The 72,089-nt window shown below is 45.0% G+C and overlaps 1 long non-coding RNA gene across 1 annotated transcript; it reads right to left on the reverse strand.

Moving 5' to 3' along the window:
* Nucleotides 1-266: 266 nt before the first annotated feature.
* On the reverse strand, nucleotides 267-39,562 carry LOC134596054 (uncharacterized). The gene is made up of 2 exons (XR_010090332.1): nucleotides 39,485-39,562; nucleotides 267-623 (listed from the first exon to the last, which is right to left on the reverse strand). It is a non-coding gene; the product is annotated as an uncharacterized LOC134596054 (long non-coding RNA).
* Between the last annotated feature and the right edge of the window lie 32,527 nt (nucleotides 39,563-72,089).

Below are 72,089 nucleotides of genomic sequence, written 5' to 3' on the forward strand. Positions count from 1 at the left end.
TTGCGCTTCTGTCAGTAGCATATCTGTTTTGCATTGGTTTAATGACACTGTGGTTATTGAAACACAGCATCATTACATCATCACCCATTTTAACTTGACTTTTTAAAGTCGAGGTTTTAAATGTGCATGTCTTGGTGTTTGCCCCCTTCCTGGCACTTGAGTCAAAAACAATGTATGTTCTTACAAAATAGTTAAATATAATCCATTGAATCCCAGAACAGTAATAAACTTGCGAAAATAATGAGCCATGGTTTTGTCACAAATCCTGAAAATAATGATCTTATGTCTTTATTAAATAAGATTATATATTCTTCGCCATCTTTATAATGTGGTGTTTTTTCTTTTGTTTCATTTTTCTTTACGTCTGAGCTTAAAATATGCTTTCATTCACCAAAGAAACAGAGCAGCCACTGTTTCCTCCAACCCATGGACATGCATCATGCTTCTATTCGATGTTTTGTTGGACTTTTCATGCTTGCATCCCCCCTGCAGGTTTAAGGGTTGTTGCCAAACTCCATAGAATGGATGAAGAGACCCCACAGCGCTCTTCACATCTCAAGAGCAATGACTGATGACTGCTTACCAAACAATGTGGGCACAGACATCAGTGGAGGCCTGGGGACCTAGGACGATAAGATGAATAAAAATTAGAGACTAGGCTAAAAAATAAAGCCTGTGGGAGTATGGTAAATGCCATTATAGTGCAGTAAATTCCGAAACACGTGTGAAATACCCTGAAGAATGCGGAAAATACAATATTCTGCATTATTTCTACAGCTTTAACAAATTTTGCTATACTCTACATAAACAGTTTACCTTTAATGATTACGACATTTTTTATTATACATACTTACAATACTGTGTAAAATATATTAGGACCCTTAACCATGTTAAAGGATAGGATTGTTGAACATCTAAAAACACATGGATTTCAAGATCAGAGACAACATGGGTTTACTTCAGGGAGATCATGCCAAACTAATCTTATTGATTTTTTTTATTGGGTAACTAAAATTATAGATCAGGGTGGTGCAGTAGACATTGCTTACCTAGATTTCAGTAAGGCTTTTGACACTGTTGCACATAGAAGGCTTATCAATAAACTGCAATCTTTGAGTTTGGATTCCAATATTGTTGAATGGGTAAGGCAGTGGCTGAGTGACAGGCAACAGAGGGTTGTAGTCAATGGAGTATATTCGAAGCTTGGGCTTGTCACCAGTGGGGTACCTCAGGGATCTGTACTTGGACCCATTCTCTTTAATATTTTTATTAGTGATATTGCAGAAGGTCTTGATGGTAAGGTGTGTCTTTTTGCGGATGATACTAAGATATGTAACAGGGTTGATGTTCCAGGAGGGATAAGCCAAATGGCAAATGATTTAGGTAAACTAGAAAAATGGTCAGAGTTGTGGCAACTGACATTTAATGTGGATAAGTGCAAGATAATGCATCTTGGACGTAAAAACCCAAGGGCAGAGTACAGAATATTTGATAGAGTCCTAACCTCAACATCTGAGGAAAGGGATTTAGGGGTGATTATTTCTGAGGACTTAAAGGTAGGCAGACAATGTAATAGAGCAGCAGGAAATGCTAGCAGAATGCTTGGTTGTATAGGGAGAGGTATTAGCAGTAGAAAGAGGGAAGTGCTCATGCCATTGTACAGAACACTGGTGAGACCTCACTTGGAGTACTGTACACAGTACTGGAGACCCTATCTTCAGAAGGATATCGATACCTTAGAGAGAGTTCAAAGAAGGGCTACTAAACTGGTTCATGGATTGCAGGATAAAACTTACCAGGAAAGGTTAAAGGATCTTAACATGTATAGCTTGGTGGAAAGACGAGACAGGGGGGATATGATAGAAACATTTAAATACATAAAGGGAATCAACAAAGTAAAGGAGGAGACTATATTTAAAAGAAGAAAAACTACCACAACAAGAGGACATAGTCTAAAATTAGAGGGACAAAGGTTTAAAAATAATATCAGGAAGTATTACTTTACTGAGAGGGTAGTGGATGCATGGAATAGCCTTCCAGCTGAAGTGGTAGAGGTTAACACAGTAAAGGAGTTTAAGCATGCGTGGGATAGGCATAAGGCTATCCTAACTATAAGATAATGCCAGGGACTAATGAAAGTATTTAGAAAACTGGGCAGACTAGATGGGCTGAATGGTTCTTATCTGCCGTCACATTCTATGTTTCTATGTTTCTATGACCCAGGGATGTTGCTCTCTACAACGGAGTGAAAATAAATAAATAAATGTATCGCTATAGGACAACAAAAGGACCTGCTACAATGTACAGCACAGCAAGCTGTACCTGAATCCCAGGAGAGGCGTGCAGATTACACAATTGCATAGAGACACTAGACTTAATTGGATTGCTAGATCTCCCCTTTATTATGAAGAAAAGTCGCCTCAATCCTTAAATAATCTTATTTCCAAAGTGTGCATATGGTTAGGACACAGAGGTGAGAGTGAAGATCACCATGACGTGTTTTGCGCCTCACTGGCAAGTTATAGTAATCTTCACTCTCCTACCTGTGTATGCTCACTTTGAAGTAAATATGATTTATCCTTAACCTGTGGATTGAGGTGTCCTGTCTTCATAATGGTGAAGATTTGGCAATCCAGTTAGGTCTAGCGCTTTTCCCACCATTTTTAGACTTTGGCTTTTGTGAACTATCAGGTAATATCCCATTTTTGTAATATTCAACTTGGGTATTAGATAGAAAATAAATAACTGGTTTAAATGAAATGTGTTTCCTCAAGTTCTGCTTCTATCAAAGGAGGAAAGCGTTTAAGAAGAGCACACTCCACCAATTACATATATTTCCCGGGTCAGAGCAAATAGGAATTCCTGACCCTATAGTATTAAAACACTATCTAACCACCCTGGCCCCCACATTGCCCCCCTAAATATAGTAAAATCTTACTTTTATTCCAGTCTGCTGCTGCTGGCTCTGCCACTGATCTGCTTGTTGATCAAAAGCCTATCACAATGCTTTCACAAACTTCCTCGAGTCCAACTCTCTGTGAGTCCCGCTTCAGTCTGGTTTCCGCACTAAGCACTCTGTGGAAACGGCACTGACCAAAGTATCCAATGATCTACTTGCTGCAAAATCTCGTGGTCACTACTCTATCCTAATTCTCCTTGACCTGGCTTTTGACACTCATCAACAGCTTCTTCTCATCCTCCGCAATATCTTCTGATCTCTCACCGTCCCTCTTGACTAGTGTCTCTGACTACCTCTCTGCTATTTCTAACTGGATGGCTGCCCACTTCCTTAAACTAAACTTGACCAAAACTGAAATGCTAGTCTTTCCTCCCTCAAGTGTTGTTACTCCTGTGTCTGTCTCCCTCCAAGTCAACGGTGCTACCATCAGCTCCACCACGCAGGATCGCTGCCTACGTGTTTTCTTTGACTCCGACCTCTCCTTCAAGCCTCATGTTCAGTCTATCGCCAAATCCTGTCGTTCCCATCTCAAAAACATTGCACGCATCCGACTCTACTTAAAGCCAGATTCGACTAAGGTGCTGGTCCATTCCACTGTCCTTTCTTGCCTTGACTACTGTAATCCGCTTTTCAGTGGTCTTACGTTCTCCCAACTTGCGCCGTTACAGTCCATAATGAGTGCGGTGGCGAGGCTCATCTTCCTGTCCGCCTGCACCTCCCACGCCTAACCCTTCTGTCAATCCCTACATTAGCTTCCTGTAAGATATAGGGCTCAATTTTAAATACTGATTCTTGCTTTCAAATCTCTACATAATGGTGCTCCCATCTATCTATCTTCCTAATACACAAGATGCTCAGCCAGTCTCCACACCTTCAAAAAATCATTAAAAACCCACTTCTTCATAAAATTGTATCAATTAAACTGTTAATAGCTCCTGACTGATTCCTCTCTTGCAACTGTCACTAGTCTAATACTATCCTTACCTTTTTGTGTCACTTTACCCCACTCCCTCTAGCATGTAAGCTCATTGTTCCTGTGTGTCCAACTTGTCTGGTTACAGCTACATGTCCGTTCATCCACCCATTGTAAAGCAATGCAGAATTTGATGGCGCTATATACATAATAACATATAAAATAAAAACATAATAAAATTACAGATAAATATTACAGATCTGCCAGCACCAGCCCCTCTCTGCTCCTACTCTCTGCTCCTCATGGTAATTCTGCAGCTTCAACTGTAGCAATAATGTTATATTAACTCCGCCTCAAATATTGTGTCTGCCCACAATACACAAACCCCGCCTTAACCAGCCTCAAATATTCTAACTCTGCCTGCCCATGCTCTCTCGTGTAAAGACCCCTCCTCCAATCCAGGCAGCAATCCTTTAAAGAGAAGGACAGTGTGAGATCAGAGCTCCCTGTGTCCTGTTCCTGAACGGCCTGTGGGATGGACCACAGACACAAACTGCAAGCATGGCAGCAAAGGAGATACCACACCCCCTGAATGGGCTTATTCCAGTTCCCCCAGCTCCACCACCTGAGAATGTGAGTCTGCTGTGTGTATGTGTCAGGCAGTGTGTGTCTATTAGACAGTTTGTGTGAGTGTATGTATAAGGCAGTGAGTGTGAGTTTGAGACAGTTTGTATGTATGTATTGCATGTATAATCATGATATATTTCAATGTATGTATAAAGTAGTGTGTGTGTTGGTGTATATGTTTGTATTCAGCAGTGTGTGTATTTGGCAGTGTACGTGTGCGTGCATGTATTAGGTAGTTTGTGTGTATGTATGTATAATGTAGTTGTATGTTTATGTATTAGACAATGTGTTCATAAGGCAGTTTGTGTGTGTATGTATTTGGCAGTTTGTGTGTGTTATAGAATGTTATAGACAGTGTGGAGGTATGGATCTACAGTATGTATTAGTGTAACGAACCCCTTTTACTTCATATAGTACGTTTGTTCGCATTCTTCCGAAGGGACTAGAGGGTTAAGTGATTATAGCCCGTTAGCCTAGTACACTATTCGTACTCTCCTGAAATCCAAGCAGGTTGGTGGAAAAAAATCAAGTGATTTGTTGCTTGCGGGCTTTGTCGCTCGCATACCCAAACATCAGTCGAGACTTGATGAAGGGTACAGCTGGAATGCTTTATTATGGCCAGATGGCCCACTTTTATACACAGACCCCCAACATGGGGTCTCCAGCAAAGGTATAGGGAAACACGCCAAGGCGTCTGTGTCTGGGAGATAATGGAGTGTACTTTGCTTATACTAATTATCTCCCAGGCACTAGAGGTACAAAATATAAAACATAAAATACCCCAAAACATGCATAATATTAAGAGAGACCCCCACAAGTCCTATATCCCCGGATATGTCCAAATAGTGCTCAGATCCCACAAATACAGGCAAGTCGCCACCAGGGTAAAGTTTTAACCGACCGCACACGTGGCTTCTGCCCAAAATAGTTCCATGAGAAAAGTGGTAGCAGCCGGTCACTTTCAGGAGTCCCAAAGATAACAATATACCGAACGGTTCCCCTGGCTCAAAGGTAGAGATTATTCATCTAGTTTGTGCATACCTTTTCACCGAATAGCACTCTCCTGGCTTGTCGGGAATAGAAGCAGGCGTTGGTACAAAGTTACCAGTGTTCGCGGGTTAGATTGTCTGCCTTAGAGTTCCAGACACTCAACGACCAAGAACTGCTGCATGCTTTCGGGAGATGGCCACCGTCTTCCAGTGCACGTGTTGTTCGGTTACACGAACGGCAGTCGCCCAAGGAGAGCACTTAACTTTGTGGTTACTTTGAAGTTAATTGAGCCAGGGAGGTGGTCGGTGTTCGGTAGATCAAACTACCGAATGCAGGGAAAATAACTGGGGCAAGGGAAATTACAGAGTTTGTCACATTGCTGCCCCCCCAGTTCCATGGTGCGGCATACCCGCCTAGACCCTGGCAGGTTGGCTTGGGGATGTCCGGGAGGTTAGATTAAGGCTCCAATTTGGTTTGCTGGGATAATCCATCCGCATTGCCGTTTTGTTTGCCTATCTTTGCCTGGATTGTAAAATTGTAGGGTTGAAGGGCCAGGCTCCAGCGCAGAAGGCGAGGGTTATCCCCAGCTACCCTGTTCAATCAGATGAGGGGGTTGGGGTCAGTCATTAAAGTGAAGGGACAACCATAGAGGTAGGGCTGAAGTTTCTTTAATGCCCATACAAGAGCCATGCATTCTTTTTCAGCGGTGGCATAGCGGACTTCTCGTGGTAAATGATTTTGGCTGAGATAGACCACCGGGTGCTCCATTCCGTCATCCCCCACTGACTTAACACGTCTCCCAGCCTAAACATGGAGGCATCTGTGTGGATGAGAAACTTTTTAGTATGGCCAGTAGAGGTGCCTCGCTTAGCGCTGATTTCAAACTTTGGAAGGCGAACTCGTGGTGCTTTGCCCCTAAACCCCAGTTGAGATGAACTCGAGCTGTTGTGAGTTTGTGGATGGCACCTCCTGCCACCCTCACTGCTACTGTTTGTCCGGTCCGGGCTTGGGGTTTGACCTTGTGTGCTTGCGCCAATGTCCCGGAGCTCCCTTGCCTCTTGTCCGTCTACTGTTCCCCACTGCCGATGGTGTTCTTGGTTGTCCCTGGCAACTTGGACAGGTTTCCCCTCATGTAGGACCACAGTTCCTCTGGGTAGCTTTGCTTTGGGTGAAAATCTTGCTGGTAACAGTGGGCTGCGGTCTGAACTGGCTTAGGTGGTGTGTGTTCCCAGCTTCCTCTATTATGGTTTGGGCAATTGTTTTTAAAATGCCCGGGTTGGCAGCATCCATGGCACAAGGGCCCGGTGCATCAGAAGGGTGCCGGTGTGGGTGCCAGGGTGGAGGGAGCGGGTCTGAATGGGGGTCAGGTGCTTTGTGCCAAGTAGGACAGCCTGAATGAGGTAATCTTTTGCTAGGTTCTACCTTCTTTACATCCTAGTATTCGTCCGCCAACCTTGATGCCTACTCCACAGTTCCAGGCTTACGATCTCTCACTCAGTCTCGGATCTCTGTGGGTATGTGGTTAATGAACTGTTCCAGCAGCAACAGTTGTAGTGCGTCATCCAAGGTTGTTGCTTGGCATCCCTGCATCCAGTTCTTGACTGCCCGGTGCATGTGGAAAGTCCTTTTCTAGCTTAATCCACAAAATTTCCTCCTATATGCTCTGGGTGTTACAGCGTACCGGGCCAGTAAAATGTCTTTTGCCGCTCATAGTCCTGTTTGTCTGAGTCGGGTACTGCTTCAGCAGCTCTGCCTGATAACTTGCTGCTCAGGATGGCTGCCCAATTTACTTTATCCGGTCCACCAGAGCACACTGTCTTTCGAAATCCTGTATGTAGGCCTCGATATCCATCTCCCCATCTGTTAAATTTTTAAATGCAACATAGTTCACCTTCTTTTGCTGTCCTCCATTAATGGATCCTGGCAGTGATGCTGTATCTTGTTGCTGTATGCCCGCTCTGGTCTTCCTTGCTGTCTGTGCTGCTGTGGCTTGCTCCATTATCTGTACGATCAGCTCCTGTGGGGGGTTTAGTCTCAGTATACTAAGCCGCCATCTCACGTCCCATAACGAACAAAATACCGAACGGTTACCCTGGCTCATGGGTAGCGATTGTTCATCTAGTTTTTGTGCACCTTTTCACTGAATAGTGCCCTCCTGGCTTGTCGTGAATAGAAACAGGCATTGGTACAATGTTACCAGTGTTCGTGGGTTAGAGTTTCTGACTTAGAGTTCAAGACACTCGACAACCAAATACCGCTGCGTGTTTTCGGGAGACGAAATGACCGCTGTGTTCCAGCACACGTGTTGTTCGGTTATATGAATGGCAGCCCCCCACAGAGAGCACCTAACTTTGTGGTTACTTTGAAGTTGATTGAGTCAGGGGGTGGTCGGTGTTCAGTAGATCAAACTACCAAATGCAGGGAAAATAACTGGGGCAAGGGAAATTACAGAGTTTGTCACAATTAGGCAGTGTATTTATATAGATAGGTCTCTATTCCCTGTTGCCAGTCTTTTACTATGTGTCTGTCTTACAAAAAACAAACAAACAAAAAAAACAAGCAGGTAGACACATCAGTTCTTTCTCAAAACAGTGATTTGATAAATCTCTAAAAGTTTAAAACATAGGTCAAAATTTCTCTCAACTAAGGTGAGATGGGGACTTTTCCAACTTGTCTATTCTAGCCTCTGTTTCAACCCAACACTTACTGAATAGACCCATTTGGGGTAAAAAAAAACTCAGGGAGGACTGTTGATATTGGGAGGTGACCTCAACGTGTCATTGGTCCCTTCCATGGACACGTCAAGGGGAAGGAGTGCGACTACATATCCGCGTATTAGATTTATCAAGAAAGCCTTGCAGACTTTACACTTAGTGGACTGCTCCATCCGGAGACAAGGGACTACTCATATTATTCGGCGGTGCATGGACCGTACACGAGAATAGACTACCTCTTTCTCCCCCAAACTTACTTGACCTTACTCCAAAACTCAACCATCGGACACATCACATGGTCTGACCACGCACCGGTGTCCCTCCGGATGGCCTCCCCCCTTTTCAAACCAAGGGAGCGAACATGGCGCCTGAACGAGTCACTACTGATGGATGACGAAGTCCGGACCACGGTTCGAGAAACCTTGACTAACTACTTCAAGGAAAACACCCATCCAGACACTGGCCAGACTATTATATGGGAGGCCCACAAGAGTGTGATCCGAGGGGTTCTCATCTCCATTGGGGCGCACAAGAAGAAAGTCGGGGCGGAACGAATACGGAGCATCCTGGACGGGATTGCGACCGTGGAACTACGTCACAAACTAACCCTCAGCGACTTAGACCTACGCGAGCTCCTCGCGCTTAGGAAGGACCTGGTGACACTCATCACTCAACAACACTTCTCCATGCTACAAAAATCCAGGCGATTCTTTTACGAACATTCCAATAAGTGTGGGCGCCTTCTGGCGAAAATGCTCAAAAAACCCCAAGGGAGGTTCCACATACATAGACTCCGCGTAGGGCCCACTCGTCACTCCGAACATCCGTCGGAAATGGCAGAACTATTCCACACCTACTACACAAAGCTTTATAATATCTCCGAAGTTGCGGAACTGGCACTCTCAGCCAGACAGCTAGAGGAGATGGATGCGTACCTCTCGACCCACGTACACAAGACAATCTCACTGGACATGGCATCCACTCTAGATCAGGAAATCACCATAGAAGAGCTCCAGGGGGCAATTAAGTCCTCCAAAACGGGAAGGACGCCTGGCCCGGATGGCCTCCCGCTGCAATACTACAAAAAATGTAGAGACGTCTTCCTACCACCGCTGACTGCCTTATTAAACTCGCTCTTACAAGACGGCAGACTTGGAAAGGAATCGCTCATGGCTCATATCACCATTCTACCCAAAGAAGGCAAAGATCCTGAACAATACGCCAGCTATCGACCGATTTCTTTACTCAACTCCGACTGCAAACTGCTAGCTAAGATACTAGCGACCCGTTTGAAGACAATCCTTCCATCTGTGATACATCCAGATCAAAGTGTGTTCATACCAGGAAGGGAAGCGAAGGACAACTCCATTAGGCTCCTCAACCTTATGCACTTAGCTACCACTTCACGCCGTCCCTTGGTCATACTCTCAGACGCAGAAAAGGCGTTTGACTGGGTGGACTGGCGATACATGTTTAGCACACTGCAGAAGATGGGCTTTGGGGAACCCTTCTGCAAGTGGATCCGGGCTCTTTACTCTGAACCAATGGCTAGAGTGTGTGTGAACGGGGGCCTCTCCACACCAGTACGAATTACGAATGGGACGCGGCAGGGATGCCCACTCTCTCCCATATTATTTGTCCTCACGCTGGAGCTTTTTCTATGTGCACTTCGATCCAACCCTTCGATCCATGGAATCCGATTCACGGGGGTGGAGCATAAGGTCTCGGCCTACGCAGACGACCTTTTGTTCTACATAGAGCAACTGCGAATCTCCCTCCCGCGCATTATAGCCAAATTCAAAACTTACGGAAACATTAGCAATTTCAAACTCAATCTGGACAAGTCAGAGGTGCTTAATGTCACGGTTCTGACACGAGATCTAGACGACCTAAAGACACACTTCCCCTTTCACTGGTGCACAGACCGCATCAAATAGCTTGGAATCTGGGTCCCTAAGAACTTACACCAGCTGTACCAACTGAACTTCCAACCCCTGCTCTCCCGCCTCTCCATGGATATGAAATCGTGGACTACACCACATTTTTCATGGACGGGACGCATCAATTCCATCAAGATGAATGTTCTCCCTCGAAACCTATACCTTTTCCAGACCATCCCGATCGACCTCCCACACACCTTTTTTCGGCTCTGACAAAATTCATATGGAAGGGGCACAGACCACGTATACGACTAGGACACCTGATGAGGCCAAAGGAGATAGGGGGACTTAGTCTACCAGACATTGTCGGTTATTACAAAGCCACACACTTGGCGAGAATTGTAGCCTAGCATGAAACTGACTCACAGAGGATCTGGACAACGCTGGAGAGAGATGCTTTGAAGGGAGATATCCCAGGAGCGGTGTGGCTGCTGGAAGACACGGCCAAAAAATTGACACGCGAACAACCCTTTATTGGGGCGACTCTGAAGGTTTGGTACCGGACACGCTTTCGGCTCTCCCTAACAACGCTGACCGGTCCGATGTACCCAGTCACAGGCAGCCCGGCGTTTCTGGTTGGACAAGATGTGAGGGCCCTGGAGTTCCTGGGGAGGGGGGGTTGCCTTTGACCCAGCAGTTATCCTACTCAACAGAACAGACCTACCCATATCAAGGTATAAGAAAACGGTGTCCCGACACCTCCTGGCTCCAGAGAGTGGAAGAGATCAGACAAGTGGAAGCCGAAATAGCGGCGGTAAGTGGAAGACTAAAGAAACACGAAGAGATCTGGAGAACATCAGGGGTCAAGTCCTGGGGGAAAAAGTGTGGGAACTCCCCCCCACCAAAAAAAAACCCACTCGTATGCATATATAAACGCCTGCACACACATACACTCACAGACACACACATGCACTCAGACACTCACAGATGCACACAAATACTCAGACACTCACACAGTGGTGTATTTTAATTTTGTGCTGCCCTAGGTATGACTATACCTGAGCACCCCCTAATCTAAATTTACCACCCCTTCCTGTCAAGGGCGCACCGCTTCCTGATTAAGAACCCACCCCTTCCTCTTTAGACTCCACCTTTTCCTGCTCCTTTTAAAGAAATAGTATAGTGCCAGGAAAACAAAGCTGTTTTCCTGGCACTATAATTCCCTGTAGGCCCCCCCCCCTCATGTCCTCCCCCCCCACTCGACACTGATGGGGTTAAAATCCTATGGGTATTTAGCAGATGCTGGATGTCCTCATGCACAGGGTGAGGACGTTCAGCATCAGTTAGGCGACTTTTGGTCACCTAACCACCCAAAAGTCCTTCTAGTGGCTGTCTGTTAGACAGCCACTAGAGGTGGAGTTACTCCTCAAGGTAATTATTGCAGTTTCTGAGAAACCGCAATAATTACACTTGCAGGTTTAAGGGGACTGGGACACTGCACCCAGACCACTTCAATGAGCTGAAGTTGTCTGGGTGCCTATAGTGTCCCTCTAAGCACACTCTCTGACAGACACCCACACTGGCAGATACACACTGACAGTAACACACACACTCAGTGACAAACACACAGACGTCACTGATTTGACACACACACACATTCACTGACACACACTCATTCATTGATAGAGAGACACACACAAACACACTGACAGACACACACTAATAGTCACACACACACTAAATGACAAACAGACTCTCACTGATTTGACAGACACTTACAAACATACACTAACAGAAGCACATACACACAAACATGTGCATACACTAACAGAAGCACATACACGCATACGCACACACACGTGCATACACTAACAGAAGCACATACACGCAAACATGCATACACTAACAGAAGCACATACACTCATACACACACGTACATACGCTAACAGACGTAAATACACTCATACACACACACACACACTGACACAAACACACACATACATAGACATGAACTAACATACACACACATACATAGACTAACAGACATACACACACACACATACACTAACAGACATACACACATACACTAACAGACATACACACATACACTAACAGACATACACACACATACACTAGCAGACATACACACACATATATACACATACACTAACAGACATACATACACATACATTAACAGACATACATACACTAACAGACATACACACACAGACATACACTAACAGACATACACTAACAGACATACACATACACTAACAGACATACATACACATACATAGACTAACAGACATACACTAACAGACATACACACACATACATAGACTAACAGACATACACACATACACTAACAGACATACACTAACAGACATACACTAACAGACATACACTCATACACTAACAGACACACATACACATACACTAACAGACATACATACACATACACCAACAGACATACATATATACAAATTATTAAAATTAACCCACCCACCCAGCCTCCCTACCTTTTAGGAAAGCTGGCATGGATGGGTCCCTGGGGTCCAGTGGGGCTGCAGTGAGGCGGGCAGCGGGCTGCTCTCTCCCTGTCACATGCGGCGAGGGAGCTGTGTCCTCTCTGCTCCCTCTCGCCGCGTGGGTTGTCTGCTGATGCAGGGAGCCGGAATATGACGTCATATTCCGGCTTCCTGCATCAGAAAACGGCGCGCGGCGAGAGGGAGCATAGAGGACACAGCTCCCTCGCCGCGTGTGACAGGGAGAGAGGGGGGGCAGGCAATCAGGTGGCCCCCCCATGACAGGGGGAACACAGGGCATTTGGGGGCGGCATTTTTTGCCGCCCCCTGAGTGCCTGCAGGGGGAACGGCGTTCCTCCTGTGAAAAAAGTGCAGAAACGCCGTTCCCACGCATTCCTGCAGGACTCGAGCCCTGGAGGACATGGATGTACTACCTGTGCAACCGGGACGAGTCTGGAAACCAACCCGCCGGGTAAGAGGAGGAGTGGAGGACCTGGGCTTGCTCGCGGCGTGATGGGCTGGAGCGGCCCGCAGGACCGGGCGTTCCATCCCAGCCTGTTCCTCACCCCCTTCCTTTCCCTCTATCACTAATTTCACTGTGCCTCTCCCTCTCCCCTCTATCTCTTCCTTCACGTACGTACAGCGGAACTTACCTATCGACCCTACCTATTAGGGTACATCCGCCTTTTCGATAACTCAATCCATGGCTGACACTCTGATAGTGATAATCCGACCAATGGTACCAGCACGTCATCTCACTCCTCCTTCATGCGCCTAAAGCACAGGGGGCAAGGTACGCCTCGGACACATAGTGTGGACTCTATCTCAGGGTGCGTAAACTGGAGGCAAACATACCAGGCAAGAACGGGTTGGACAGTCTCATAACACCCCCTAGGGGCATGTGACATGGGACAGACAATAGGTAGAGAGAACAGACGAGTTAATACAGAAGAAGATGGGCTACCCACATGACCCGGACTACACCGGGACACCTGACGCACGCTACAAACAAACACAGGGAAAAGGCAGGGGGAGCCCTGGGATGTAGGACAGAGACACAGATGGTGAAATATAGAACTGTAATACCTCCATACCCCCTAGACCCTCCAAAGGAGGCGCAGTAAACCTTAGCGAATTAGACAACTAGGGGTCATGCAAACTGAAGTCCAACCACCAACGCACGTAAATATCCAGCCACATAACCCCTGATGTGTACGCTTCGAGGGGGTAGCAGCCTGAAGGATGTATGTACTTACTTTAATGTGTTGTTTAAATGCTATTCTATTTCTACTTTCTGTACCACTTAATACTTTGAAAAATATTCTAATAAACAAAGATTGACAAAAATAAAAAAAAACACTCAGGGAAAACTGTGAAAAGGGTAAGAGATACTAAAAAAGCAGGAAAGCAGACTGGAAAATTTAAATAGAGAAGCCTAAGCAGAGACAGAGACTGTTAGTAAAGGAAAAAAATTAGGAAAAGTTGTGTGTGAGTCTCTTAGCAAAAGTGAGTGTATAAACACTAGTTTTGCTGAGAGAGAAGAATAATCCACATACATAAAGTATTTCAAGTTGCTGAAATGCTTTATATGTCTGGAGTCTGTCAGTTTCTTGGCAGTTTTTAAAAGTGACCATTTCAATAGAAATTGGCCATCTTATAATTGGGGACAATTATTGTCTGTCACTCCTTTAGTTCCACAGAGCTAACAGAAGAGGTAGACTAGCTGTTCTAGTTCATGTGCCTGCCTTCCACCTTTCTTTTTCTTTTTTTTTTTAATTCTTTTTTTTTCACTCAATAGACATAGCAAGTGTACATCAACTTTTGGGCTTACACAGAAGCCAACTTGAATACAATTCTTGGAAACATAATGCAGTTCAACAAATACAATACATGCCCATTCCTTAAAAACCATTGGCACCTGCCGTCTACTGAGGGTTTTAATATTTTTATATGGACAGGCATTTAGGTGATACAAGTAGCCCTTTCTATTCAATAACTAATCTTACTCATGAGCTACCTTGTTCCTCCGACAGTGTGATCATGCCTGGAAAAAGAAAAAAGGCCTCATTCCCGAGAAAAACCAGGGGAAGGACCAAAAAACAGCTGAGACAGGAAAAATATGAAATTCTAAGAAAAAGGAAGAGAAAGAAGATATAGAGTCAGAAAAGGGTGAGCAAAGAGGAGAGAAGGGGGGGGGGGGCTAGGGAAAGGGCGGAGGCCCCCCCAAATGACAGCGCGATAATTATGTCCCTCGTGAGGAGGGGTCTTTTTTACTAATTCGGGTCTGACCCCCAAAAAATGGGCCCTGTCAGTCTCCGCTCGAACCCACTAAACTGTTGTCCCATGGTTCCGAAATTTTTTGAAATGCCGCTGTCGTCCCTCTTACCCTCACTATCAGGTCATCCATAATTCTACATTCTCTGATCCTAGATATTACCCCCGGGAATTCTGGGCCCTCTGGTGAGAGCCATGCGGTCGCTATTGCACGGTGTGCGCTCAGAGTTATCTTATGTACTAATTTCTGTTCTCTCCTAGTTCGTCTGTCCAGTCATCTATTTAACAGGTAGATCCACGGGTCCATGCCCAGGGGCCGGTCAAATGTTTCAACAAATCCTCCACGGACCTCCAGAAGCTCCGTAACTTCGGGCATTCCCACCACATGTGGATGTATGTTCCACGGGCTCCGCAATCCCTCCAACAGTCAACAGTGTCCATTTTAAATAGTTTTACAGGCGTGGTGTACCATCTAAGCATGGTTTTCCACGCTTGCTCCTGGAGAGTGACACCTATTGAAATGGTGGCATTCGCCTCCCATATCTCCTCCCATTAAACTCCCTCCAAGACCTCACCTAGGTCCGACTCCCATTGATCTATATATGTCAGTCTTCCCCATTTCTCCATTTTCTAGGTGGGAATATACAGGGAGTGCAGAATTATTAGGCAAATGAGTATTTTGGCCACATCATCCTCTTTATGCATGTTGTCTTACTCCAAGCTGTATAGGCTCGAAAGCCTACTACCAATTAAGCATATTAGGTGATGTGCATCTCTGTAATGAGAAGGGGTGTGGTCTAATGACATCAACACCCTATAACAGGTGTGCATAATTATTAGGCAACTTCCTTTCCTTTGGCAAAATGGGTCAAAAGAAGGACTTGACAGGCCCAGAAAAGTCAAAAATAGTGAGATATCTTGCAGAGGGATGCAGCACTCTTAAAATTGCAAAGCTTCTGAAGCGTGATCATCGAACAATCAAGCGTTTCATTCAAAATAGTCAACAGGGTCGCAAGAAGCGTGTGGAGAAACCAAGGCGCAAAATAACTGCCCATGAACTGAGAAAAGTCAAGCGTGCAGCTGCCAAGATGCCACTTGCCACCAGTTTGGCCATATTTCAGAGCTGCAACATCACTGGAGTGCCCAAAAGCACAAGGTTTGCAATACTCAGAGACATGGCCAAGGTAAGAAAGGCTGAAAGACGACCACCACTGAACAAGACACACAAGCTGAAACGTCAAGACTGGGCCAAGAAATATCTCAAGACTGATTTTTCTAAGGTTTTATGGACTGATGAAATGAGAGTGAGTCTTGATGGGCCAGATGGATGGATTGGTAAAGGGCAGAGAGCTCCAGTCCGACTCAGACGCCAGCAAGGTGGAGGTGGAGTACTGGTTTGGGCTGGTATCATCAAAGATGAGCTTGTGGGGCCTTTTCGGGTTGAGAATGGAGTCAAGCTCAACTCAGTGGCGGATCCAGAGCCTGATCTCGGGAGGGGCACTTGTAGATTATTTAAATAAATAATCCAGACACAATAACCACTACAGCTCAGTTTAGTGGTTATTGTGCCAATAGTGCCGAGACCCCCTCCCAGAGTAAGTAGTCCAACTGTTTAAGAACAGTTTGACAACTTACCCGAGGTCCTCTGGGAAATGGGGCTGTAGTAGGGCAGAGGAGCAGTGGTATGTGTGAGTGGTGCAATGTGTGAGGGGTGCAGTGTGTGTGTGTGTGAGGGGGACAGTGTGTTAGCAGTGTGTGTGTGAAGGTTGAGGTGAGGGCGGCAGTATATGTCAAGGGTGCAGTGTGTGTGTGGGTCAGTATGTGTGTGTGACAGTTACAGTGTGTGTGTGTATTGCAGTGTATGTGTGTATGGGGGGCAGTGTATGTGTGGGAGGCAATGTATGTGTGTGGGGGCAATGTGTTTATGGGGGGCAGTGTGTGTGTATGTGGGGGCAGTGTATGTGTGTGGGGTCAGTATGTATCTGGTGGCAGTGTGTGTATGGGGGGCAGGGGCAATGTGTGTGTGTATAGGGGGCAGCGGCAATGTGTGTGTTTATGGGGGCAGAGGCAATGTGTGTGTTTATGGGGGGCAGGGGCAATGTGTGTGTTTATGGGGGCAGGGGCAATGTGTGTGTTTATGGGGGGCAGGGGCAATGTGTGTGTTTATGGGGTACAGGGGCAATGTGTGTGTTTATGGGGCAGGAGCAATGTGTGTGTGTTTGGGGGGCAGGGGCAATGTGTGTGTGTATGTGGGGCAGGGGCAATGTGTGTGTGTATGTGGGGCAGGGGCAATGTGTGTGTTTATGGGGGGCAGGGGCAATGTGTGTGTTTATGGGGGGGCAGGGGCAATGTGTGTGTTTATGGGGGCAGGGGCAATGTGTGAGTGTATGGGGGGCAGGGGCAATGTGTGAGTGTATGGGGGGCAGGGGCAATGTGTGTGTGTGTGGGGGGCAGGGGCAATGTGTGTGTGTGTATGGGGGCAGGGGCAATGTGTGTGTGTGTATGGGGGCAGGGGCAATGTGTGAGTATGTTAAGAAGGATAGGGGGGGGGCTTTTTTTATATGTGTGTGTTTTTTTTTACATTTAATTACAATAAATATATACTTTATGTCCCCCCTCCCTTCTTACCTTTACTGGGAGGAGGGGGGACATCTTTCTTTCCCTGGTGGTCCCAGTGGGGTTCATTGGTGGTCCCAGTGGTGAGGTGAACTCTAGCCCGCGCTCCAGGGCTAGAGTTCACTCTCGCGAGATTTGGAGCGTTGCCGTGGTAACCGCGGCAACGCTCCAAATCTCGCGAGAGGAAGACCCGGAGGAGCTGCTGGTAACAGCTCCCGGGTCCTCTCTCCCTCCCCTGCCGGCTGCCAGCACAGTGCCTGCGGACCGGGGAGGGAGAGCTCTGATCTCCCCTCCGGTCCGCAGGCACATTGCAGGGCTGGCACTTGGGCAATGCCAGCCCTGCACTAGCCGGCGGGGGGAGAATCTCGGGGGGGGGGGCAATTGCCCCGTTGCCCCCCCCCTGGATCCGCCACTGGCTCAACTCCCAGTCCTACTGCCAGTTTCTGGAAGACACCTTCTTCAAGCAGTGGTACAGGAAGAAGTCTGCATCCTTCAAGAAAAACATGATTTTCATGCAGGACAATGCTCCATCACACGTGTCCAAGTACTCCACAGCGTGGCTGGCAAGAAAGGGTTCAGATCAGGTGAACAAGGAGGCCATGTCATTAGATTTTCTTCTTTTTTTTTTTTTTTTAAATTCTTTATTTTTGTTGTGCGTGGTATAACAATGGGCTCGGTCAGCCACAATAGCATTTCCAAGCAGTAATGTAATAAACAGTTATAACAGAACGTGGCATAGGAGTATACAGCACATTTTTAGTTTTGGATGATTACATGTTAGGGTCCAGCGCTTCAACATTAAATATAGAGTTAAACAGGTTAAACAGAGGTATTGGTAGGTACACAGCTTTTTATATCGATTATGTTATTACGAAAGCATGCTTAGTACAACTAATGAGTTCCAGGCAATTGTTCCAGCTTAGTAGGGTATTACAGGAGAACGTCTCGAGTTAAACAGGCTGGATGTGTGTGTGTGAGTGGGTACCAGTCTTTTTAAGCCGGTTGACAAGTAACCTCATATGTTAATTCGCTTGGATAGTTTATACCGCACTATTTTTTAGTTTCAAAACATGGAGTTAACAAGTTAAACAAGGAGCGGTACTTTTCTGTGAGGTGCAACGCTCAGAACAAAGTAGAGTATGGTGTGGTACATAATGAGTGGTGCCTGTGGCTATGCGGCTATCTGGTAATGTTTTGATGCATACGCGGTAAGTTGCTACAGGTTGTAGAAGAGTTGATGTGTCTATTTGTGGTACATGTAGCGAAGGCTTTCCCTTCGAGCATAGGACATTGGAAGTGTCTTGTGGTGTCTAGCTTTGTGGCGTAGTGTCCCTTATGACTATGTCGTCTGAGGGTGTATGTGTCATTGTTAGGGCTTTTACAAGCGGCCGTAGGCTCTAAAGGGGTGGTTAAGTGTCCCCATTATGTGATGGTTGCAGCGGTGCTTCGGCTTAGAGCCTCTGAGGCCATATAATCCAGCGAGTACAAATAAAATGCAGGTAATAAGTAATAAAATCCTTAGACCGTATATGATGAGCAAGAACAGTGTTTGCCAGACTGTTTGTTTTCTGGCCAGGGAGGTTTTTGGTTAAGATTGCGTGCATGTAACACCCTGTTCCCCATTTGTGAGATGCGCGTTTTAGGTATGTGCAGTAATGGTTTGTTTAAGCTAGAGTGATGTCAGACCCAGCGTTGAAGGCAGGTAGGCTAGTGGGTGCAGTAATGTTTTGAAGGGTATGGTAGGGCCTATGTGCGTGTCTGTCAGCATGTATGAGTTAATCGAGGGCCTAACTTCAGCCCTGCGTTAATAGCAGCGTGACCGATATAACAAGCCTATAGTAAACTGGACATCAAGCTGTCTGTAGTATAAACTTAGTAACATGCTTATCTAGCGCCAACATTAAAGTGAAACTGATGCAAATTGTATGGTACATTTCTAACCAACGTTTTTATACCCCCAAACCCTGCCACCCCACTTTTTTGTGTGGTGTCGGGTCCAGCCATCACTGCCCACTTCAGCGGAAAGTCACTGCTGTAGGTCACCATCCCAATTCGATCGGGGGACCTCTGGTCCAGCCGTCCAAACTGGCTGTGCATGTCCTAGAGGGAAGAGCGGACAATGTCCCTGCTAGTCTCCCGACTCAGGAGGTAGACTGTCCCAATCGGGTTCTTTTCCAAAGTCAGTCTATTTGCTTTAAGGAGGCGTGGGGTCGGCCGAGAGTTCTGCTTCGGGTCTGTGTGGCCACTGTCGGTCGAAAGCAACAAAGTCACTAGTAGTGTCACCGTGGTTTTTATCTGCCACTATCTATTGTATTTGTAGGCTAATCAACCAGGGCAGTGGTTGTCACTCGGAAGTGGCTGGGCAATAAATTCGAGGGTACCTTCTTCGTCGGGGTCTCATTTGTGCGGCATGTCAAAAAGGCTATTGGGCAACCCGTTTTTCCATCCCATTTGTCGGGAAGCCTTAAGTGGTGACTGCCGCGTAGGAGTTTGGCGTAGAGCCGTGCGGTATGAATGGAGTGACCCTCGTCGGATCCCAGGTGTGGGTTGGGGAAATGTTGTTGGGTGGTCCCTCTTGGGGGAGAGGATCTTGCGGCAGGCCCAGAGATCGTAGTATGGCTGGGGCGTCTTGGATATCTTGGACGGTGTGTGTGTTGGTCCCCTCCAGCACTATCAGGGTTCGGGAGGACCGCCAGCGGTATGTGATCTTGTGCTGTTGTAGGATGGAAGTGAGAGGGCGCAGCGACCTCCGCCAGGCGAGGGTGCCGCTGGATAGATCTGCAAAGAAGGCCAGGTCCATGGCTTCGAAGCTGAAGGGGGTTTTGCCCCGAAGGGCTGAGAGGACCGCCACTTTATCCCTGTTGCTGCGGAAGGTGACTATTACGTCTCTTGTGCCGGTGGCCGGGGCCCTCTGTGGTTTGGGGACTCTGAAGGATTCCTCTGGGGTGATCGGCTTGCCCTGTTTGTGCGGCAGTATTGCTGTCAGCACGCGCCCCATAACTTTCGGCAGCTCAGCGTCCGGTATCCCCTCAGGTACCCCCCTAACCTTAAGATTGAGCCTGCGCCTGGAGTCCTCTTGGGCCGCCATGCGGCGTTCATGTTGTAGGGACTGCAATTGTAGGTTCTGCACTGTTTGTTGTAGCGCAGCAATGTCCTGGGCTTGGGAGTGTGAAGTTCCCTCCAACTTTGTGATGCGGCCTGTCAGGCCTTTCAGGTCCGCCCGTATCGCCATGACATCCTCGTGGATGTGCTTTCGGAGGTCCGCCAACATCGCCTTTAGGGCTTCTGTAGTTACCGGTTCCGAGCTCGCTCCTGTGCCGCTTCGTTTTGCCCGTTGTACCGGGGTGGGAAGCGGTCGGTCTGCCTCCTCCAAGTCATCAGACATGTCTTCTGAGAAGTCAGAGCAGCCGCCATGCATCGCCGCCATGTTGGCTTCACTGGCGCCTCGTGCGTGGCTCCACATCTCCCCGATCGTGAGCCCCGGGGCAGGCTTGTTTGGTATTGTTTTTTTCCCCTTACGCCCCATGTATCGTCGTTATGACTTGTGGTCATTTTGAAGGGGTGGCAGGGTAGGGTTATACGAGTTTTTCTCCGTTTGTTGCTTGGAGCGACCTGCTCGTGCGACCGTTCTCTCCTGCGGTCAGGCTCCGCCCCAGATTTTCTTCTTTTATACCCGTATAAAAGAAGAAAATCTAATGACATGGCCTCCTTGTTCACCTGATCTGAACCCCATTGAGAACCTGTGGTCCATCATCAAATGTGAGATTTACAAGGAGGGAAAACAGTACACCTCTCTGAACAGTGTCTGGGAGGCTGTGGTTGCTGCTGCACGCAATGTTGATGGTGAACAGATCAAAACACTGACAGAATCCATGGATGGCAGGCTTTTGAGTGTCCTTGCAAAGAAAGGTGGCTATATTGGTCACTGATTTGTTTTTGTTTTGTTTTTGAATGTCAGAAATGTATATTTGTGAATGTTGAGATGTTATATTGGTTTCACTGGTAAAAATAAATAATTGAAATGGGTATATATTAGTTTTTTGTTAAGTTGCCTAATAATTATGCACAGTAATAGTCACCTGCACACACAGATATCCCCCTAAAATAGCTATAACTGAAAACAAACTAAAAACTACTTTCAAAAATATTCAGCTTTGATATTAATGAGTTTTTTGGGTTCATTGAGAACATGGTTGTTGTTCAATAATAAAATTAATCCTCAAAAATACAACTTGCCTAATAATTCTGCACTCCCTGTAAGAGCGTGGTCATTCCCTTGGGGGCCGCCCCATCCAGGCAAAGCCTCTCATAGAAGGTTAGCCTTCCCAGGGCTGCTGTTTAAATGTGTGGTCTTCTAGCAAAGTCACGGATCTGAACATATCTAAAAAAATCCACAGGGGTTAAGTGATTGCCTTGTTGGAGTTCTGCAAATTGGACGACCTCTCCATTTTGATATAACTGGTGGAGCCGTTGTAGTCCGGTTCTTTCTATATTTCAGAATTCTCTGGGGGCCATTCCAGGCAGAAACTCTTGGTTTTCCACCTCTCTTAATGAGCAGTCCTAGAGCTTTATTGGAAACATTGGAAAGCCATGCGCGCACTTGCAGATTCAGCACAGAAGCTTTGTCTCAATGAGAAGCCTCTGATTGGAGTATTACCTGGCACAGACTATGCCCTGGAAAAAAACATGCTGCAAAAATAACAATTTCTTTGGGGGTATATCTAATTATTATTATTTATTATTATTATATTATTTATATAGCGCCAGCAATATTCCGTAGCGCTGAACAATGAGTGGAATAAATTGTTCAAAACAAAAAACACTGAAATGAACAAACTTGTGATGCAATGGAGGTGGCGGCAAAATGGATTTTTGTCTAGGGCAGCAGAATTAGTTGCATCGGCCCTGGAGCCAGCATAAGTCAAGCACAACCCTGGCTAATTAGCATCTCCTCATATAGATTAATTGAATCAATGAATCTCTATGAGGAAAGTTCAGTGTCTGCATGCAGAGGGTGGAGACATTGAATAGTTGTGGTGCACACTGTACAGCACTGCCTCAGGAAGCACCTATAGCAGTCATATAAGGAGTGGCCAGTGAAGTTATCAGTAAGCTGTAATGTAAACACTGCATTTTCTCTGAAAAGAAAAAAGCCTGAAGGGAATGATTTTACTTACCAGAATAAATACAACTATCTGTAGTTGTTCTGGTGACTATACTGTCCCTTTAATATTGAATACCGTGGCATGTTTTGTTGTATGTGAACATAGTTTAGCTGCTACATCTGTGCTGACACCTAGAGGCTGTTAACTGTAACAATGTGAAAGCAAGGTGTGCTGTGTATCTATACAATGAGTTTTATACTTTCAGTAAGTTTTAATGCATCACCCAGCTCCGGGTATCCTCATAAACTTGTAGCTTTAGTGAAACAGGCTGAATTGAGGTAGGATCATAAGACTTAACAGGCTGGTAGAAAAGAAGTAGACATTCTACATAATCACATTGGCACCAGCACTTATAAAATGAATTATAAGATGTTCCAGATGACAGGACATGGTAAAACAGGATGTTTGAACAGGATTTGCCAGCAGCAAATAATAGACAGGAGGTAGAGAGCAACTGAGACAGTGCTCATCTACATCAGATCACTCTTCAGTTCTCACTCAGCTCACTCTAAAGTGATTTCACGTTCATTAGGAAGATTTTTTTTCAGATAGACAAAAAATCTTGTTTTCTGCTCTGTCAAAAACATTTTTCTTTATCATCAAGTAATGTGAACATTGCATATTTTCTTGCATTATTCTCATTTCAGGATTCTATAAAGATATAATTTTTATGAAACACTGATCAAGACTGCTTTGGAATTTCACGCACATTCCAACATAATTCAGTTATATTAAGAAGCAGATACTACTTTGTCTAATGATAAATATTAGGTTGACAAAAGGGGGAGTTCCACTGTTAACTTATATGCAATCTCAGCAACCATCACAATTGATGGCAGTGGGATTCATACACTAATCCATGGAGGTTTCTAGGGTCTCGCGGGATCTTCCATAGACCTCAGTACTGTACGCTCGTGCTTGCATGAGAGTTCAGCACTGACGTGGCTCCTGGCAAATAAAGTATATCAGCATGAAGATAGCATTGGCCACGATGGACAGCTTGAGGTAAGTAAAACTTACCTTCTCTGCACCTGGCAGCCATCGGACCCACACCAGATTCATCACTTTCTGGATCATTGGGAAGTATGCAACGATCCCCAAAAGTGACAGATCCGCTTTAACTTTGTCCCTTTAAGGCTTCTTTCCAATTTTGATGTATTAGCATCCAGTAAGTTGTGGTTTCTGCTATTTCAATGCAGCATTATTTTTACAAGGTAAGAGTCACATCATTATGGAATCAATCAAACCTAACATGATATAAACTGCGACCTTTGCTCCTTTTTATCCATTTTAGTTTAGCCTACACAATAAAGACGGAAACTGTAATGTATGATCCTACTTAAACCACTGTCAGCTTTGGATCAGTGCCCTTTCATGATTTCACAGCCCTTCATGCACTATTCTGGTAGCATTATCTTTCTGATCCTGACCCAGCTTGTCCTGATTTTGTATCCACTTTCTACTTTCCCTTGACCCGGCTGAATTCCAAACCCTGAGTATTGGCTAGTTCTGGTCTTTGTATTTCCAGTGTACCAGCCCCAACGTGCCCTGACTTTGTTTATCTTTATTCTGGTCTTTGCTTATTAGTAGTATTAATGCTGATAATTTCCATTTCTATCTAAGCATTAACAACTGTCCACACTAAGATCCAGTAATACACCTTTCTATCATTTTCTCCTGTTCCTTTGTTGGATTGCTGACCTATATTTTGCTGAGGACACTGTACATATTTAGACAGTTCTCCATCCTGAATACAACCCTCTTTCTCCTAAAATTTGTTGAACATCGACAGTTACCTTCAATTAGTACTGACTGTCATCCCACAACCCAGAGGAAGGGAGTAGGAAGTAATGGGGAGCTTTGCTGACTCATAGCTTAGAGCGCCCTCCTTGTACATAGTTACATAGTTATATAGTTACATAGCTGAAAAGAGACTGGCGTCCATCTGTCAGGATATTTATATCGGCAGACATTTTGTGCTATGATAGAAATTAAAAATGTATATTGTCAGAGTCATTCTGAACAGACCAGACTCCATTTTGTTATTTTCAAGTTAACAAAGAGACACGAAATTTCTAGCCTTTCTGTAAAACTAACCACTTTGCCAGAGCTAAGGAATGCTTAGTATATACAAACCTGTTGATAAGAGATGAGAACGGGGGATGGACAGACGGTCTAAATGCTAATGGAATATAATTAATTCTAAACCCAGACATTTGTGACAGAGAAGATTAAATAATTACATTTTTACTTTCGATATTGTAAAACATCCCATTGTAAGTTTAGGGGTCATACTTAGTTATAACTGTCATATTAGAAATTATAGCAGAATTTGCCAGACACATAGTCTGGACAAAACTTAAAGAAACTCTTTGATCTGACAGTACACTTTTATTATAGACAACTATAAAGATAAGGTAAATGACTTCAAAATAGCCACCAGGAAAAGTTAACTCTTTCCTGGATAGGTATGTTTAGTGGGACGAGACTGCCCTCTATAGACCAAATACTTAAATTGTTATCTGGAAGGTAACCACACCCCCAGTTTTTCTATTGGTCTATCACCTAGTGAATTTTTCCTTTAAAAGTTAAGACAAAGGGAAGAGAGAGGAGAGGTATGCAGAGAAAGCAGTCGGGGGCAAAGAGTTGGAAGCAGGCTAAATCAGGAGACAGAGAAAGAGACCCATGACATTCAAATTCCTGAGAATACCTACTAATCTGATGAAAATATCTACTCAACTGGTAAATATGCTGGATTCCTTTAATTAATATAAATTAATTAAAATGTTCTAATAGCATGATATATGACTGGATAAATCACGATCAGATTTCGATATTTAGAAATCTTAGTTAACTAAGAAGTATATATTTATAACCATTCCATGCTGCAGATGAAATTAGAATAAGTATGTATTTAGGTGACATATCACATGTTAGCATATCGTGATATTTATCCAGGTGTATTGATTTGATCTAAAATAAGATAAAATATCTGTTTAGGCAAGTTCAAATTCTGCTTATAGAACATGGTAGATTACTCTTATTGGATGGTTCCAGGAAATGACTAATGAGCTGGTATAAATGTTATTTTATTTAAAATCACATGAGAATAGGGGGGCGTGGCCTGACCGTTCATGAGGATAGACGTGTGAACGATCCGGCTCCGTGAGCGATCCCCGCAAAACAGCGATTAGAACAGCATTCAGAGAGAGATCACCCTCTTCTCCACTAGCAAGAAGCCTAATTACATCGTGGGCATCATGGCACAGCGCCTCCCGAAACGAGCGAAGGTGAAAGAGGCTCCTAACTTATAGATTTCAGCCATGGCCTCACCACCTCGACGCGCACAAGATGGCGCCGAGAGGCCTACATCACCAGCCTCGAGCTCCGGACGGAGTGATATTACCTCGGTCTCCCACAGAGATCTCCCTGCTACAGAATCAGCAATCCAGAAGATGCTCAATGGATTACAAGCATCCCTACGGGCGGATTTTGCCCAACTCTCCAAAGAAATTAGAGCAGAAGTTAAAGCACTGGGAGACCGTACGGACTACATAGAAAATAAAACCGAAGAAATCATCTCGGCTCATAACAACGTTGTGTCGGCATTTGACACCATGGAGACTAAGATCAACTTAATCCTCACTAAACTTGCCGACCACGAGGATAGGGACAGAAGGAACAATGTCCATATAAGGGGCATAGCGGAAGGTGTGGGCCCTAGTGAGCTGGGAGAATATGCCCGTCGGATCTTCCGCCTACTGGCACCAAATATACCAGAGTCCGCACTGCTATTAGACAGGATTCACAGGTTGCCTAGGACTAAGCACCTGCCGCCATCAACTCCAAGAGATACCATAACACGAATGCACTACTACACTACTAAAGATATCATAATGTCAGCCGCCAGAACACGACCTAACCTTCCTGAAGAATTCAACAAAATTCAACTGTTTACAGACCTTTCAGCCCACACATTAACAGCCAGAAGAAACTTCGCGCCGATAACAAGTGCTCTACGAGCAGCAGAGATACCCTATAAATGGGGTTTTCCAACACGCCTCATCGTAAAAAGGAACGATAATGAAAGGCACATCGGAAACCTGGAAGACGGAAAAAAACCCTGGCAGAATGGAACTTACCTTTCAACGCAGGTCCCACAGATGGAACAACGGCATCCTCTGCGACCAGGTCACCTCTAAAAATCACCCAAGACTGGGAAACTCAACGTACAGATAAGTGACTTAAAATACTCAAGCCTGTATAGGCTTTCGCCCAGTGGACTAATCTACACAATACAGGCCCAACGATTCTCTGGACTGGTAACATATATTTGCCCTTGTTCTACTTGTTATACATGTGTAGTTTCTTTTTTTTTTTTCTTTTTAGAGGATGATGGCAAAAGTGATGGAGTTAATGCAGATCACAGATCTGAGAACCTGGGTCCCATGCGCCACTCCTCTAGCATGAGCCCCCCCCTAGCCGTACAACCAAACATGGCAACTAAAGTGAGTGAACAGGGTCAGATCCCCACATATGGTTGTCCATGGTGAGGAACAATGGCGGTAACGCTTCCTTTAATGACCCACTAGACTCCCGAGGCAAGTGTTTACCCAGGATAACCCTGCAGCGCTACGTGATATTTAGTGACCCTGGCTGCGCTCCTGCGATCCATAGCCTTAATGCTCCACGAAACTCCGTCCCGAGTCACCAGTGCTAGACTAGAGCATGCTAAAGGTTTAATAATCTTTTTTTTTTTTGCTGTTGTTCCCTTTTCTTTCATATTACCAGTAACGCCGCAAGATTTTATGGGCCACCAAATGCGTACTAGGAATCAAGCCATGATTGACATTGATAATGATATTATTTATTACTGAGTTCTACGATGTTTTTTTCTTTAATGTTCTGTAATGCATTGTTTGGTTGCTAACCCTTTTCTACCCTGTAGACACATGTTACTATATGCTCATATCAGACACACGGTGTAACTTTACACATGTATAACACATAACCGCATCTGGGCACATACTGACATTGATAAGTTGCACCACCTAAATAACCAGAGGTAAACGTATACCTAATATTGAGCCCTAACACGCTACACGCCATTAGCTCTCCCTCGCTTCCAAACCGATGCCAGGACCTCTGGAAACCTGGGAGATGTCCCGAACAACCCACAGGAGATGATCTCTCCCAACATGTATGGGGATCCTCCGACCCCCATAAGGGCTTCAATGCCCAGAAACACCAGGATTACCAGGTCTCCCCTTAGAGACCCTTTTACTGTACATAGTTGGTTCTATTTTCCCAGTTATTGCCCCCACCCTACAACCCTACCTCTCAACAAGGTGATTGCGTATTGTCACAACAGGACAGTCAAGGATTTTTATATATGGCACATGTCATCTCATTCATATCCTCTAGGGACCCAACGAGGTACAAAGTGGGTGTATATTACAACAAAATCTAAACTTAATGGCCAGTCATCCGCTACTTCTTCTTTCCTACCACTCAAGCAAGACCAGCAACTTAGTCTAGAACCCCCATTGACACACCATGACTCTTAACATTATTTCGGTGAATGCCAAAGGGCTAAATACACCACATAAAAGACGTATGGCCTTACTAAAAGCACAAAAACAGAAAGCTCATATAGCATTCTATCAGGAAACACATTTTCAAACATCTAACCAACCAAAATTCTTCTCCAGACAATTCCCGATCAGTTATCACAGCACCTACAAGACAAAAAAACGAGGTGTTTCCATCCTAGTCAGTAAAGACGTGGCATTCCAACTAGTGAAGAAAATATGCGACAAAAAAGGCCGATATCTCTTAATTCAATGTACTATTAATAATGCATGTGGCGAAACCGACCTCGCCACGTGTCCTTGGAGGGGGCTGATTGCCCGCCTCTTGCCTTTGGACTATGGACCAGACTTTATGGGAATGTGATACCCCAGATAGCCATACCATGGAGCCTATTCATATAATGAAAGACTATGGGAAAGACTTTAGCTCCATGGCAATTGTACTGTGTGAGTAGGATCTGCGCGCTATTCGGTAGTTTTGTGCGTGCAGATCCCAGCTATCTGGGGATAGGTGAAATGTCTGTGTGTTATGTGTAAATGTGACTTTATGTATTTGAAAGTGTTTTATGTTGTTTTGCAACCATGTGGTTAATGGAGTCTGCCTTTAGTCCTGGGTAATTGGATTACTTCTCCAATTAACCCCAGGGCAGAAGGGAGGAAACCAGGGTGCATTGTGGGGATGTTTTTCTGCCAGCCAGAAAGGAACAAAAGATACTTTTAGTAACTTTTGAACCCCTGGTCGGATTCATGCCATTTTTTAATATGTTGTTCCCCTGAATGGATTGATTGAGGATATGTATTTTTATGTGAATGTGATGTATGGTTTTAAAGTTATGAAAGTTGTGTAAAAGTATATTTTACACTGTATGCATAATGGGATTATGTGTCACACTAAGGGGAGGGGATGTGTGGGAGGTAACATCTATGTCATTGGTTCTTTTATGCCTCCCCCTGGGTGTGGCCTGTATGTGTGAGTTGGAAATAAAAGCCAGGCTGGATGAGCCAGTCGAGAGTTCCTGTTTTACCCTCAAAGTGAAGTGTCGTCTCATTATTGGGGGGAAGGATTTATTGCATGCTGTTCCAGTTGACTGCTAGGAGTACAAGCCTATTCATATGGTTCCTATTCAATGGTCTACAGCATTCATATGCTTGGGAGAATTTAAAGGTTTCTCGGATTCGGTGATTGTGGTGTCTGCCAGAGTGCTTGGAGTCCTCAGGAAGCACTAGGAGCATCCATTAACGGAGGTACCAAGTCGGGGTGCCAGGTGATCCGTTACAATGCACACTATACGTTGGTCAATCTCTATGGCCCACACACTGACTGCCATGCCTTTATCGAACACATCTTAGTTTTGACGTCGGCCTAAAAATTTGGGGACGTTATAATAGGAGGTGACACAAACTTAATTCTAGACCAAACTCTAAATACTACTTCTTCTCCCAAAATCTCACGACAAACAACGAATCAAAGAACTCGCTCCATTTCACTCATAGACCAAGTGCTACTTGCACACGATTACACTGATGCATGGAGAACTCTACATCCTTTAGACAAAGACTATACGCATTACTCCCAGGTACATGACACATACTCCAGAATCGACCGTTTCCTTATTCCCTCGACTTTAATTCCGAAAATAGTCAAAGCGGACATAGGCATTATCACGTGGTCAGACCACGCCCCAATTACAATATCCCTAGCCACACCATATCCCATTTCTGGGACCCGCACATGGCGCCTCAACGATTACATCTTAAATGACCAAGAACTGGTCGCACAAATCAAAAAAGAACTCCATACATACTTTGTATTAAACGATGTAGGAGGGATGAACATAGACACCCTGTGACAAGCTCACAAAGCCGTCCTTAGAGGACAGTTCATTAAACATGCTAGCCACAACAATAAAAAGAGAACTAAACAATATATAGACATACACAAGGAACTAGCCACACTCACACGCACGAACAAGACCCACCCATCTCACAACACTACTAAACGGATTCTTGAGCTACAATCCACACTGAAAACTATACAGATGGAAAAAACGACCTACCTCTTAACAAAATTGAAACATAAATTTTTCCATGACGGGAACAGAGCAGGGAAAACCTTGGCCGCGCAACTTAAAGCGAGAACCCCAACGTCTAAAATCGCCTTCCTTACCTCAAACCAAGGCAAAAAAATCACAGACCCCCAAGCGATAGTTGATGAGTTTAGTCAATATTACAGTGACCTTTATAATCTGGCACAGACACCAGCTTGTCCCTCCCCTAAGCAAACCGACATAGACCTGTTCCTGCGAAATACTGACTTGACTGCTCTCAATTCAGAAGAATGTCAGGCTCTAATTCAACCTTTCTCAGATCAGGAAATAATTGATACCCTCAACCAATTACCAAAACACAAATCTCCAGGCCCTGATGGCTTTACAAACCTATACTATCATACGTTCCGAGATATCCTATTACCATACATGAAGATATTTTTTAATCGATGTTTCCAAACAGGTTCCATGCCCACAGCCATGCTACAAGCCCACATTTCGACCTTACCAAAACCTGGGAAACCACCGACTCAATGCTCAAATTTCCGACCTATATCCCTGCTGAATTGTGACGCTAAAATATATGCCAAACTGCTAGCTAATAGGATGAGCCCGATATTAACCCGTATCATACACAACGATCAAGCAGGCTTCGTCAGAGGAAGGCAAGGATCAGATAACACCAGGAAAATCCTAAACATCCTCTCCCACATTGCAGACCAGAAAACCGAATGCATACTATTGGCTTTAGATGCTGAAAAAGCCTTTGATAGGCTTAATTGGGCTTATATGATAACAGTCTTAAACAAATATGGTTTCCCACAAGAGATGATCCGAGGAATCTTGGCGTTATATAAATCCCCAACCACGCAAGTGTATAACTCAGGCTTTACCTCACGTCCCTTCGCCCTCTCCAATGGCACTAGGCAAGGTTGTCCACTTTCTCCTCTTCTCTTCATCCTAGCCCTAGAACCTTTAGCGTATAAAATTAGGAATGACCCATCAATATCAGGAATAGACATAGGCCCCTCGACCTTCAAATTATCAATGTTTGCAGATGACATTCTATTGACGGTTAGCAACCCAACGACAACAATACCTCGCCTCATCTCTCTCCTATGTGAATATGGTAAAATATCTTACTATAAACTTAACAATACCAAGACACAAGCACTACCCCTCCACTTACCATTACCACAAGCTAACCTGCTTCGACAATCTTTTCAATTTGACTGGAGACAAAACTTTATCACATATTTAGGAGTGAAGCTAGCACTTCATACACACAAGACGCTATCGCCGAACTATGGGCCACTTTCACAGACTTGTAAATCGCTATGTAATCGCTGGAAACATGTACCCTTATCATGGCTGGGACGAATAAACACAGTCAAAATGGTGTTGTTACCAAAAATCCTCTATGTCTTTCGAATGTTGCCGCTACAAGTACCACCACAAACCCTCAAGACCATTCAAGCTATGATATCCAGATTCATCTGGAACAAAGCTAAACCACGCTTACATATATCTATTTTGCAACAGACCCAAGCTAGAGGTGGTCTAGGGGCGCCCAAGCCAACCTCGTACTATGAGGCTGCCATTTTAGACTTTGCTATTCGTTACCATGCCCCTAAACACACGTTTCAATGGGCCGATATGGAATCCGATAGATCCAAACCGCACTCCTTACTCCATATTTTGTGGTCTCCTAAGATCCACCGGCCACCAAAAGTGTCACTCTATCCCACCTCCGTATTGATGCTTAAATATTGGGACATGTTGATGGCTACAATAACCGAAAAGGGTAAATTTTGCATAAATGCCCCGATAGAAGCGCTAACTAGATTGACACCTTGGTTGTCCTTAAAAACTTGGACCAAGTACGGTGTAAAGGTTATCAAAGACATATGTACTCAACAGGGACTCAAGCCATTCCCAGCCCTACAATCCCAATATAACATTCCTAACTCTTGTATTTTCCAGTATCTACAGTTAAAAAGTGTTATTTCCACCCATGTATCCCTGAACCCCCGGATTCAACCATTCCGGCTAAAAGACACGATGGAGATCCTATCTAGATGCCACAATTCACCACAAAAACCCAAATCTCTGTTGTTGTGTTATAGGACCACACTTGACTATAATACCCCCCACTCATTCACCTATGTACAAAAATGGGAAAAGGAAGGAATGCCAACACTTACAGACACACACTGGCTCTCAGCACTAACTGCTCTTTCGGGCCTAACCTCCTGTTTTTCCCATGTAGAAGCACATAAAAAGGTGATATACAGATGGTACCTCACGCCACAAAGACTTCACCAGATATACCCCAATACGAGCCCGAAATGCTGGAGATGCCTGACAGATATAGGTAACATGATGCACATATGGTGGGAGTGTAAAGAGATATCACCACTCTGGACGCAGGTCCACTCACTCCTGCAGTGATTACTTCACTTTCAAGAACCCTTAACAACGACATTAACACTCCTACTGATCTTCCCTACCCATTGGAATAAAGCAGATAAAAAAATAGCGTCCTTAATAATCCTGGCAGCTCGACATCTTATAGCCCAGAATTGGAAAACCACCAGGTGTCCTTCACCAATGGAATTACTAGATAGAATAACGCATTATTATAAATACAAACTCCTAGCTTCCGCCTCCCACACGCTCAGAGCACAGACTGTTAAGGTCTGGAAACCGTTTGTAGATATGACCCACCAAACCGCACCCACGGACGATGAGACCAAGGGAACCACCTCACAAACACTACAGATCCCACGAACCATCGCTACTCCCATATTAGAGAATGTAGAGAGGACGCCCTAGTCCTCTGACAACTCTTATCTATAGTCCCCATGGTCACAATGGTATAAACCGGTAGTATAGGCTGACTTCACTGTGAGATGGATATGTGTAGGAATACCAATGCTTTATTATGCTTTATTACCATGTTATACCGCTGTGTGATAATTGTATAACTATGCTACAATCCATGTACAAATTAATTGCCTTGACTGTACCGATCCCCTTCCCCACCCCCTTCTTTATTCTGTACCCTTTTACCCCTCCCTTCTTTGTTTAACATTTAAACACTCGAATCCTCGGATTCGGGAAATAAAAATCTTCAATTGAAAAAAAAATCACATGAGAATAGGTCTTAATTACCTAGGAGGTCTAGCCAGCATTGAAAGGGGTATTCTAACTGTCAGCTTAAGTTTTTATGGCTATTTGCTGGAAGCTTTCTCTGTGTGAAACTCTCACTTTCTTTCTGTGAAGCCCATCATAAATCATTGTCTTGACAATTGCTATGTTAGCCAGTGGAATGTATTGCCATTAATTGCATACCATGTTATACTGAATATTCATTGATTATTATCACGCATGTTACATATTATTATTATTATTTAAATTGTCACAATAAATTGTATATATTTTTATAACAAATTGTGATTTTATTTATATGGAATACATTTCACTTACACGATAACGATCTTTGGGATCTGAGAATTGAAATAGTGGGCAATTCTCAACTGTTTACTATTATTATCCCATAAATATCCCCACAATCAAGTTCAGCCTTCCTCACATATAAATTTTGCTTTTGATCCAAAAGAAGGCAAAAACCCAGTCTGAAGCGCTTCCGATTTTGCAACAAACTAGGAAAAATTCCTTCTTGACCCCAAAATGGCAGTCAGATATCTCCTTGGATCAAGTAGCTATTACCCCACTAATTAGAAATTATATCCCTGTATGTTATGTTTTTGGAAGTATTTATCCAATTGCTGTTTAAACATCTGTATGGATGTTTTTAAACCTTTCTTGTAACTAAAATGCTCCATTCCTGTTATCAATTGTGTAGCTCGTCTCTGCACTTTTTCTAGTGCCATGATATCCTTCTTTAAAACAGTTTCCCAAAATTCCACAGCATATTTAAGGTGAGGTCTTTCCAGCAATTTATAAAGAGGCAAAATTATATTTTCATCCTGAGAATTTATGCATGACAAAACCTTACTGGCCTTAGCAACTGCAGATTGACATTGCATATTTCTGCCTAATTTGTTGTCTATAACAATTCCCAAATACTTCTCATGTGTGGTTATCCCTAATTCACTACCATTTATGATGTAAGTTGCTTGTGCATTCTTGACCCCTAAATGCATAACTTTGCATTTCTCTACATTAAATTTCACCTGCCATTTTAGTGCCCAGTCCCCCAATCTATCTAAATCTCTCTGCAGTAAAGCAATATCCTGCTCACATTTTACTTTACAAAGTTTTGTGTCTTCTGCAAACACTAAAACATGGCTCTCATGCCTATTGCAAGATTATTTCTAAATATGTTAAATAGAAGTGTTCTCAAAACAGAACCCTGAAGGACACCACTTTTGTCCAGTTTGAAAATTTACCATTAATGACAACTTGTTTTACTCTATCCTTAAGCCAATGTTCTACCCGAGAACAAGAATAATCATTTAGACCAATTTCTTTTAGTTTGAAGACTAACCTATTATGAGGAACCGTATCAAATGCCTTGGCAAAATCCAAGTAGATCACATCCACTGCAACACCCTGATCTATACTTCTTCGTAGAATGCAATTTTTGACATGACCTATGTTTCATAAAACCATGCTGATTATTGCTTATAGCAAAGTTCTTCCCAATAAATTCCTGAATATTATCCCTTAATAGCCCCAAATATTTTCCCAGTCACAGAAGTTAAGCTCACATGTCTATAATTTGCAGGTAAGGATTTTGAATCCTTTTTAGATATAGGAACGACATCTGCCTTCCTCCAATCCTCTGGTACAATACCTGAAACAAAATAATCTTGACAGATTAAATCAGAGGTTCACTTATTTACCCACTTAGCTCCTTAAGTACTCGTGGATGAAAACCGTTAGGCCCCTGAGCTTTATTTATTTACATAATTGTTTTTAACTGCTGTAGCACCTTGTCTTGAGTCATCCAATCACAAGTTATCTGCATTTTTTTGAAGCAATCATTTGCATATCTCTTGCCATAGGATCCTCATTAATATATACTAAAGAAAAATTGTTATTTAAAATTTCTCTTTTTCCAGTGTACCTACATTTTAATATTTTTCTTTTTAATCTCTTGTTTTACTTCTCTACTAAGCCACATTGGTTTAAATGTGTTTCTTTTATATTTATTACCCAATGGTACACACTGAGAAATGTACCTTTCTAATATTTGTTTGAAGAGTTTCCATTTATCCTCAGTGTTTTTTTTCACCAAGGAGTTTATGCCATTCGATATGTTGTAGAGCTGCCCTAATCTTATTGAAATTGGCTTTTTACATTTTTTTAGTTTTAGTATACCTCAAGTGCTTTTGCTTTTTTGAGTTTATTTAAAAAAATTACCATATTGTGATTACTATTTCCCAAATGCTCCTCTACTTGAATGTTGGTCAAAAGATCAGCATTGTTTGTTATAACGAGATCGAGACAAGCATCCTTTCAAGTTGGTGCTTGTACCAGTTGTGACATGAAGGTGTCATTTAACACATTCAAAATCCTGATTCCCCTTGCTGAAGTACTAGTGACTCTATCCAATGTATGTCCGGGTAATTAAAATCTCCAATAATTAATGTGTTATCCAGATTTGCAGCTTTCCCAATTTGCTCTAACAGCTGTTCTTCCTCATTAATTTTTACATTAGGTGGTTTATAACATATCCCAACCAATAATCGATTTCCCTTCGTTTGCACCAAGCAGATATCTACCCATAAAGCTTCCACATTTTCCTTGTCACACTCCACATGCCTAAAGATTTGACTTTAACTCATGGTTGACCAATTAAGTAACAAAAAACAATATGACTTGCATGTATATATTTTGTCCATGAAACAATTCCTTTTCCTTTCATTCTGTCACCTCATAGATGAATGAATCATTCTTCCAAAATTTAGGCCAATGTGCATTTCCCTACAAACAATTGGACAAGTCCTGTCACTGAATTCTCTCAACTTGGTTAATTGCGTTGTTCCTATCCACTTCTCCGTGCAGCTGTCAGTGTCCCCGAAGATGACCATGCCACCAGCGGCGGAACTACCGCCAGTACTGAGGGGGGGGGGGGGGGGGGGGGAACTACCCACACACTGAGGGGGCCCATCGAGTGGCCCATGCTGTAATAATGACAGCTGGTGACTTCCTCCCAGCTATAACAACCACGCAGGAGAGGCAGAGAGGACTCAGAACATACTGGACTGCAGGGAAGCCATCCTCTGCTCCTGTAGGAAACAGGAGTGTAGGAGTTGTACTACAGATGGAGATCTACCTTTTGGTAGGGGGGGGGCCCAAAAAATGTCTTGCACTAGGTGTCACGAACGCACCCTACGCCAAGAGTGCGTGACGTAGTTGTGGTGGTGAAAGGGTAAAGTTCACCATTGTCTGCACTAGACTGGAAATAATGACAAAATCCCCCTTAACACTACCTACCCTTAAACATAATAATGTAACTATTACTATTTTAACTCTGCCACCACCAAGACAATTCATAAATGGGGTGCCTTGGTCTCCCAGGTAAACTTAATAATAAAAAACCACTAAATATAACTTAGCACAATATTTAAGGATTTGCAAAAATACTAATTAGTATCTTCAGACAAAGGCAGAACTTAATAAAGGAATATCTATTACGAGCAAGAAAATGGTGACAGTGCAAACAAAAAAATAGATGAAATAAAACCTAATTATTTACACTAACAACAGATAAAACCAAAAGGGATAAAATAACAGAAGTCCTAAACACTTACTTGCTTAGGTTTTCAAAGTAAAACTTGTGCCCAAGGGGTCTCCGGCAACAAAGATGAAAAAAATACGTTGTGGATTACCACGCCTGGTCTAGAGGTGGAGTTAAGGCGTTTCCCTCCTGTCAACTGACCTCTGTGGGGGAGTGGGAGGGGTGTGGGGGAGGCAGCACCAAAGAGAATTAGGGCTAAAAAACAAAAACAAACTTCTGACCTTCGATACAATCAAATTAACCTCTTTTGACATTGACAATAGCATCTCTACCAGGCAGGCAGATCATTAATGCACTACACAAAGTACATTAAAGGACAATATTCCATAGTGCAATAATAAATTACAGTGACACTAGGGCCCTCTCTACTTTAGTTCTGCCAATGCATGTCACGGCTCACATGTTGCTGTGCGTTATTGCTCCTGAGCTGCTTACTGATCCTTTTGACCATCTTACTGCCTACAAACTTTGCTGCCCGGACCGACCTTATGCTTTTGGATTCTGCTTAACTGCTTAACTGTTGCCTTGCACTTCCATGTTCCACGGAGCAGTCAGTTCCTATACCATGAGCTCCACAACACCAAAACCCTAACAAGTCTAATTTCCACACACCGTTTATAGATGTACTTTAGTCTTTCATTCTATCTAAATGCACATATTCTCTTAATCAAGATACAGAGCTAGCTTGCAGTTGCTATGTTTTCTTTTCCACTTTAGACCTTGCAAAACAGCATAATGTTTAGGGAGCTTGCCCCAGCATTTGACAAGGTGGTAATATTTCATAACCAGCATGTAAACCAAGTTTTACTTTGCATTTTTTTTACTTCTATTGATTGACATTAAAATGATTGTGCATGTGATTAAGAGATAAACACAAAGTGTTAATGTAGCGATCTTGAACATCTGAACGGAAGAGTTCTTCACATGTAGAGTTTATGTCATACCTCATTAACTGGGATATTATTACAGTATGTCACAAACACATAACAAGAGTTCATTTATGATCTCCCCCACCTCAAGATAATTGAATCCTTCCTGTTTTCAACTTTTTCATTGCTGAATTACACACATTCTTGTAAAAGTGTACATTATACCTGTTTGGGAACACCCTTCCTCCCCTCCTTAATAATTACCATTTTTCATACAAGTACATCTAACAGAACTATTTTACGGGAGTGAACAAAGGTACTTTTGGTCATCTCATTGCTTTGAAACATGATATATTCAAGCAATTCATAAAGGTTCCAATAAGGACTAATATTTGTATCGCTCTGCAAAAGGCTGCTATGAGAATAGGTGGAAGTGATAAACCTGAAAAAGTGAAGGAATGACTAATGTAGACAATCAGTGATATTAAAAACAAAAACAAAAGGGTCATTAATTTCCATTTTTCTTGTCTACCTCAAATGTGCAGTAGTAAAAAATGCATCTGGGGCAGATTAGAAAAGGGCAGATTGTGCAGTGGCTTCTGTATGACTCAATTGAAGCTATCCATCATGCTGAGTGAGCTAGAACTTGTGATTAACGAAGAGTCCCTGGAACCAGCTGTAGAAACTGACTCCTAGCTCCCTCTTGCAGGTCAAATGCATGGGGCTGCATAGTCTTTGTGAATCTCAAGCACAGGTATTGGTCTAAAAGCTGTATTTAATGAAAGAGAATTAGTCCATAGGTGTCATAATCCAAGTTATCACTATAGCCATTTGATTAAAAAAAATACTTTAAGTAATTGTGTTTTCTATTAAAGCTATGGCTCTATATATTTTATGGGTCTCCCTAAATCATCTTCTGACAAATTAACTCTACATAGATTTACTTTTGTGTATCGATCCTTATTACCTGTATTACCAGACTATTTATTTTAATTTACTATGTTTATCTTCCCCTGCTGTGATATTGCATTGCTAATGTTGTTCCCATATATGGACTGAGTTAGTGTATCCATGCAGTTTTTGTCTGACTCCAAACCCCATTAAGGATGGCTATGCATTATGAGAATTATAGTCAAATCATACCTGCAAACCCATGAGGCAACATGAGGTACATTCCAATCTATCATTTTATAATATTAGTACATTAGTGACCTCTGATGAGCCATTAATAATGTCAAGGCAATCATATGACACCATTCTAGTATTTTTCAACAAAACTTTTACCATTTTCAGTTTGATGTGAACAGGGGAGGGCTGGCAGCCTTAGGCCTGGGGGGCAAATTCAGTCAAGTGGCCCATTGCACCACTGAATCAGCTCACCATCCATGCCACACACTAACACACACACACACACACACACACACACACACACACTGTTACTGGCATACTGACTTACACACACACACAGACATACTGGCACACAGACATACTGGCACACAGACATAGACGCACACTTTACACTTTTAAAGCCAGTTTACTACCTTTGCTGGTACCTTTCCTGGGGTCCAGTGTGCTGGCTAGGGTGCTTGAGAGTTGGGGTCTGGCTCTTTTTGCTGGCTCTCATACTGCCTCTCTCCCGCTCGGCTCATCGTCACTGTGGGAGGAAGTGATTCACAGTCTACACTTCCTCCCATGCTGCCATAAAGGGGCCAGTTCGTGCTGTTAAAGTGCCACAGCTCCCAACCGGCCCCTGCTGAAACATGCTCACCAAATGTCCCTAAGTTTATGGGCCACTCGGTGGGCCCCCATTAGTGTGTGGGCCCCGGTGCAGCCGTAATACCAGCAACGCGGGCCAATGGGGGGGGCGAGATTTTTAAAATTTATTTTGCTGGAAAGACGGCTCTGGATTTAGGGCAGTCTGGGGGGCAATTGCCTCCCCCTGCCCCTTTTGCCCAGCCCGCCCCTGGATGTGAAGGGTCCAATACCTTAAAGTGACACTGTCACGTCGAACTTCCCTTTCTCCTATTGTTTCCTTTTTTCTTCCTCTCAGAATCTGTTCTTCTTTTCTTTATGTCTGAGCTAGCTTTCTTTAAAACAGAAGAAAAAGTAGATGACAAGTTGAGAAAACAGCAAGATCTATATAGAACTCCAAAGTGGGGAGTAACCCCTTATCTATAACCAACGAACAAGTGATTTATAAGAGTAGTTAAGGATGTCCACTAAGGGAATGAAGAGTGCAACTATATTCTGAACAAAATGCTTAAACTTAACTTTTAATATGTTTTCTAAATAAAAAGTATGTGCCATCAATAAAATCAAATGTCATCACTAAGTGCTACAAACATAGAAAGCAAGCACTTTGGGGGCATGAAGAAATCCTACCTACAACAACATAATGTGTGTATATGAGCATTAGTATAAAGGGGACACTGTATTTGTTCTGTTTGACAATGGAGTCAAGGAGTGCCCTCTAGTGGTAAATAAGACATAGGTATGTGTAGTTCCCTGCAGTGAATGACAACAATTGAATAGATGAAAAGAACCAGGGTATAAAGTGGACAAACAACTAAGTGCTACTGATTGCTTGAAAGAGGTATTCCCAATTAAGGTAGCACCTATTGGGCTGGACTCCGAATAACATGTCATATAGGAAGCATAAACATGATTCGTAGTAAATGAAGCGATCCACTAATATAAAATGAGTCTAATAGCCAGAAGTTGGGAGAACCTAGTGAAAAGAAGTTACAGCAACTTGTATAGATATTGTTGCCAAATATACAGAAATTCTGATACAGGATTGCAACAATGTTGCAGTAAAGGGAAAGGTAGGAAAAGTGGTAAGAAAGAAAGCTGTAGACACTATGGTATACTATATCTACTCACTAATGCCTTGTTTCCACTGAGCGGATCGGTACAGTTTGGAAGGTTTAGAATGGTCTAGCCTATTCAGGTGAGCGTTTCCACTGCAATTCAGACCTTCAGGGGCCATGCGGGGGTTTAGAAAAAATGGCTAGCGTGTTATCCAATCAATGGATTGTATAGTAGCTCCGCCCTAACCGTACCGTACAATTTCCTATGGCCCTGCATCTGAAGCAGGACCCTGAATGGTGCGGTACGGTTCGGTTGTATGGGCCACTTTCATAATGGAAACACTCAAAATAGCGAACCGTACCGAACCGACCCGAACCGCTCCGCTCAGTGGAAACGAGGCATAAAGATCCCATTGTGCCTTCGAGGGCATCCTTTACCCCAAAATCCTAATAACTAAGTCGCCCAACCCAATCCTAAGTCCCCCAACCCAATCTTAATATCTGGTAGATAATGGAATTAGGTGTGATGTTGAAACCAATACTTTTTATTAGATGACTAGATGAGTCTAATACAATCACTGAAGCGTTCAGTGAAGAGAAAGGCACTCCCGCGATAAGGAGGCTAGGTCTGATGTTGAAGGCACACTCTGAGTTTGGTGGTTAGGAGGTGCACCTCTCGGTGCCCCTGACGTGCGTTTCGCCACTCTGGCTCCCCTCTGATGAGTCTAATAAAGACTGCCTTATAAGGAAACCACGGGTGTGCCAAGACATTGTCACGACTACCAATGTTATCCAACACACAAAACTATGTAACATCTACATAGAATAGAAAAATAGATAGAACGTAAACTGGTCCTTAGAATGGCCGGATTAATACGTTGAAAGACAGAGAATGGTCAAGGAAAAGCCGAGGTCAAGGAAGCCAGAAATACACAAGATTGATAAGAAAGCCAAGTCAGGGAAACCAGAAATCAGAATAGTCAGGAATAGCCAAAGTCACTGTGGACAAAATAAGTCCTCACTTAATGCTTTTCGCCAAAGGCTCTCAAAAGTGGAATTTTTTTCTCCACTTTTTTTTTTTTCCACTTTTGAGAAAGCCTTTGGCGAAACGCTCTAAGTTAGGACTTATTTTATCCACAGTTGGTTTCTTATTTGTTTTTACTTATATAGCTGTTGTTTCCAGCTTTTTATTTAATAAACCTACTATTTTATACATCATCACCTGTGGAGTACATCCTTCATAAAGCCCTCATCATCCTTTTGGTTCCAGCATATATCCCTAGGCGGGGATTGTTCCACCGCAAGTTCTTCATACCAGAGCAGGACATTGCTCTGGGTGATGTAAGTAGGATATTTTTACCAATTGTTTTATATACTATTGTGATAAAGTCCCCTTTTTACCTGAGTTTTGCCCAAGCTCCAGGAGGAGCCTGCTTGCCAGCCTCCTGCCCACAGACTATGGACCTTGCGATTGGCATTATATGGTTCATTTACCAAACAACCGCACGAACCAGAGACCACCCTGGAGCTTGTTAACACCTATTAACAACTTGGAACATTTCTCACTGCAGTCTTCTAATTATTCGTCTGGGTGGCCGCAATTCCTATAGACAACCACAAGGTGGCGGCCATCTTGTTCGCATGAACGCAGGCAGCGGTGTTTGGGCATGAATCTCCTGAACTAAAATCGGATGCAGAAACTCCCAAACACCGCTGGACTTTAATCAACGCCTGAGTTTGATTCTATTCAACTTAGAAGGGCACTGTTCGGCGAGATCATTCATCTGGATGAGGGGAACAAGCTCCAAGGTAAAACGATTGACTCTGTTCAATAGTTTGTTCATTTTCAAACTGCCGAACTAGACCGACCACAAGCCCTGATTCTCTGGAACTGGGACCGTGCCTGTGGTTGGTCAAATAAATGACTTCCATAGAATTTCTGAACCCATGAACTGGGTGATTTTTGGATATGTTGGTCACCAAGATCAGGGCTATCAATTGTGGGGAGATCATGTGTTTTGGGGTACTTTTGGGACTTTTTAGAAATGTATGTTTTTTCTGTGCTTGGAGATAATTGGATTAGAATTAGTACAGTTACTGATCCAATTATCTCCCAAGCAGAGGGGAGGGATTTTGTGTCATGTGTGGGAGTGCCTTACATTGTAAATGTGTTATTCTTGGTTTGCAAGTTTGTGTCCCTGTCCCTAACAAGGTCCATGTGGGCATATGTCTTGCATGGGGATTGTCATATAAGGATAAGTGTGGCTTCATTAAAATCTATTCCAGCGTACAGTCCAAAACTATGTGTTGTCCTGTTATTGGAGGGAAAGAAGATTTACTCCTGTGTCTGCTGTTCCAGCTTGCAGGGGATTCAACTGGGAAAGTTCTTGTAAGGACTAGAGCTCCCAGGACTGAGTGTCGTCCAGTGCCTGGGGGTGTCTAGAGCTAATTCCCCATTCGGCTCCAGGAGGGAGCGGTTCCAGGACACCCAGTCAAGCCACGGCGACTGAGGGCAAGAGTGCTGAGGTTTGTCCCAAAGTCCAGCTAGGAAGCTGTCCTTCGCACAGGTAGCCTGCCAGGGGTACAAGGAGCTCTGTTACAACTTTACCATTGGATTTCCTAGTTTGTCTTTTTTCACATATACCTTCTCCATCCTGAAGACAAGCTCCAAAGACCCTCCACTTATATCCATAGACAGAGATTATTCCATCCAGGCCTTCGTAAGAGAGGTGAGACAGCTCTAAAAAGTGTAAGTGTGTACTTTTGCCCATTTGTACTCCCTTCACAAACATCTACTGTACTGCACCATAATCTGTTTCTTGCTTTGTACTTATAGATTCATATACTAAGAACATCATCTGTATCGTATGTATATATAATCTTCAGCGCTGATCACCTCTTGTCTGTTATCTTTACTATCCACTTCACAAGGGTGGAGAGAACCTTTTTTGGTGATTTGCTGCTAATTATAAATATTGAGCACTTATACTCACCAGTTTTTCCATTACTTCAGATGACCACTGCCTTGCTAAAGAAGCTGACGGTAAAGGTGATGGACTGGCCAAGCATGTCTCCAGACCTAAACCCTATTGATCATCTGTGGGACATCCTCAAACGGAAGGTGGGGGAGTGCAAGGTCTCTAACATCCACCAGCTTCGTGATGTCTTCATGGCGGAGTGGGAAAGGACTCCAGTGGCAACCTGTGAAGCTCTGGAGGGTTAAGGCAGTGCTGGAAAATAATGGTGGACACACAAAATAGTTACACTTTGGGCCCAATTTGGACATTTCCACTTAGGGGTGTACTTACCTTTGTTGCCAACGGTTTAGACATTAATGGCTGTGTGTTAAGTTATTTTGAGGAGACTGCAAATCTACACTCTTAGACAGGCTGTACACTTACTACTTACATTGTAGCAGAGTGTAATTTCTTCAGTGTTGTCACATGAAAAGATAAAATAAAATATTTACAAAAATGTGAGGGGTGTACTCACTTTTGTGAGATACTGTACATACAGATAGAAATATAACACAAAGCTCTATAGGTATTTATGAGTTTATTTATAATAAACATATGACACTATATGATACCTAATGTGGTGAAGAAATGGTTGTGTGTGTGTGTGTGTGTGTGTGATCTGGTAAGTTATAGTGTCTGAATGCTGTATTTATAGTTTAACTTAAGTTGAGTACTTCTTGGGCAGGCATTGTGGGCATGTTCTCAGTAGTGATGTACCGAACGGTTTGCAGGCGAATAGTTCCCGGCGAACACAGCGTGTTCGCGTTCGCCACGGCGGGCGAACATATGCGCGGTTCGATCCGCCCCCTATTCGTCATCATTGAGTAAACTTTGACCCTGTGCCTCACAGTCAGCAGACACATTTCAGCCAATCCAGACCCTTCCAGACCCTCCCACCTCCTGTACAGCATCCATTTTAGATTCATTCTGAAGCTGTATTCTTAGTGAGAGGAGGGAAAGTGTAGCTGCTGCTGATTTGATAGGGAAATGGATAGCTAGGCTAGGGTATTCAGTGTCCAATACAGTCCTGAAGGACTCATCTGATCTCCAAAAAAGCCCTTTTTAGGGCTAGAACATCAGTCTGCTTTTTTTTCCTGTGTAATCTAATTGCAGGTGCCTGCCTGCCAGCTTCTGTGTCAGAGTGGATACAGTGGATACTGTGCCCACTTGCCCAGTGCCACCACTCATATCTGGTGTCACAATAGCTTGCATTTAAAAACAAAACATTTTTTTTCACTGTTATAGATTGAATAGCAGTTAGTTGTCTTCAAGTGGGTGTGTTAGGCCTACAGTGTGTACTCTGCCAACCTCTGCCACTGCACAGTGCCAGTCATATCTGGTCTCACAGTAGCTTGCACGCATAGTACCACTAATCCAAAAAAAAAAGGACAGGCAGAGGCAGGCCACCCCGCAGGGGCCGTCGTGGTGCTGTGATTCCCTTTTGCCCTAGAATAATACCCAGTTTTCAGAGGCCACGTACCCTGAACTTGAAAAGTTCTGAGGACATAGTTGACTGGCTAACACAGGACACCCAATCTTCTACAGCTTCCGCTCGGAACCTTGACGCACCATCCTCCTCCAGCTTAGCTTCGGGCACCTCTCAAGATACCACTCACCCGCCTGCTGCCACCACCAACACTAGCACCACAGCCGCTTCACTTTATCTGTCAGAGGAGTTATTTACACATCCGTTTGAAGGAATGAGTGATGCGCAACCATTATTGCCAGAGGATGTAGATAACAGGGATATGTCTCAGTCAGGCAGCATTACACACATGGACGTACGGTGTGATGATGATGATGTTGTACCCGCTGCTGCTTCCTTTGCTGAGTTGTCAGATACAAGTGAAGCGGTTGATGATGACGATGCGTCCATGGATGTCACGTGGGTGCCCGCTCGGCAAGAAGAAGAACAGGGTAAAAGTTCAGATGGGGAGACAGAGAGGAGGAGGAGACGAGTTGGAAGCAGGGGGAGGTCATCGCAAGGAGCTAGTGGCACAGTCAGACAGCGTGCATCGGCACCCGGGGTCAGCCCGACAGCACGCCAATCAACGCATGCTGTGTCCACCACCAGAATGCCGTCATTGCAGAGCTCAGCAGTGTGGAATTTTTTTTGTGTGTCTGCCTCTGTCAACATCGATGCCATTTGCAACCTGTGCCAAAATATACTGAGTCGTGGGAAGTCCAACACCCACCTAGGTACAACTGCTTTCCGTAGGCACATGATCGCACATCAAACGCCTATGGGATCAACACATGAGTACAAGCAGCACACTAACTCAAAGCCGCCATCCTCCTCCTGGTCCAGCATCTTCAGCCACATCAACCACTGCTGTCCTCCTTGCCCCCTCTCAACCATCCGCCACTCCGTCTCTCGCCTTGAGCAGTTCCCGCTCATCTGCCCACAGTCAGGTGTCTGTCAAGGACATGTTTGAGCGTAAGAAGCCAATGTCAGAAAGTCACCCCCTTGCCCGGCGTCTGACAGCTGGCTTGTCTGAACTATTAGCCCACCAGCTTTTACCATACAAGCTGGTGGAGTCTGAGGCGTTCAAAAATTTGTAGCTATTGAGACACCGCAGTGGAAGGTACCCGGACGAAATTTATTTTCACAAAAGGCAATCCCCAACCTGTACTCGATTGTGCAAAAGGAAGTAATGGCATGTCTGGCACACAGTGTTGGGGCAAGGGTCCATCTGACCACTGATACCTGGTCTGCAAAGCACAGTCAGGGCAGGTATATCACCTACACTGCGCATTGAGTAAACCTGCTGACGGCTGCCAAGCATGGAATGCGTGGCTCTGCAGAGGAGATGGTGACACCGCCACGACTTGCAGGCAGGCCTGCTGCCACCTCCTCTACTCCTCCTACTCCATCCTCTTTCATAACCTCCTCGGCTGAGTCCTCTTTTGCTGCTGCGTCTTGCTCCACATCAACGGCACCCCCCCAGCTCCCCAGGTACTATTCCACATCCCGTATACGGCAGTGTCACGCCGTCTTGGGTTTGACTTGCTTGAAAGCAGAGAGTCACACCGGACAAGCACTCCTGTCCGCCCTGAACGCACAGGTGGAAAAGTGGCTGACTCCGCAGCATCTGGATATCGGCAAAGTGGTTTGTGACAACGGAACAAATTTGTTGGCGGCATTGAAATTGGCCAAGTTGACACATGTGCCGTGCATGGCACATGTGTGTAATCTGATCGTACAACGCTTTGTGCATAAGTACACAGGCTTACAGGACGTCCTGAAGCAGGCCAGGAAGGTATGTGGCCATTCCAGGCGTTCCTACACGGCCATGGCGCACTTTGCAGATATCCAGCGGCGAAACAACATGCCAGTGAGGCGCTTAATTTGCGACAGCCCGACACATTGGAATTCAACACTCCTAATGTTCGACCGCCTGCTCCAACAAGAAAAAGCCGTTAATGAATATTTGTATGACCGGGGTGCTAGGACAGCCTCTGGGGAGCTGGGAATTTTTTTGCCACGTTACTGGACGCTCATGCGCAATGCCTGTAGGCTCATGCATCCTTTTGAGGAGGTGACAAACCTAGTCAGTCGCACCGAAGGCACCATCAGCGACATCATACCATTTGTTTTCTTCCTGGAGCATGCCCTGCGAAGAGTGCTGGATCAGGCCGTAGATGAGCGTGAAGAGGAAGAGGAAGAGTTGTGGTCACCATCACCACCAGAAACAGCCTTATCAGCATCGCTTGCTGGACCTGCGGCAACGCTGGAAGAGGATTGTGAGGAAGAGGAGTCAGAGGAGGAATGTGGCTTTGAGGAGGAGGAGGAAGACCAACCACAACAGGCATCCCAGGGTGCTCGTTGTCACTTATCTGGTACCCGTGGTGTTGTACGTGGCTGGGGGGAAGAACATACCTTTAATGAGATCACTGAGGAGGAGGAACGGGAAATGAGTAGCTCGGCATCAAACCTTGTGCAAATGGGGTCTTTCGTGCTGTCGTGCCTGTTGAGGGACCCTCGTATAAAAAGGCTGAAGGAGAACGACCTGTACTGGGTGTCCACGCTACTAGACCCCCAGTATAAGCAGAAAGTGGCTGAAATGTTACCAAATTACAACAAGTCGGAAAGGATGCAACCTTTTGCAAAATAAATTAAAAAGTATGCTTTACACAGCGTATAAGGGTGATGTCACAGCACAACGGGAATCTAACAGGGGAAGAGGTGAAAGTCATCCTCCTCCTCCCACGACCACGCCGGCAAGGACAGGACGCTTTACAGACATGTTGTTGATGGAGGACATGCGGAGCTTTTTAAGTCCTACGCATCGCCACAGCCCTTCGGGATCCACCCTCAGAGAACGACTCGACCGACAGGTAGCAGACTACCTCGCCTTAACTGCAAATATCGACACTCTGAGTAGCGATGAACCCCTTGACTACTGGGTGTGCAGGCTTGACCTGTGGCCTGAGCTATCCCAATTTGCGATAGAACTTCTGGCCTGCCCTGCTTCAAGTGTCCTGTCAGAAAGGACCTTCAGTGCAGCAGGAGGTATTGTCACTGAGAAGAGAAGTCACCTAGGTCAAAAAAGTCTAGATTACCTCAACTTTATTAAGATGAATGAGGGATGGATCCCGAAGGGACTGACAGTGGGCGATACATTCGACTAAAAAAGGCCTGATGAGATGAGCTGCCTTGGGCTAAAAATGGTCCACACGCTGCTGTATTTTAGCTCTGAATGCCGGTTGACTTGCGTGACTTATCCGCCACCAACTAGGGTTCAAGCCGCAATGTTTTAGGGCACTTTCTGCCTGGGAAACAAACATAAATTTTTCTGGCCACTGCTACAGCAGCGGCTGCAACAATACCTAATTATTCAGGCATGTGTATATGCCTAATTTTCCGAGCCTCTGGTGCTGCACAGTGGCTTCAAAAACCAAACCAAAAAAAAGGCACATGACAGGGATTAAATTGATAGGAATAGTACTACTTAACACACCACTCCTGTCATGACATGAAGGGGTGCTGCCCTGCAACAGCACTGTCCCTTTAAGTGTGGGAACCAACTTAGCAGAGAAATAATTCTAGGACACGATAAATGGAGTAATAAAGAAAATGTATTAAGGCAAACCAAAAGGATATAGATATATATAATATATACAAAACAAAATATGACAATGCCACAAATATATAAATATATACAATAACCCAATATATACAATAGAGCAGGCAGAGTCCACGATAGTCCTAGGCAAAGGCTTAGTCAGGTTAGTGCAGCCACCAAGTACAAAATGAACATCAAGGGGCAAAGTCCTAAGCAGGTCACACAGAAATAATGCAGCAAGGTCAGAATCACTGGAGAAGGAGTCTAGACAGGAACACTGCAGGCGAACACTGGAACAGGAGGCACAGGACACAGGACCATAAGGACATCGGAACACCGGATCAGGAAACACAAGATACTCAGGATACTCAGGATACTCAGGATACTCAGGATACAAGACACAGGAGACAGGACACAGGAGACAGGACACAGGAGACAGGACACAGGAGACAGGACACAGGAGACAGGACACAGGAGACAGGACACAGGAGACAGGAGACAGGAGACAGGAGACAGAATCACGGGAGCCAGGAAACAGCAGGTACAGGGTCAAGGATAGAGGATAATGATCTGACAAGGAGTGAGGGGAGAAACCAGAATATATAGGTGCTAAACAAGGGCCAGGTGTAGTGCCTAACGAAAGGAAATGAGAAACAGTGCCAAACAGAAAGAGTGGTGAGTGCGAGTACTGCACGAGGGCATATTGACTAAGGAGTGTCGTGACAACTCCTATCTGGTGGCACATTAGATTGCACGCGCAGTGCCCCAAATTTGAAGTAGGAGGACCGACCAAGCATCTTTTTCCATCTCCCGGTTCCTAAAATCGATGCCATATACACGTCCCCTGATAGCGCGCCAGCTCGTTATTCTCTTGGGCGCCAGCTCGTTATTCTCTTTTTCACTTCACTAGGGACACTTTACTGCACTATGGGCACTTAGACCCACTCTTTGTCTTGCACAGTGTTATTCCTAGCCAGCATCTGTGATGGGAAATCAGGCAGTCATCTAAACGTTTAGATTGAGCTTTAGCTTAGAACACCCTTGACGGTGTTTAAGGAGATTAGGGCTAGTTTAGAGGATTCTTCTTAGACCTCTCTGAGTCTTTATAGCCCTTCTACCTATCCAGCATTTCTGGAAACTAGCTAAGAGAAAGGGTGGCTGTGTGTCTGTGATACCTTTAACTATCACTATTAAATATCACCTTATTGACACTTTTTATGACAGCATCACTCCGGTCTCCATACTCTCTGCCTATACCCATCTATTTAGAGGGAATTTCCTTGCCCCTGGCAATATTATATAATAGGTAATAGTATTACCATTATTACACAATTAGCCACTATAGGGGAATAAGTATAGTATCCCTTTGTTATTTATAAATGATACAACAAAGACTTTTGTCCATTACTCAATTTACTTTAACAAATGGTATTAACCACGGTATTAGGAAGCATTACTCTGCTTTCCCTTTCTCCCTCTATTATACACCTATGCTCACTAGGATTTGTAGGTATCACTTTATTATAGTTGTCTAACCTTTTCCTATGCCAGTTTTAGATCTCCTTCTTGGGAGATTTTTTTTTTTTCAGTTTATTAGCATACCTGGGTACAAGCCCTCGGTGGGGCTGGCACCACCACCTGACCACATTTCCTCGTTTCTTCCACTCATACCGCTTTTTCCATCTTTGAAGGGGTTTGGCGAAACAAGGAAATAGTCCTCTACTCGTAACAGGGATCAAACTGATAAGAATAGTACTACTTAACACACCTTATAATAACGCAGAGAGAGGCAACGCTGAGAGAGGAGTCTGAAGAAGAGGAGTCAGAGGAGGAAGGTGGCTTTGAGGAGGTGGAAGACCAAACACAGCAGGCGTCCCAGGGGGCTTGTTGTCACCTTTCGGGGACCCTTGGTGTTGTACGTGGCTGGGTGGAGGAAGAGACCTTCAATGACATCAGTGAGGACAAGGATCGGGATATGGCTAACTTGGTATCCAACCTTGTGCAAATGGGGAGTTTGAGGTTGTGCAAATGGACTGTTTGCGGTTGTTTGCAGTTGTTTGCGGTGCGTTAAACGGGTTTGGTCTGTCACTGTGAAGCGGGCGTAACCCTTACACTACCTGATCGATACAACATCATACAGTAGGTCCCTCCCCTCATTATTTTATGGCCCCCACCCACCGCTCACGGGTGGGGGCCGGGGGGAGGACAGTAGGTCCCCCCCCTATCCTTATTTACTGAATATTCCCCTGTATAACAATGTTTGGCATTTAGTGAATATTCCCTATTCTGCTCTGTGTCAGTGTGTATCAGGGTCTCTGAGGACAGGTGTCAATCCATATCTGCCAAGTGACCCTATGTAGGAGGAACAGTCCCTATTCTGCTCTGTGTCAGTGTGTATCAGGGTCCCTGAGGACAGGTGTCAATCCATATCTGCCAAGTGACCCTATGTAGGGGTAACAGTCCCTATTCTGCTCTTTGTCAGTGTGTATCAGGGTCTCTGAGGACAGGTGTCAATCCATATGTCAAGGTGTCAATATGTCACATGTCAGGTGTCAATCCATATCCATTGTGATTTAGGAATGTTAGGTGATTTATGCCCTTTATGGATTAAAACCAGACTCTGCATCAACTGTGTAATTTTCCATGGGAGTTTTGCCATGGATCCCCCTCCGGCATGCCACAGTTCAGGTGTTAGTCCACTTGAAACAACTTTTCAATCACTACTGTGGCCTGCTCATTGAAGTCTATGGCGGTTCGCCCGGTTCGCCGGTTCGTGAACATTTGCGGAAGTTCGCGTTCGCCGTTTGCGAACCGAAAATTTTATGTTCGCGACATCACTAGTTCTCAGTCATGCAAATTACATCACGAAGCTCGGGCATGCTGAACATAGGCATGTCATTACTGATTCTCATAGAGAATGACTGAAGCATGGCGATGGGTGGACAGTGCAGCTGATATACGAGAAGCAGGAAAAAAGCAAAGGGGAAGTGACATGCAATAAGAGAAGGAGCAAAAAATATGATCAAATTAAAGATCCATAAAGGTACTTCTAAAGCTTATTTTTACACTTATTTTTTCTAGTGACAGTAGGTTTACTGTGAGAAGGAGGAGGGGGGGGGGGGGATATTAGGTTTACCGTGGGAAGGGAAAAGGGGGGGGGAGGATATGCATTTTGTTACCTGTCAGGTAAATGTCAGCTTTAGGGAAAATACATAAGACAAAGTATTCCCTACTTTATATTATGTTTTAAAGAAAATTAGATCAGAAATAAAGAAAAGGACAGATTCCGAGAGAGGAAGAGAAGAGGAAACAATAGGAGAAAGGTAAATTTGGCATGACAGCCACACTTTAACTGTAACAGTCAACTTCAAGTGATCATAACCCTTTCTAAAGAAGAATTAAATGAGACACATTACCATAGCCATCAGACACTCCGTTCACCGGGTGCCGCTCCCCACCTCCACTACAGCAACAGGGGAATTTGAGACTCTCAGCTCAACTAGGCCTGTGGGTGCAGGACTTAGCTTATTCACTAAGAGTGATCAGCTGCTGCCGTCAGATAATGAAGCTTAGGAGATCTAACAGAAGCTCCTATGCAGCTAAGCAGGAGCTTCCAGCTCTGTCAGAGTTAGTTGAGATGGTGAGAGGTGCCTGATGTTTACTCCATACAAAATGTATGTGGTGAGGGGGGGCGGAGCTAAGCGGAGCTCCGAGGCAGACGCATCTCCAAACAGCTCCGTGTTAAAACACGGCAAAACTAAACTTTATTACCGCAAAACTTGCTAAAATCGGTGTAGACTCACCACCGATGAGAGAGGGAAGTACCAGCGAGCAAACGGATGCCCTTCACTTTCCCCACGCACGCCAAAACCAGGCGCCGAGGCTTTCGGGCCTACCACGTGGAAAGCCTGCGGCCGACCATCGACCCCTACTGGAGCGGAACGAGCCCAGAGGGAAACGCCTGCACAGAATACGGCAGACAAACCCCTCCAGACGGCGACATGGTACGCAAAACGCAGAAGCAGACCCAGTCTGCACCTAGGGAGGGCCAAGACATCGGCCAACTACTCACTCAGAAGCCCAACGGGGCGCCACAGCCCGGCCCTGCAACAACCACAGACTCACCAGCAGGGACCCCCTCCACGCCGGAGACTGCGGCGATACCCGATGGGAATGCACCGTCCACCAAACAGGACATACACAACCTGCTGGTACACATACAGCAAATGTTTGCGGCAGAACTTAAAACTGTACGTGCAGAAGTACAGGCGGTTACTAACAGGGTCCAAACGACAGAAGAGGCCCTCACTGATCTGAAAAAGGATTTGGCCACCATCAATGATACCGTACAACACCTACAAACGGCTCAAGCTCACCAAGGTGTCAAATTGGCCTACCTGGAGGACAGAGAACGGAACAGGAACATCAAGATCCGCGGAGTGGCGGAGGCCCTTTCAACCGAGGAGCTTCCCCACTTCATCAGGCGCCTAGTCTCCACCGTTATGTCCACAAAACACGCTAAACAACTCAACTTTGACGGCATGTACCGCATTGCCAAATCATCGCAGGCACCGGCTACGGCCACCCGGGACATTATTTTACGCTGCCAAACTCAAGCCGACAAACAACAGCTCCTCAATGCAGTAAAGGGCAAGACCCCTCTACAATTCGAGTCACACACGCTCACGTTCTTCCAGGACCTGAGCAGGGCCACACTACTGTGGCGCAAATCGATGCAGCCGATTACAAAGACACTGCAAGATGCTGGCCTCCCCTACAGGTGGTCGTTCCCTAGAGCTCTGGTGGTCACCCGAGATGGAAAGACTTTCAGGGCCCAAGACCCCACAGAAGGAACTGCTTTCCTCCAGGCGCTCGGAATACAAGGCCAAAGTACAACGACGGACACAAGCCGAACCTGGGACGTATCCAGAGTCACCCCTTTTACACCCAGTGGTTCCAGTAACTCAGTGACCTGACTTAACAAGGGACACTAACCTATAATATGTTTCCTCCTGTTATGTTAATTTTGCTTCTTTTAATGTTCTATTTTAATTTTCTTATTATACGCCCACGACATTACTACACAATTTGCTCACCGCCAATACCCCACAGCGGTAAACTAAGATCTGCCTAAGAGAGCTATAGCCCAACACACACATTGCTCCCCCGTGTCACGTTCTTGACTAGTCATACCAACCGAGCAACATGTAAACCTCCCTCTCCCCCCCCCCCCACAGCCCCACAGGTTAGGGGGCAAAAACACTAAGAACAGGAGCTATAAATCGCACATACAGTCGCACACAGGATAGACCGCGACATACACATAGCCTTACCTGGTGGTCGACACCTTTTATACCTTAATATCCCCCACTCCTGGGAACTACTAGCAAACTCCTAGATGTATATAATGTAAAAACGGGCCAACTCACAAAAGGACGTAACCGCTCATATATATTTGCAATGTTTTTGTTAACGCGAATGTCTTTTAACTCTGCTTAACTGCCTTGAAACACCCGAACAAAATAAAGAATTTAAAAAAAAAAAAATGTATGTGGTGAGGGGCATTTTGGCACCAAAACCACTATTGAGCACTGTAGTGGTAATCATGCTTGAAGTGTTCCTTTAATTACAGGTTGGGGTGCACTGCCTCTCCTTGTGCGCTCTCAGAGAGCTGGACATATAGATTCCTTTTTTTGATGTCTCCAGTAAAGGCGTATACTTATGACGGTAGCGATTTTTTTCACACCACAATTGTATGCATGAACAAGGATTCAGAGGCGGCTCTCTAATTAGGCGGTTTAGGCGGCCGCCTAAGGCCTCGCGCTGGCTGGGGCCTCGCGGCCGCCTAAACCGCCTGTTGGCAGAGTGTGTCAGGTCCTCGGTCAGTGACCGAGGACCTGACACCAGGAGGGGCCCGGCGGCTTACCCGGTATGCCGCCGGGTGCGAGGCCCCTCCGGGCTGCCAGGCCGGCCACTGCAGACACTGGTCTGCAGCTCCGCAGTGTGCAGAGCTGCAGACCATGTGACTCGTGAGAATTGGCCAATCAGAGCTATGCCGCGAGTTACCACGGCTACGCTCTGAAATCTCGCGAGATTACACGGTCTGCAGCTCTGCGGAGCTGCAGACCGGGAGCAGTGGCCACCGGACCACCAGGGAGCCCACTGGACCACCAGGGAAAGGTAGGCTCTCCCTCCCCATCACCCCCCACCACACTCAGGCTCACCCCCGACCACCATCACCCCCACCACCCTCAGCCTCACCCCCACCACCATCACCCCACCACTCTCAGCTTCACCCCCACCACCATCAACCCCACCACCCTCAGCCTCACCCCCCCACCACCACCATCACCCCCCACCACCCTCAGCCTCACCCCCACCACCATCACCCCTCCCCACCCTCACCATCACCCCCACCACCCTCAGCCTCACCCCCCACCAACCCTCAGCTTCACCACCCACCACCATCACCCCCACCACCCTCAGCCTCACCCCCACCACCATCACCCCCACCACCTTCAGCCTCACCCCCACCACCATCAACCCCACCACCCTCAGCCTCACTCCCCCACCACCACCATCACCCCCCACCACCCTCAGCCTCACCGCCATCACCCCCACCACCCTCAGCCTCACCCCCCACCACCATCAACCCCACCACCCTCAGCCTCACCCCCCCACCACCACCACCACCCCCCACCACCCTCAGCCTCACCCCCACCACCATCACCCCTCCCTACCCTCACCATCACCCCCACCACCCTCAGCCTCACCCCCCACCACCATCACCCCACCACCCTCAGCCTCACCCCCACCACCATCACCCCCACCACCCTCAGCCTCACCCCCACCACCATCACCCCACCCTCACCATCACCCCCACCACCCTCAGCCTCACCCCCCACCACCCTCAGCTTCACCACCCACCACCCTCACCCCACCACCCTCAGCCTCACCCCCACCACCATCACCCCCACCACCATCACCCCCACCACCCTCAGCCTCACCCCCCACCACCCTCAGCTTCACCCCCCACCACCCTCAGCTTCACCCCCCACCACCATCACCCCCACCACCCCACCCTCAGCCTCACCACCATCACCCCTCCCCACCCTCACCATCACCCCCACCACCCTCAGCCTCACCCCCCACCACCACCATCACCCCCACCACTCTCAGCTTCACCACCCACCACCATCACCCCCACCACCCTCAGCCTCACCCCCACCACCATCACCCGCACCACCCTCAGCTTCACCCCCCACCACCCTCAGCCTCACCCCACCACCATCACCCCACCCTCAGCCTCACCCCCACCACCATCTCCCCACCCTCACCATCACCCCCCACCACCCTCAGTCTCACCCCCCACCACCATCACCCACCATCACCACCCTCAGCCTCACCACCCACCACCATTACCCCCCACCACCCTCACCATCACCCCTCCCCACCATCACCCCCACCACCCTCAGCCTCACCCCACCACCCTCAGCTTCACCCCCCCACCGTCACCATCACCCCCCACCACCCTCAGCCTCATTCCCCACCACCATCACCCACCATCACCACCCTCAGCCTCACCCCCCACCACCCTCAGCCTCACCCCCCACCACCCTCAGCTTCACCCCCACCACCATCACCCCCCACCACCATCACCCCTCACCACCCTCACCATCACCCCTCCTCAGCCTCACCCCCACCACCCTCAGCCTCACCCCCACCACCCTCAGCTACACCCACCACCGTCACCATCACCCCCCACCACCGTCACCATCACCCCCCACCACCCTCAGCTTCACCCCCACCACCCTCAGCCTCACCCCCCACCATTACCCATTCACCCTCAGCCTCACCCCCCAGCCTCACCATCCCCCATAACCCCCACCACCCTCAGCCTCACCCCTCACCACCCTCAGCTTCACCACCCCTCAGCATCACTCCCCCCACCACCTTCAGCATCACTCCCCTCATCCCCCTCAGCATCACCCCCCTCAGCCTCACCCCCCACCACCCTCAGCATCACCACCCTCAGCATTACCCCCCACCACCCTCAGCATCACCACCCTCAGCATAACCCTCCGTCACCACCCTCAGCCTCCCCCACTCACCATCACCCCCTCCTTCTCACATCACCCCCTTCTCATTCTCACATTACCCCCTCTCACTCTCACATTACCCCCTCTCATTCTCACATTAGCCCCCCCACTCTCACATTACCCCCCACTCTCACATTACCCCCCCACTCTCACATTACGCCCCCCCACTCTCACATTACCCCCCACTCTCACATTACGCCCCCCCACCTCACATTACCCCCCTCACTCTCACATTACCCCCCTCTCAGTCTCACATTACCCCCTCTCACTCTCACATTACCCCCTCTCACTCTCACATTACCCCCTCTCACTCTCACATTAACCCCCCTCACTCTCACATTAACCCCCCTCACTCTCACATTACCCCCCTCTCACTCTCACATTACCCCCCTCTCACTCTCACATTACCCCCTCTCACTCTCACATTACCCCCTCTCACTCTCACATTACCCCCCTCACGCTCACATTACCCCCCTCACGCTCACATTACCCCCTCACTCTCACATTAACCCCCTCACTCTCACATTAACCCCCTCACTCTCACATTACTATTACCCCCTCTCACTCTCACATTACTATCACCCCCTGCTCCCTCTCACATTACCATCAACCGCCCGCTCCCTTTCACCATCACCCCCCACTCCCTCTCACCATCACACCCCCCGCTCCCTCTCACCATCAGCTACCCCATACACATAGGGTCTCAGACAAAAACACAAACATGCTCACAGAGACATACATTCGCACACACAAGGATACTCTCTGTCAGACACACTCTCAGGCACATACACAGGTAGACAGTGCATCAATGTGTATATGTGACACTTTTTTGTTAGTGGGGCATCATGTTTGCGTTTCGCCTAAGGCCTCATAAAGTCTAGAGCCGCCTCTGCAAGGATTACCTTAATCCACAACCTACTGTTACCTTACATAAACTTTTAAAAGGATGTTGTTTAACTGTACTACCACTAGGTGTCAGTTATATGACATTTTTGAAAATCCTTCACCACTATTTACTATTTATTTGTTCAAACTATTAGTAAATCCCACAAAGTCACCTATGGAGAGGGATGGTTAGAAATTAGGAAAAGCTATGCCATGTCAGTAAACACCTGTTAAATAAAATTCTAGTTAAACAAGCAAAATACTCTGTTAAATTACAGAATTAGAATTCCGTATACAATATTTAACATCACATTCCTAATGCATACCTTATCTCCATCATCGTATCAGCATTTCACCTCCTTGCTATTAAAGGACCACTCTAGGCACCCAGACCACTTCAGCTTAATGAGGTGGTCTGGGTGCCAGGTCCCTCTAGGATTAACCCTTTTTTTTTTATAAACATAGCAGTTTCAGAGAAACTGCTATGTTTATACTGAGGATTAATCCAGCCTCCAAAACCTCTAGTGGCTGTCTCATTGACAGCCGCTTGAGGCGCTTGCGTGCTTCTCACTGTGAAAATCACAGTGAGAGCACGCAAGCGTCCATAGGAAAGCATTGTAAATGCTTTCCTATGCGACCGGCTGAATGCGAGCCCGGCTCCTGCCGCGCATGCGCATTCAGCCGATGACGTCGCACGGAAGATGGAGAGGAGGAGGAAAGCTCCCCGCCCGACGCTGGAGAAAGAGGTAAGTTTAACCCCTTCCTCCCCCCAGATCCCGGCGGGAGTGGGTCCCTGAGGGTGGGGGCACCCTCAGGGCACTCTAGTGCCAGGAAAACGAGTATGTTTTCCTGGCACTAGAGTGGTCCTTTAAACTGACAGGCAGATACATAATCTTTGCAGCTTGTTTATTACGCTTTTAGCAGTGGGTAAATATTTGGAGCAGATGGGGGTGCCAATGCCAACCACTCAAACCGTAGCTCTATCCCTTCTCTAAGATAATTGCTAATGTCTTTCCTCCTTGGCATTGTGTTAACACACACCTGAATACTGTAGACCAGCAAACTGCTAAAACTTTTTTTTTCTTTTTATAAATAAGGTCACACTTGCTGATGATAAATTAATCAAGGACATTTGATTAGCAGCACCTGTCTGCTACTTAGCCTCTTAATTCCTATCGAAGTACTTACTTTTAACACATGGTTTCTCTAGTTTGGCTTTATTTTAGTTAAATAAATCATGACACAGTGTAATATGCCATGTGTTGTAGTTCATTCAAGGTCGTATTTACCTAATTTTGTTTACTTAAGACCAGCTAAGGAACAGTTGATTGTTATTATGTCATGAACTCATGATATGTCAAACCATAAAATTCAGATAGTGTGTACTTTCTTTTTCCCATGACTGTAATATATATATACATAATAACCAGACCTGAAGAAGAGAGGTAAACGTGTCTTTAAATATTAAATTAGTCCAATAAATAGGGAATCATTGCATACTGGAATACTTTTGTTACAATGGCAATTTCTCTATTGAATTAATACAGCTAATTATGTCTGTGTGAATATATATATACATACAAACAAATCAGGCATAACAGTAATACCAAAGACCTGCCTAATCTTGTGTAGGTCCCCCTCATGGTGCCAAAACAGCTCTGATGTGCCCAGGCATAGACGCCACAAGACCTCTGAATGTGTTCTGTGGTATCTGGCACTAATACATTAACAGCAGGTCAGATAAGTTATGAAAGTTGCGAGGTGGGGCCTCCATTTATCAGATTTGTTGTTTCATCACATTCCACAGATTCTCAATCAGATTGAGATCTGGGGAATTTGACGGCCAAGTTAACACCTTGAACTCTTTGTCATGTTCCTCAAACCATTCCTGAGCTATTTTTGCAGTGTAAAAGAGGCCACTGCCATCAGGGAACACCATTGCCATGAAGGGGTGCACATGTTCTGCAACAATTACTAGGTAGGTGGTAGATGTCATGTGCTACATCCACATGAATGCGTATTAATTAGGGGATGGAGGGGGCAGTGTATTAAATTGAGGGAGGGAGGGGACACTGTAATAATTTGGGGGAGGGAGGTTACCAGTGTATTAAATTGGGGAGGGGGCAGTGTATTAGAGTGGTGAGGTGTGGGGGGGGAGGCGGGCGGGCAGTGTATCAGACTGGTGGGGGAGGGCAGTGTATTAAATTAGGGGAGGGGGCAGTGTATTAGAGTGGTGGGAGGCTGGGCAGTGTATTAAATTAGAGTGGTGAGGGGGGCAGTGTATTAAATTAGATTGGAGGGAGGAGGGGCAATGTATTCGAATTAGCTTAAGGAGTAGTGTATTAAATTAGGGAAGGGAGGGGGGCAGTATATTTAACTGAGTGGAGGGAGGGCAGTTTATTCAATTAGAGTGGAGGGAGGAGGGCCAGTGTATTAGATTAAGGGGCAGTGTATTACATTGGGTGGAGGTGGCACTGTATTAGATTGGATTTGGGGAAATGTATTGGATTTGTGGGCGCTGTATTAGAATGGGGGGCAGTGTTTTATATTGGGTCTGCATTGAGGCACTGAACGCTTCCCATGGCTGATTGGCGGCACAACTTTTTGCCACACATGCACAATAGCCTCCCAATGCTTTCCTATGGGAAAGCATTGGATTGGCTGAGATCATCAAGTTTGATGATCTAAGCCAAAGTGAAGAACACACTTATCGGACTTCAAAATAAACAAGAAAACGTCATTTGTTTTTTACAGCAGGGGAACAGCATATATTCACCATTTCAGTCCTATTATCAAACTTTTCTTAATATATCAAGGCAGTTGGAGTGAAACATTGGTTATATGCAAATGCACTTCTCCTTAAAATGCATCTACTCTTTTGTTTACTTTTAAGCACTACGAGCATGTGGATGCCCAGTGTCAGTTAGGCAACTTTTTTTATACTGTACTTTTCGAAATACACCTACATTTCTATGAAAAGTGAAGTTTCTGTTTGTTTGCGGCCCACATAAACTTTGTTTATTTGGCCTGTGTTAGCCTTTGAGCTTAACATGCTTGTATTAAAGGAACACTATAAGCACCCACATTGTATAGTGTATGCTCAGCTGCCTGGTGTCCACCATGAAAGCTGCTTCTTGGCTACATTTTAACACTGAAGATTTATCATATATTTCCCGCTGCATAGGTAATACGGATTCTATCAGTGTGCTGATATTCTAACCCTGTGTTCACTGTGTGCTGAGAGCTAATAGTGAGCCAGGAGTAGCTGACATGTTTAGTAGAGCAGAAACAGTTACAGTATTTTACTCAGCTCTGCCTTTAGTAGAGGTATCTATGTAGTCTTATCAGCTCTATGTATTTTATGGGTGTCTCTTTAACCCTTTAAGGGTTTGATCGTGAGGTCCTTGCAAGGATCTCGCGATCACATGGCCTAGGAGGGCAGTATAAGCAGCAGGGGAACTGCCTGGGATGCCAGGCAAGTCCCCCCATCGCGATCACCGGCGGGTGATCGCCAGCGAGCAGGTAAGTCCCTTGGATGGTGGGGACCTGCTATGCCGCTCGCCGGCGTTTAGAGACGGGTCCCCAAGGACGGCATAGTACGCCCACCATCCTTAAGGGGTTTATAATCTCGGCTTCATATATGGTATTGGTATCACCTTATTGTACTGGGTTCAGAAGGACAATAGCACGGGTGTCAAACACAAGGCACGCGGGCCGAATCCGGCCCGCCAGACCTCGTCATGTGGCCCGTGTAGCCGCCGCCGGCCGCCAGCCTTCACCCGGGGGCGCAAATGTCCGGGTGACCGTCAGGAGGGAAGCGCACAGCTCCCCTCTCCTGCCGGTCACTTCTTGTAGCGTGGCCGAGCGCCAAGCTGCAGTGCCGCGGACTGTGTGGAGGGGCGGGGATATGAACACGTCCCTCTGTAGCACACAGCGCGGCTGGCGCCCAGCAGGGGCAGAGCTACCGCTGGCCCCCTCGCGTCAGCCTGGGAGGAAGTCCTCCCAAGAAGAGGGCAGAGAGGAGGGGGCTGGGCAGGACCAGCTCCTCAACTCCCAACTACCTCAGGCAGCACTCTGGATCCCAGGTAAGCCACCCTCCGGAACCTGTCTGTCTGTGTGTGTGTGTCTGTCTGTCTGTCTGTGTGTATGTCTGTCTGTGTGTATGTCTGTCTGTCAGTGTGTGTGTGTGTCTGTCAGTGTGTGTGTGTCTGTCAGTGTGTGTATGTCTGTCAGTGTGTGTGTGTCTGTCAGTGTGTGTATGTCTGTCTGTCAGTGTGTGTGTGTGTGTGTATGTCTGTCTGTGTGTGTATATCTGTCTGTCAGTGTGTGTGTGTGTCTGTCTATCTGTCAGTGTGTGTGTGTCAGTGTGTGTGTGTGTGTCTGTCAGTGAGTGTGTGTGTGTATATGTCTGTCTGTCAGTGTGTGTGTGTGTGTATGTCTCTGTCAGTGTGTGTGTGTATATGTCTGTCTGTTAGTGTGTGTGTATGTCTGTCAGTCTGTGTGTGTGTATGTCTGTCTGTCAGTGTGTGTATGTCTCTGTCAGTGTGTGTGTCTCTGTCAGTGTGTGTGTGTCTCTGTCAGTGTGTGTGTCTCTGTCAGTGTGTGTGTGTATGTCTGTCAGTGTGTGTGTGTCTCTGTCAGTGTGTGTGTATATATGTCTGTCTGTCAGTGTGTGTGTGTGTGTATGTCTGTCTGTCAGTTTGTGTGTGTATGTCTGTCAGTGTGTGTGTATGTCTCTGTCTGTCAGTGTGTGTGTGTATGTCTCTGTCAGTGTGTGTGTGTATGTGTATGTCTGTCTGTCAGTGTGTGTGTGTGTATGTCTGTCTGTCAGTCTGTGTGTGTATGTCTGTCAGTGTGTGTGTGTGTATGTCTCTGTCTGTCAGTGTGTGTGTGTATGTCTCTGTCAGTGTGTGTGTGTATTTGTCTGTCTGTCAGTGTGTGTATGTCTCTGTCAGTGTGTGTGTGTATATGTCTGTCTGTCAGTGTGTGTGTGTGTGCATGTATCTGTCAGTGTGTGTGTGTATATGTCTGTCTGTCAGTGTGTGTGTGTATGTCTGTCTGTCAGTGTGTGTATATGTCTCTGTCAGTGTGTGTGTGTAATAATTTATGATAATAAAGAGTGGACACATAGTCCTACAGATACAACCGGCACTTTGAGGGTGACCAAACTGCTAATGCAGCCCCTGATGAATTTGAGTTTGACACCCCTGGAAAATAGGCTTCATATTTTGCATTACAGAAGGCTTCATATTTTGCATTACAGAAGGCTTCATATTTTGCATTACCTTTTTTTTTACTCACTCCATAGCAGCAAAGAACATAAAAAAATCAAGAAGCTGTCAAACAAACAACTTTGGCCTAGTATTCTCTTGATTTATCTCAATTTTCTGTCTCTATCTATGTTGTGGGGCTGTTTAGGGTTGTGTTTGCATGTGCTATCTCTGCTCTTGGGTCTCGGGGCTACTGTGTGTGGCCAGTGGCGTACACACACTCCATGGGGCCCGGTGCAAAACTGATCCGTGGGCCCCCCTACCGTGAACCTCTCCCCCCGACACATACATACAGACACAAACACATACACACCCCCGACAAACACATATATACATACATACACACACACATGCAGACACATACAGAGACACACACGCAGACACATACATACAGAGACACACACAGAGACACAGACACACACATACATACACACATACAGAGACACACATACATACACAGACATACAGATACACACATACAGAAACAGACACACACACACAGAGACACAGACACACACTCATACACACATACAGAGACACAGACACAAACATACATACACAGACATACATACAGATACACACAAACACACACAGAGACACAGACACACATACATACACACACACACACACACACAGAGACACAGACATACATATGGATACACACACACACACACAGAGACACAGACATACACACACATACACATACATACACACCGATACAGACATACACACATACAGAGACACAGACATACATACACACATACAGAGACACAGACATACATACACACAGACACAGACATACACAGGGGCGTATTAGCCGCGAGGCAAACAAGGCATTTGCCTTGGGCGGCATTTTTCAGGGGGCGGCAAAAAAAGCCGCCCCCAAATGCCCAGGGCAAATGCCTTGTTAGCCTTGCGGCTAACAAGGCATGCTGGGCGGCCGGCGGGCTGCTGGGCAGTGCGGGTAGGTGGGCGGCCGGCGAGGGAGCACTTCCTCTGAGCGGTCTGCTCAGCTCCCTCGCGCGCCGCAGAGTGAGGCTGGGAGCCGGAATATGACGTCATATTCCGGCTCCGCCTCCCAGCCTCACTCTGCGGCGCGCGAGGGAGCTGAGCAGACCGCTCAGAGGAAGTGCTCCCTCGCCGGCCGCCCACCTACCCGCACTGCCCAGCAGCCACTGGACCACCAGGGAGACAGATACCCCCCCCCCCCAGCATTCCCAAAGGTAAGGAGGCTGGGGGGGTTAAATTAAAAAAAAATAATGTATTAAATATGTGAGTGAGTGAGTGTGTTTGTATGTCTGTTAGTGTGTGTGTATGTCTGTTAGTGTGTCTGTGTGTGTGTGTGTGTGTGTGTCTGTTAGTGTGTGTATGTCTGTAAGTGTGTGTCTGTTAGTGTGTGTGTGTATGTCTGTTATTGTGTGGGTATGTCTGTTATTGTGTGGGTCTGTGTGTGTCTGTTAGTGTGTGTGTGTGTTTGTGTGTGTGTGTGTGTATATGTCAGTGTGTGTTAGTGTGTGTGTGTGTATGTCTGTTAGTGTGTGTGTCTGTGTGTCTGTTAGTGTGTGTGTGTGTGTGTGTATGTCAGTGTGTGTGTATGTCTGTTAGTGTGTGTGTGTATGTCTGTTAGTGTGTGTGTGTGTATGTCTGTATGTGTGTGTCTGTTAGTGTGTGTGTGTGTGTGTGTGTCTGTAAGTGTGTGTTTTAGTGTGTGCGTATGTCAGTGTGTGTGTGTGTTAGTGTGTGTGTCTGTAAGTGTGTGTGTGTATGTTAGTGTGTGTGTCTGTTAGACTGTGTGTGTATCTGCTAGTGAGTGTGTGTGTCTGTTAGTGAGTGTGTGCGTATTTGTCAGTGAATGTGTGTGTGTGTATTTAGAAGGCGGGATGGGGGATGGGTTGGGTGGGGGTGGCGCGGGCAGGGGGACGGTTGGGTGGGGGTGGCGCGGGCGGGGGGGAGGGTTGGGTGGGGGTGGCGTGGGCGGGAGGGGGGCGCCTGAGTTTTGTCCTGCCTAGGGCAGCACAAAACCAGGATACACCACTGGACATACATACACACACGCATACAGAGACACAGACATACACACATACACACACACAGAGACACATACATACATACAGATACACACACACATACACAGACATACACACTGATACAGACATACACACATACAGAGACACAGACATACATACAGAGACACAGACATACATACACACATACAGAGACACAGACATACATACACACAGACACACATACACACACACACATACAGAGACACAGACATACACACATACAGAGACACAGACATACATACACATATACAGAGACACAGACATACATACACACATACATACATACAGAGACACAAATACACAAAATGTTTCCTACCATGTGTGGGTCCAGTGGTGGCTCAGCCTGATGGGAGTCAGAGTTCCCACTCTGACTCCCTCCTCCTTTCTGTTTCCTCCCGCGCGGGCTCTCAGTATGCAGGGAGGAGTGACGTGCGGTCACTTCCTCCCAGCGTGTGATGATCTCATCACAGGGGGTCCGGTTGAGCACTTAAAGCGCTCAGCGCAGACCGGGCCCCCTTACAATCCATGTCCATCGGGTGGCCCTGACAGCATGGTCCACCCGATGGATCCCTTAACATGCGGCCCCGGCGGTTTGCCGCACGGGCTGGGGCCGCAAAGCGTGGCAGCTGCTACCCGGTCGCGGGGGGGCCGCAGGGCGGCCGGGCCCCCTGGAGTGCCGGGCCCGGTCGCAGCTGCGACCCCTGCGACCGCGGTACATACGCCACTGTGTGTGGCCTTTCCTGGTTTGCCCTTTAGTTGCCCTCACAACTTCTCCCCAGCACCTCTTACCCTCCTTCCCCTGGCGTTCAGGCATGAGTTTAGATCTCTGGCGGCTCCAACCGCTGTATGCCCCTACTTCCTGTATGGCTACACTCGCCAAATCGGAGGACTCATTCGCGCTGACGACTGCTTCCAGGTACAGAGTGGGGCACCCTGAGAGCTGATTCGACCTTGTTTGCTCGCATGCCGGTTACCTTGCAAATTGTACGACGTTGGCGAATGCACTTCCATTCGGACGCGGAATGCATCACAATTAGCAATCGGTGCATACTTTAACCACAGGGTTGTTCAAATTCGGCCGTGAACAATTAATTTTTTGGTCTAATTCGACCGCAAATGTTTGCATTCTCTTAGGCTATTCCTTGTGCTCTGTGATTCCCTAAGTGAAGCTGAACAAAATTTGCAGCTGTTAATTTCTTTTCCAGGCTTTTTCAGTGGCTATCTTGGATCTCATCTTGCGACTCCTTGTTTTGTGTTAGGAGTTGATTACATGAGGTTAAGCAGACAAGTAGGTCAGAAGAAGGTGGATACAGATTAAGGGGTTGAGTTAGATTCCAGGAGACGAGTCTGGCACCCCACAATCTTAAACTTTCCCCAGCAGCCACTGACTAATGAGAAGCACTCATTTCCGCTTTAAACTATGCAAAAGAGGAAGAATAACCTGCATGCTTGTCACCCGGGCAGTGATACTAAGGGAATAAATAAAAGTACTTATTTCTTCTTAAATAGGCACTTTTAAAAAAAATTATACGCCTGCAGGGAATTGTAGGTAACCTCTTAAGCAGGAGTAGGCAGCCTTCAGCACTCCAGATATTGCTTAATGTAGTGGTTCTGGTGTCTATAGCCTGCCACTGCAGCCTTAGCACTGCAAACTCTTCCTTTTCAGAGAAAAGTCAGTGTTTACATTGCTGGCTAGTTACACCCCTAGTGGCAGTGACTCAGACGGCCACTAGAGGTGCTTACTAGTCCAGTGCTGCACAATGTGCAGTACTAGTGTTCAGCATTTCCACGCTGTACATGGAGGCGCTGAATGTTCCCATATGCTGATTGAGACAGAGTGGCATTTTTCCATGCATGCTCAATAGCCTTCCAATGCTTTCCCATGGATAATGAATGCATTGGCTGAGATTATCAAAATTGACAATCTCAGCTATGGAGGCAAGGCCAGCCGCGGCGAGACCAGCGCAGCATAGGAAAATGGTGAGTAAACTAAATTTTTACTGCACAGGCAGGGAGACCAAGGACATCAGGATTATAGTGTCAGGAATACATGTTTGTGTGTGTGTATTTCTTTATTCAAGGTTTCCAATTGTGTCGTATTAAATTTTGGAATTTTTATTTTAAAATCCTTTAAAATAGTTTATATGAAGGTGTCTTGCTTGAAGTATTATAAAGTGAATGGTAAAAGTCTGTGAAACTTTCCCCAATTTCTTCTGGTTTTAAAATTATTTAACTTTTATCAATAATTTTTTTAATCAATGTTATTTTTATCCTTTTTAAAATGTATTAGATAATAATCTGTCTGCTCTATTGCCCGTGTAAATTTTAACTTTATCCAGGGTTCTTTTTATTCTCGTCATTATCAAGTTATTTTTAAGATTTTGAATCTTTTCCATCTCCTTTGTTGTTTCTATATCTGGTTTTAGCTTATTTTGTGAAGATTTATCTAGTAGTCTATACAGTTCCGGTAAGGATTTGGATTTATTTTATCTTTTTTCTAGAGCCCCCAATTTCATAAAAGGTCCCTTTATAACACTTTTGTATGTGCACAAGATGTCTTCAGTTCTGTTTTCTTGAATTAATGTATCTGTTAGATTTTTTATATAAGGTACATTTTGTTCTTTTTCATTAAGTTATTGTTTAATGTTCAATTAGGTCTTGTCTTTTTTACTTCCTCCTTAATCTCCATAATTAACATATTATGATCCGACCAAATACATTCTTTAATTAGTATTTTTTTTTTTTAATTCTACTAACAATGTTTTTTTCACCAAATCTAAAATCTATTCTGGTGTAGGTACAGTGTGTTTTAGAGAAACATGTATAATCATGGTCTATTGGGTGTTATATTCTCCATATATCTAATAATAGTTCCTCCTGCATTGTTTTTTTTTAGCCTTATGGCATAGCTTACTAGGTTATAGTGGACATTTCTTATCTCTATAAGCCTTTCTATCCATTGTAGTATGATAGTATTCATTTGGCAGTTAAAGTCCCCCATTAGTATCAATTCCTCTTGTTTTATTCTCTGGGTTTTTTTCAAAATCTTTTTTACAAATTTTAACTGCGAATTATTCAGAGGATATATATTAGATACCTTGTAAATTATATGTTTTTATTCACCTATTATTATTAAATAACGACCTTCTCTGTCTACTTCCTTATGTTTTAAGTGGAAACTATTTTTTTTTTAGCTCAAAATCTTTGTTATCTAAAGATGATTTAAAAATAGATATGTGCAGTACAGTATATATATATATGTTTTCCTTGTATAGCAAATCTAACAAAATCATTCTTTTGACTGGTGAGTTCAACCTTTGAATATTTATTGTGGCTATTTAAAAAATTAACTTTCGGTATCCTCCTAGTGAAATATTTATAATTGAGTATTATGAAAAATCCCCAGTCTTTTTTAGTAGCCATTTAGTCACAAACACTGGCCAAAATTATCGCTCATATTTGTTTTTTGCATTTAAAAAAAAAAAATCTGCCCAGTGTTTGTAAATAAGTGGCTACTAAAAAAGACTGGACATACCCCATTTGCAATACCTTGGATTGTCTACTTTTGCAAATGGTATGTCATCATGGGGGTAATTCTCATTCCTGTGCTACCATACGGTCTCAAAGGCAACGTAACAAATCTGGCGAATTTCAATGTGTACAAATAGGAAACTATTTTTAACATGCTATATTTGACCCAGTAATTTTCCAAAAGCACCATAAAACCTGTACATAGGGGGGTACTGTTGTACTCGGTAGACATCACCGAATACAAATATGTGTATTTTATTGCAGTAAAACCAAATAGTATTATGAAATTCACAGTTAGACTGCCACACAGAACTAAAAAAAAAAAAATGACATTTCTTAAATTCTCCCATTTTCTTAGATTTTATTTATATTAAATTGTTTCATATATTGATATTTTATGTGAAATGAAAGCCGTGTTTCTCCTGAACAAAATGATATATAATAAGCGTGGATGCACAAAAAATGAAATAGGTGAATTATGGTAGTACAGACATATAGTCAAACACTAGGTTTTGTTTACATTTTGTGTTAATCAGAACTTGTACAATTGCCTCCATCCTAAAGAGTTAACCCTAACAAGCAATATTTACTCAATACAATAGATAGTTTCACTACAGCAGAAAATATATACAAAAAGAAAACATAAATGTAAGATGAAATGATTATGGTTTTAAAAACAGACTTTTTGTTAATCAACAATGGCAAATAATTGCTGGAAAAAAACAGCATTCCTGATGATCCCGGGTAACGGCTGGCGGGTGGAACGCGCGTCGGGTGCAGACTGACGTGGCGCTTGGTCCAGAAGGCTACTTAGACTTTGACTGCTAGACTTTATACTAATGTGGCTTGATGGCTAGGGGGACTTCTTTACCGGCTGTATTCTTCCCTACTAGTCTATTAAGACATAAGGATTGAAATATAGGAGTTTATTCAATGGCTATTTTTCACTATTTCCTTTACTTTATTTTCAATCCTCTCTAACCTCCTGTCCTTTCGATTTCCTTATTCTTGCTGCCAATTTGAGCGGACTACTCCCTAACCTGTATGTTGGTAATTTTTAGGGGTTTCCCACTCTAGCAGCAGAGTTCAGGCTATTAGCCCTAGTATATACGACAGCTGGTATTGTGACTCATTAATTGAGTATAATTCATTGAGTATAATTCATTTAAAGGAAAACTCCAGTGCCAGGAAAACAATCCGTTTTCCTGGCACTGCAGGTACCCTCTCCCTCCCACCTCCCATCCCAGGTAGCTGAAAGGGTGAAAACCCCTTCAGGTCACTTACCTGAGACCCCGCCGATGTCCCCTCGGTGGTGGTTTCGGGTTGGCGTCTCTCCTCCCAGTAATCATGTCAGCCGGTGGGCGAGACTGATCCCGCCCGCCGGCTGAGGAAACCTAATGCGCATGCGCGGCACTGCCGCGCACGCGCATTAGTTCATGCTTTCCTATGGGGAATTGAGCGACGCATAGCAAAAATCTATGCTATGATTCAGGACAGCCACTAGAGGTGGAGTTAACCCTGCAATGTAATTATTACAGTTACAGGGTTAAGAGTAGTGGGAGTTGGCACCCAGACCACTCCAATGGGCAGAAGTGGTCTGGGTGCCTGGAGTGTCCCTTTAAGTACTTATTTGAATACATTTTGAGGCTGCCATTAAATGGGCTAAGAATTGCTGTACAATGATTTTCTGACTATTACTGGTCAGCTCATCGAAAGGAGGTGTGGGACACTTTGGGATTCTATATATTATTTTTGTTTGTTTACCTTTCTTCCATTGACCTACATAGATTCATTTGAATCCTTTTGCACAAGGTTGTTTCTTTTTCACTCTGGCATGCTTCCAGGAGTCCTGGGCTGCAGTGTATATACATTTCTTTAGTAACTATGCGCCTACTAAATTGCAACATTGTTTAGCCCCCATTTGAAGTAATACTCTTGGGTGGCTATCAAGATAGCTATAGTACATAGTTACTTTATTGCAAACCTATGTAGCTCTGTAAGTTAGTGACCTAGACACACCCTTTTCTGGGATTTAATCTTCACTGACTGAAGCAATACTCTAAAATATTTAGATATGTCTCAATATTAGATTTCTTCTCTCCACTAGGACATTTGGTCTAGCAGTCTTTTTTAATTTTTAATATTATTTCTTATCACTTTAGACACACTAGGGGGTCTTCTACTGACCTTTATTTGATGTTTATCTTGATGATTAATAAAATGTGATTATTATTATGTGCAAGTTTGTACTAAGTTCAACATTTATGAGGTAGAACTGGGGAGGGAGCTGTTCTTCTTGCTTCACAGGATTCATTCTTCTCTTCAGTTTTTTCTTTTCATTTGCTACTAAGACTTGATTTAACCTTTATAAAACACCCCTTCCTGTCTCATTAGAGATGTTTACACTTTGTCTGATACCAGCAAAGTTTATTGTATGTGTAGAAGCCCTATAAAGGGTTAAATGTTAAAGGGTTTATAAAATACCCCTTTCTGTCTTACTGGAGATTCTTGGCTGATATCAGCATATCTAATGGCTAGTGTAGGAACTCACCTATTGAGGCTTGCCTTGACGTGGCTGGTGAGCTTATATATTCAAATGGCCATTCGAATAAAACTAAAGAGCCTCCATTTTGTTTAAATGTACATGGGGATTTAGGCCAGAGCGCAGGTAACGTTCTCTTTGTTTTTACTATGTATTTTGAGCTGTTGGATACTATGCTACTGCTGCGTAAGCGCAGTGCTTTATCTTTGTGTTTGATTTAACCTTTGACTTAACTTTAAATTCTCTAGCCTCTGGTCCAATAGGGATTTATGTAACTTCACTTCCCTATGCTGTCTCTTTGATATTCATTTGTATATTAGCACTTTTTTCACTTTCATTTTTTATTATTTTCAATCTAGGTGTCAGTGATCAGTGAGGGGTACGTTAGAAGCGAACGACTTGCTGTTTTGTCTTGCTACCTGCAGCTTACAACATGGAGGGAACAAGTGCCGGATGTCAAATATGTAGGGAGATATAGTTCGTAAATATATTAGACTATAACAGGGACCAACCGGCACTTGAACCCTCCCTGCCTGCCTTGAACTGATATAATTATAGGCATATAAATCAGGAAATCCCCTCTCCCCAAAAAACTTTAGAATTTATTTCTATGATTTCTATTACTATATATATTTTTTCAAGACTTTATTGCTCTGACTGAAAAGTAATCACCGGTTAACAGCTTCAACACTAATTTATTCAGCTGTATCTGGTGAATCATGGAACATTCTGTTATGAGAAACTGCAACTTCTGAGAAACCCTATTAATTGTTGCAATTTTTCTCGGACATACTTTCTATCCCAGTTAGAACTTAGTACCAATTAATTTTGGTCCTCTATGTCATGTTTTTTGTTGAACA

Source organism: Pelobates fuscus, chromosome 1 (genome assembly GCF_036172605.1).
Source record: "Pelobates fuscus isolate aPelFus1 chromosome 1, aPelFus1.pri, whole genome shotgun sequence".
In the NCBI taxonomy this organism is placed as follows: domain Eukaryota; kingdom Metazoa; phylum Chordata; class Amphibia; order Anura; family Pelobatidae; genus Pelobates; species Pelobates fuscus.